Below are 72,089 nucleotides of genomic sequence, written 5' to 3'. Positions count from 1 at the left end.
ATGTTCTTTTGCGTGGCCACATTAAGCTGATTAAATTGCGTTTGGGTCAACCACAAGGGAATAATTCCAGCTGACTTTGTTAAAGAAAACTTTATTTTAAATAAAGTCCTGCACAAACGCGCCAATATAGATTGGCTTTGCCAGCTTAAGCTTAAGTTCCCGAACAAAGTCAACACGGATATGTCTGCGAACACAGATTGGTTCGTGAGTTTAAAGAAATCTTTGTTCGCATGTCTGTATTCATTTGAATGTACACATGTTTGTATTCATTTGAATGTACTCTGGCGAAACCGTAGTACAAAGTGGAATTGCAGCACGCACATTCGAGCCATGAATATTACTGCAAATTACGTACGTGTACTACAAAGTTTTTAGTTCTCAGATTTGCTACAAGCTCAACACATTCTTAACCTTATGTCCGCAATCATCTACGATTGCAAATTTATATGGTGACAATCACTCCCGGGGGCACCGACAGTGCTTCTGGTACTAGTGGATAATTAATATGATTTTGCAGAAACTCATCTGGGTATTTTAAATAAACATCATAAAATTACCCAATGTCGTTGCCTTTATTATACTCTTGTATGCATTGTTCAAGTCTACGTGCGCAGGAGCAGCACTGGAACTCCTGTACAGGCATTGTCTTGCATGATCGCCCATCTATACAGGTTATTGGAGTGAGATACAAGATGTGACTGTTTGAGACAGCAGGGTCGTGTCTGTCCACAAGCGCGTTGTTTGCGTGAATGTAGCGATGATTCGCCATGGAAATCCCGCCGCGAATACCATGTTCAACAAACAGGTGCTTGTCATTGTCAATGAATATTTCAAACTCGATCTTGATTTTCGACAGCATCTCATCCGGGTCTATTTTCGGTGTCAAATGTTGTACACGGGATGGAGATTATACAAACCCATGGCAGCATCATAGAAAGTCTCAAATACATCCACTAGCAAAAGCACACGTTTTCAAATACAGATCATGATTGTCGCCAAGGATTTTTCATAGCAACGCGGACTAGACATTATTTGCATGTGAATAGTATAGACGGACGCGTTGGGGACAATGGAAAATTCAGTTAAAAAGGTCGTGGGACCTTTTGGCGACAAGATTTATAGGGACAATGGAAATCCCAGTCAAAAAGGTATTGGGACTGTATAGGGACAATGGAACTTACCATTAATATAGGGACAATAGGAATGGAACAGGTGAGGTGACGTTTACTTTTTGAAAAATTATAGTAACAACATTCAAAAGTGACAACTACCAATGAAATTGGCTAAAGTTTTGATTGAATGAAAAGACTTACTAAACACACCCTAAATAACTCTAACATACTCCATGGTTTCAGTCGAGAAGCGACAAAAGCGCGGAGACAAAAACGCGCCACGAAAAAGTGCTTCATGAAGTCATTCTAGAAAATTATACTCTAATATATATTGGTGCTACTCAGCACACAAACAAAATAGCTCCATTGAAAGCACCCATTGAGGTATTCCAGTCGTCGTTGGATCACGAATGTATATCCACCAATGACTGCACACATGAGTAGTATAGTAGGACGCTTTAGGGATAACGGAAAATCCAGTCAAAAAGGTCGTGGGACCTTTTGGAGACAAGGTTTGTAGGGACAGTGGAAATCCTAGTCAAAAAAGTATTGGGACTGTATAGGGACAAGGGGACTTACCATTAATATAGGGATAATAGGAGTGGAACAGGTGAGGTGACGTCACAGTACTGAACATTGGTAACAATGTAACAAGGGCTGACCTCAGTTTGACCAAACAGCGGGGAAAAAACTAGAACGCTTGGCTGGACATAGTCATATATAACACATACAACATACAGACATAGATGGATGAACATCTATCACACAATCAACTATACAGCCAACTAAACAATTTAGGAAAGAGAGTAAATCTTTTCGAGGCATATGAGTGGCCCTGAAAAGTTCCTCAGGGTTTCTTCTTCTTGTTCTTCTAATTTCTTCTTTTATTCTACCATCTTCTGAGTTTCGTCTTTGCTGCTGTCTTCTTTTTCTTCTTCTCTTTCACCTCCTCCTGTGTTTACTTCTCATCTTCCTCTTTCTTCCTCTTCTCATTCTCCTCTTCCTTTTCTATCTTTTCATTCCATGCCCTCATTCTTATTCTATCCTCTTCATCCTCCTTCTCATCCTTTCTTCTTTTATCATCTCCTTTAACATGTCCTTTGACTTTCTCAAGTTGTTTATTTCCATCTTGACTCGATGGGTACTATAAGATTAAAAATCATCATATAGTTTCAGCAGCATTTCTGCAATCATGCCCAAATTATCCACAACGTCTGCAACTTCTTCATTTTCTCAAGGTGGTTACTTGCCATCTTGGTTTATTCAATGTTGAATGACGCGAATGACGGACGCTTGACTTTATATTTGTCAAGCATGGACGTGAAGCAGAACATCCCTAACACTCACTTCACATATTATCTACTATTCACACAGAAGAGAAGGGTAAAAAATAAAATATACTATCAAAAAAATCCAATTTCTACTATCCACACACGAGAAGGAGAAAAAACAAAAACAAGCCCAATATATTCTATCCACACGGGAAGAAGAAAAAATTATTATATACTATCCACAAACCCAAACCTACTATCCACACACGAGAAGGAGAAGAAGAAAAATACTATCCACACACGGAAAGAAAAAAAACTTATATACTATACACAAACCCAAAATCTACTATCCACACAAGAAGGAGAAAAAACAAAAACAAACCCAATATATTCTATCCACACGGGAAGAAGAAAAAATTATTATATACTATCCACAAACCCAAACCTACTATCCACACACGAGAAGGAGAAGAAGAAAAATACTATCCACACACGGAAAGAAAAAAAACTTATATACTATACACAAACCCAAAATCTACTATCCACACAAGAAGGAGAAAAAACAAAAACAAACCCAATATATTCTATCCACACGGGAAGAAGAAAAAATTATTATATACTATCCACAAACCCAAACCTACTATCCACACACGAGAAGGAGAAGAAGAAAAATACTATCCACACACGGAAAGAAAAAAAACTTATATACTATACACAAACCCAAAATCTACTATCCACACAAGAAGGAGAAAAAACAAAAACAAACCCAATATATTCTATCCACACGGGAAGAAGAAAAAATTATTATATACTATCCACAAACCCAAACCTACTATCCACACACGAGAAGGAGAAGAAGAAAAATACTATCCACACACGGAAAGAAAAAAAACTTATATACTATACACAAACCCAAAATCTACTATCCACACAAGAAGGAGAAAAAACAAAAACAAACCCAATATATTCTATCCACACGGAAAGAAGAAAAACTATTACATACTGTCCACAAACCCAAAATCTACTATCCACACACGGAAGAAGAAAAAACACCACAATATCTACTATCCAAACGTACTCCAACTCGTACAAACACACGCTGTACTATCCACACAGAAGGAAAGGGAGAAGAAAAAAAAACACTCTACTATCCACGCAAACGTACTCTAACACACACACACACACACACACACACACACACACACACACACACACACACACACACACACACACGCACACAATTACATCAGCAAAGGAGTCGGTGTTTATAATCACACTGCACCATATATACACTAATTGGCAATTTGACTAGTCTCTTTTCTAGAGATCTGGCTACCCCTGAGAATGGCTGTTTTCTTTTTGGAACTAAAGAAATACCTGGTTAACGATGGCATCTTCCAGGTCTGGCACAACAGATACAACGACGATTCCAGTCCTGCTCCCAATTCACAGTTGTGGTTGGGAGCGCAGAGGCCTCTTGAGTGGTTTCAGAACCCCAATCTTCAAGTTCTGAGATTCTGAAGGTTTGTTCTCTCTGTCTTCTTCTTCTATGCCACACCTGGGGATGCTGTCATTCTCGTGGCTCCTGCTGTCTCTCCTGCTCCTCCTCTTAGTTTTCTGTCTAGGGGACAGCGGCTCTTGGTACTGGTACTGGTAGCAGTGGCTATGGTTGTTGTTGACGTTGTTGTGGTTGTGGTGGTGCTGCCTGTGGAGGTGTCCTCACCTCAGGCTTGACCTCACACAGAGGTCTAAGTATGAGGTGATGCAGGATCGTTCTTTACCTTTCCTTCTCATCTTCCTTCTTCTTTTCCTCCTCTTCTTCGTCTATTCTTGCATTTTCTGTAATGGTCTCCATGGCTAGCTCGTCCAGGAGGCGCATGGCATATTCCAGAAGCTTGGTGAGTCTGCTTTTCTTCTTTCAGTTGATGAATCAACGATGGGTAGCCAGACTGACGAGTGCTCACCTTTATATTTGTCAAGCACGGACGTGAAGGAAAACATAATCTGATACCAAAACATGCAAGACCCTTATCATTACCCCCCCCCCAAAAAAAAAATGGAACGCGAGGACCAAAAAGAAACATGCACTTTTTTACTTACAAACACTAATTACAAACACAAACACATATAGACTATGTTTTGACACGGAAATGAAGTACTTATAGACACACTTAAATTAATTTTGGACATAAAACAAAGAAAGGAAGTGCTTATAGACATTGCATTCCAGCCCAAGACGTCGACCGGTGAACATCGAACATCTCTACTTCTGAGCCGTCCACTAATGATGAGCCACTAGCCATAGACGGACTAAGTTGTTTGCCCGGGACAGCAATGAGTATTGCCAAAGTACTTCACCGGAAAGCTACTCCTTGGGGATGGATGGAATCAGGTTTCCTACGGCGCCATTTAGGGGTCCTTTTCTTCAGAGCCTCAGACTGGAACTTTGTCGATGTTGCATAAGGTCCATGAAATATCAAGCGGCACGAGCTGGCACGGAGACCAGCAGAATTGCGGAAGCACAAAGAGGATGGCCGATAATACCTACATGTCATCGGTCTCCACTATTGAATAGTAGTGAAGAATACTGCTGATGTAAAAGGATGACCTTACACTTCAAATATACAAGCCACTCCTTACCAGCTGGGAATCAGCAGTCCGGTCACGGTTTGGATCCTTTAGGAGAGACCCTTTCAAGAGTGGGACCGCAGATGAATTGGGACTGAGTGATAGCAGCCCTGTAAATCAGGCGCTGCCTTAATTCTGAGGACCCGGGATCACTCGAAATTTAAAAGATCGAGCTACCTAACAAATTGCCGTAGTAAGTAATGTATTTTCCATTTGGCTGGAAACTGCTTTAGATAATATCTCTATTTTTGAATCTAATTTCATCATTTCGATACCATCGCCAAAAGTTTACATACCAGACTGAAACATTATAATGCGTGATATTAAAACTTTTTTCAGTCATTCAGACTCTATTGTTATAGATTTTATTTAGAGGAAAAATAGTACACATTGTACATTACATTCACACTATTTTATTATTTAAAGGAAATTTATTAACTCGTTGGATTTGGTTGATTGCACGGGTGGCTTACACATTATTGGCATTTATAATCGTCTATTAGTAAAACTGGACTAGATTTGAAATAAGTACGAGCTGGCTTTTTTGTGCGTACACAACATCCGACGCCTGCTTGCCGAGTTTCTTGACTCCTGCCTCTCTCGGACATTCGTACATGGACGATGATGGAGAACAATTTTCACCCGTCTAAAGCCAGATGTCACGATGTGACGTCATAGTGGCGACCAATCGCTACTGGCTTCACATACTGCTTTGGTCGACACGTGGTGCAGTTAACAACAAACGAAATTCTTTACTTAACATGAGTGCCTGCTGGGTTCATGCCCACTAATATTAGCCCTTCATTCAGGTCGTTAGGGACTAAATAGTCCTACGATCTGACGGTTAAATTAAACAGTGTTCTGTGAACACATAAATGCCTAGGGGATGAGACACTAATTGCTTCTCCCAGGAGTAATTAAATATCTTGCAGTGCAAGAATAAAAACCGTCGTACATGCCCTAGTTGGGCGAAAACGACGTTAATCCAACTTGAGTAAGTATTGAACTAGTATGTCTTTTCAAGAGTATTGGGATAGTCCTGAAAAGGGCTGTTTTTTGTGACGGGGAGTTATGGCAATCTTGTATCGTTTAAGATTGCGTCCCGTATGGCGACAGGGTTTCCCACAGGATAAGTTCTGCTTTTTCGGAAAGAGAAGAAGAACTCTTTCGTGTCTACACGACAATCCACAAATCCTCTGTATGGTTCCTGCTGTTGTTGCTGTTGTTCTCTCTGCTCTCTCTCTGCTTCTGAAGTCTTTACTTCTCCGTCCACTCTTCTTGCTCTTTCTTGATTTCCTCTCTGAAGACCTCTCCTATCAGGTCTTCGACCGCTTTCAACATTCGGACTTTCTCTATCTTTTCAGGCTTGGGTATCAATCTTTGCCTGACTCGGTGCAAATGCACGTAGGCTTCGTTTAGTTTAGCTAAATTAGAAAGCATCTTCGTAGTAGGATGAGTCAACAATGGATGGTCAGACTAGGGACTGTTTCGATTTATATGGTTAAAGCGCGGACACGATAGAAAACATCCCTACGATATTGTATTGGGTCGGAATGCTATGACAGTTTGATTTTAGGGTGAGGGAAAGAAAGAAGTCAAAGAGCATGTATCATGATAAAAATTGAAAGCAAACTACAGACACTTTTCTTCAAAACACAACATTTTCTATTCAAATAGCCAACATCCAACAATTAACAATATTTCAAACAAACAAAAAAATTTCAAATCTATTTTTGACAAGGTTGACACGTTATGAAGTGAAGCTAGACTTCCACTGATGGAAGTCATTGGGCCATTGATGTACATTACGTTCCCTAGCTAAAGACAAAAGATAACCATAATGGTCACAAAACCATCGATCTACTTTGTCATCGTTTCTGGAATAGTGAGGATCACAATAAGTCACTAAATGTTCTAATGAATATCCATGTCTGCGTTGATGAAGAAAATACACACAATATTGTCCACACTCCATGGAATCTTTGCCCTGTAATTTCACATTATTGAATCGTGTCGTCTGGGCATTTCTTCTCATAAAGTCAATGATGTCATTTTCCAAAGGTGACAATCCATACGAATTAAAATGCACCACACAACCCTCTTTAGGGAAGTAGACAGCTACCCAGTGTGTTCCTGGGAGATGACTGTCGTCCGTAATGATGACATAATCTTGATGGCCTTGAGGTTTGCGATGAGGCATTTTATCTTTAGCACACACGACAGGATTCCAAGAAGCAGTGTACGAACTGTGGTCTAAAAGGTAATAAAGTTCCCAGGTATCCATGTTTGTGTTGTTTTGTTTTTTCTGTGTATTTTTTCTTCACAGGTAATGATAAGCCATCAATTCAATCCGAACTTTTTGCTTGAAAATGTCTTTATACGACTGATGCAACACGGCTTCTTCCGGGATGAGACTCCAAGCTTCGTCCAGATACTCGTCCAGTTTTTCTTCTTGCCTCAGCATCAGACATTTATCGTGTTGAATTTGATTGGAATGATCGTTTTGACATCCATAGCAATCTTTCTTGATCAATTCCGTAATTTTTTCTGCCAGGTGTTTGGCAAAACAGGAGACTAAATGTTGTTCTCGTTCTGTCCATCTGGGTGATGTGAAACTTGTCTTTGGATTGTTGCACGTATTGAATCTTGTCGACGACGTTGGAAGGTGCCAGTTCTGCTGGGCTGCTAAATTCGATCGAAACGGGGGACTTCAGATTGTCATGATGAATGGAAAGTCTCAAGCGATCGAGTTCTTTTGCTTCACATTGTCGATTCAGTGTGCTTAATAAAGAATCCCACATCTCGGTGATAAACCCATCTGCTTTCTCCAATGGTACGTCGGACTTGAAATCATTAAACTTCACCGTGTACGTGTAAGCCGTAGTTCTAAATTTTCTAGAGGATCTCTTTTCTGTCTCTCGAATGTGATAGTATTTTTCAGGTTTTGCTGGTGGCGGTGGTGAACTTTGATTGAGTGTAGACTGTCTGGGTCAGGATTCTGGCTCACTCATGTCATTTTCAAAATCGCTGGCATGAATCTGAGCCAAGACTTCAATCACTGTGCAAGGTGATAAATGACGTTTCTGTCTCTTGCTGTCTTCTCCCTTCTCCACAAAATGAAGCGATAGTTTCATCTTGACTGCAAAAAGTCAAATGACAACATTTCAAACGCCATGGGTCCCTATATCCATGTCAAAGCAGGGTCTTCCTATATAAAGAATCAGTGTCTTCCCTTTCAGTATTCATTTCACTCTCAAACCGACCAGAACAATGGAAGAGCCCACACAGATCGAACTTCTGATTAGAGCTTTGCTAGGTGTCACACGAAAGTTTTCTTCAGACAAGCCGACGGGCTACTCCCCGTCCTTTCGAGATAAAAGTCAGGATAATTGCTATATATGTAAGAATAAAGGGCATTGGGCTGCAGAATGTCCAGACCGTCCAAACAGCAAGACAGGTGTCAGAAGAGACAAAAGTCAAGATACCTGTTATCATTGTCGAGAGAATGGACATTGGTCTTCAGAATGCCCTAAAAAACAACAGGAACAAGAGGAATAGAGAGGTTCCGAACAGGAAGAAAAGATACCCTCCCAAAAGGAAGGATCCAGACACGTCCAGAAAGAGAAAAAAGGGAAGAAAATAGGACGAGAATAAAGTGAAGAAGAAGAGGAAAAACCATTGAAAATTAAGAAATTCAAAAAACAGAAAGAGTGAACAAAGACACAGAAGAAGTCTATGAACTTTTTGAAGTGTTGTATTGTGAATTGGATTGTAAAATTTTGACCAGAGTAGACCAGACAGAAAACGTAAGACGTAAGTGTCTCTTGGTTTTAATTTTTTAGAATAAGGACCTACACTCACGCATTCACACACGTACATCATGGAGCAAGAAAGGGATTTTGAGCTTTAATTAATTTTGGCTAAATGAATACTATCTCTTTTCGAGAGAAGTGGGTGGCCCTGAAAGGGACCGTTGAGTATTTATTTTTTAATTTAAAAAAAACAACAACTCAGGAACGAGAAGTAATCCACTTTAACCGCCTTAAGCGTTTGCCACGGCCAAGGCCTACTTCAGGACTTGCTCCTGTCAATGATTTGATAGAAATCACTAGTGGTGGTATCTCAGGCATAGTAGCAGGGTTGGACTGTTTGGCTCGGGAAGGTCTTTTTCTCTTGGGTCGTAATAAAGAAGTCTGATACATTTGTTACAGACTCCTTAACACTGCCAAAATATCTAGGAGTAACCTTTATTGTTTGACTTTTACTGTCCTCCTTCTCTCTTAGACCTTGCTTCTTCTCTGTTGCTTCTTCCTGTCGTTTCATTTTTGCTTCCTCTTCTTCTCGCTGTCGCTGTCGAAGGAGAAAGCTTGTTCTGCTTCTTTCTGCTGTTGTAAAACTTTCTACAATTCTTCTTTCTGTCTCTGTTTAAAACCCTCGACGTGTGGCCAAGAAGGACAAGGTGGCGAAGGTACTGGTACCGGAACAAATACTTACGAAGAAGAAAGAAAATCGACTAAATACCAGTTAAAGTCGGTCTCTTCTGGAATTAAGACTGTTGATTTTGGTAGCCGATGCTATACCATCGCTTCTCGTCTCCACGGCCGGTGCACCCCAATGCATCACCTTCTTAGTTTCCGTTATGTTTGAAAATTATGTCGCATGGATTCACTGCGCACAGATGCTAGCGCATCTATATAGGGAATGTGACGTCACAGGCCGCTCTCTTCGGATTGGAACACATACTCAGCACTGTGACTGAATTTTGTAACGCGTATCGGAATTGGTGAGAAAACTCAATCTCTTTCAGTCCGCTCTTCCACTATAAATAACAGCGGTTCACTTCATTCTCTTCACCTGTTCTCGTTACAAGATGTGGACAAACGTAGAATCATCTATCCTCGTATCGTCAAAGATGTTTAGTACGGACTTACCCATGTACGTCAGATCATCATGGACAATTCATCCAGATCACCGATACGAGCGTTTGGAAAAGAAGAATCAACGTGGAGAGACAAGGCTGTCTGAAGAGAGTCCTCATCTACGGTCCAAAAGTCAGAAGAAGTTTGAGGAAGAGAAGAAGACCCATGTGATGTCTTCTATGTTAACGGAATGATGTTAACAAAAAAATCCAAAGGCCCTTTTCAGGGCCGGTCATATGATTCGAAAAGATATTTATTCTCTTTGCCATATATGTGTTTGATGTTCATCCATCTATGTCTGTATGTTGTATGTTCTATGTGTTATATATGTCTATGTCCCGCCAAGCGTTCTAGGTTTTTCCCAGCTGTTTGGTCAAATTGAGGTCAGCCCTTGCTACATTGTTACCAGTGTTCAGTACCGCAACGTCACCTCACCTGTTCCATTCCTATTGTTCTTATATTAATGGTAAGTGCCATTGTCCCTATACAGTCCTTAGACCTTTCTGACTGGGATTTCCATTGTCCCTATAAATCTTGTCGCCAAAAGGTCCCACGACCTTTTTGACTGGATTTTCCATTGTCCCTAAAGCGTTCTAATATACTACTCATGTGTGCAGTCATTGGTGGATATACATTAGCGATCCAACGACGACTGGACTACCTCAATGGGTGCTATCAAAGGAGCTATTTTTGTTTTTTATTTTGAGTAGCACTAACATATATTAGAGTATAATCTTCTAGAATGACTTCATGAAACATGTCAGAAGATAATGTTCTAGAATGGCTTAATGAAAACACTTTTTCGCGGCACGTTTTTGTCTCCGCGTTTTTGTCGCTTCTCGACTGAAACCATGGAGTATGTTATAGTTGTGTAGGGTATGTTTAGTAAAAGTCTTTTCATTCAATCAAAAACTTTAGCCAATTTCATTGGGAGTTGTCACTTCTGAATGCTGTTACTATAACTGTTTTAAAGTTAACGTTTGATGAGTTCAAGGTCACGTTAAAGGCCACGTTTGAGAGTATGGTCGAGCACCGATACTAACGCGAGCCATATTACAATATTCACAATGGCATGTTCTGACACAGAATTCATATTCTCCATTCACTGCGTCCCAATGCCATTGAATTTTATATATATAGGAATAATATATATATATATATATATATATATATATATATATATATATATATATATATATATATATATATATATATTTTTTTTTTTCCATGTACTCTCTCTCTCTCTCTCTCTCTCTCTCCATTAAACAATGCATTGCTATTAACTTTTCTTCATTTATCGATCTTTATATTTTAAAATTTAAATTCAAAGTTAACTTACGGGAAGCAAAAAATCACTTAATTCGCCCTAATAGAGATGTTTCATCTTGTACTGGCAGTGACAAATTATGAAATCTTAATTTAAAATAGGAAAGGTAGATAATATTTGCTTTCAAATCAACGTCAACCTGTCGACCAGGTATTTTTCTAGCCTGAGAGCAAATTCAACCCCGCCCTGCTATAGTCGTACTAATCTAACGACCACTGGCAACATCAGTTACATATCAAATGGTAAGTGGCAACTCTCTTGAGTTCCCAATCGATGTGTTTTATACTGACCCTAACGAAAGCAATTTCATAAAGAAAAGACGTAAAACACTATTCTTAGGAAAATAGTCACTTTGTATTGGTCACGTTATCAATGGTACACACATATCGCTTCTTTTACAATTTAATTCAACCAAAGAAAATCTATTGGTCCAGAAAATTGTTAAATGAAAACAATGATAGCATTTACAGCTGAAACCAGATTTATTGACGTCACGTCATGATTCTTGTCTAGCCTGGAATTTAACTGGTCAGCGGTGCATTATAATCTTTTATGCAGTAGCTTAGTAATAAATGTTAGCCATGACCGAGGGTCCATTATGTTAATTATGTTATGAAATATTTGTAATCTAGATTAGCAAACTCCACATATTAAAGCTACACATAAGTTATCAAAGCTGCCATGATGAATGGTAGAACTATGAGGAGAAAAGGTCATTATGTGGATATATACAAATTAATGTAGTTCAATATCGTTTTTCGGTCAATCTGATTAAAATCAGATCTCCACTGTTATACATGAAGATCTGAGAGCGACCGCTAATGGGTCATGTTAGGAAATGTCATTACCATAATCGCTAATTTGATCAGCCAATAAGATGAAGTCTTTCATCTTCGCATTTGGAGACTAAGCAGTGTTGATGAAGAACATGAATGTGTACCGAACGATTTGATTCACTTTCAGATTTTTGAAAGCTGCATTTCCATTGGCTAATTCAAAGGTCACCAGAACATGACCCTACGCGGTCGTCGTCAGATCTTCACGTAGGACAGCGGAGATCTGATTTTAATCAGATTGGTCTTTCCGTTTTCTTTTAATGCAACGAAAATGGACATTTTATAGCTAGAAACTTATTTTCTGTGCAATTTTGGCATATTCAGAACCTTGGTACTTCAGGAAGTTTAGAAATAGAGATATCTGGAATCTAGGGTACAGGTATATTCGGGAGCTTCGGCAGTTTCGGAATATATGGAAGTTTGGGTACAGGTATATTCGGGAGCTTCGGCAGTTTCGGAATATATGGAAGTTTGGGTACAGGTATATTCGGGAGCTTCGGTAGTTTCGGAATATCTGGAATCTTGGGTACAGGTATATTCGGGAGCTTCGGTAGTTTCGGAATATCTGGAATCTTGGGTACAGGTATATTCGGGAGCTTCGGCAGTTTCGGAATATCTGGAATCTTGGGTACAGGTATATTCGGTAGCTTCGGTAGTTTCGGAATATATGGAAGTTTGGGTACAGGTATATTCGGGAGCTTCGGTAGTTTCGGAATATCTGGAATCTTGGGTACAGGTATATTCGGGAGCTTCGGTAGTTTCGGAATATCTGGAATCTTGGGTACAGGTATATTCGGGAGCTTCGGCAGTTTCGGAATATCTGGAATCTTGGGTACAGGTATATTCGGTAGGTTCGGTAGTTTCGGAATATATGGAAGTTTGGGTACAGGTATATTCGGGAGCTTCGGTAGTTTCGGAATATCTGGAATCTTGGGTACAGGTATATTCGGGAGCTTCGGTAGTTTCGGAATATCTGGAATCTTGGGTACAGGTATATTCGGGAGCTTCGGCAGTTTCGGAATATCTGGAATCTTGGGTACAGGTATATTCGGTAGCTTCGGTAGTTTCGGAATATATGGAAGTTTGGGTACAGGTATATTCGGGAGCTTCGGTAGTTTCGGAATATCTGGAATCTTGGGTACAGGTATATTCGGTAGCTTTGATAGTTTCGGAATATTTGTAACATATGGCAGATTCGAAACCTTTGGGAAGGTTATGTCCGGCAAGTTCGGCAACTTCACATCCGGAAGTTTTGGCAGTTTTATGTCCGGAAAAATTGGAATATCAGATATTTTTGGAAGTGGCAACTTTGGAAGGTCATTTGGAAGCTTAAATGGACCCAGAAAGGCTTCTCCAGTGTTTGAAAGCGACAGAATTAATATACACGACGATAGCAACGCTTGATGTCCTTGACTGGCCATGGAATCTGAAATAGAGTGTAGAAAAGTCTTTGTAAGCCTCTTTACTCAATTGGTACTTCGATCCACTGTATGGAGCACTTGGGCTCATGGGATTTAATTTCATTTTTTTTTTAATGTCCTATTAATTTATAGGTTAGTAATCAATGAAAACTGCCCCCACCCTTCATTCTACTTTTCTTGTACCCATCTACTGCTCACCAAAATAAAATAACTGTGTCAAATGAAAATCATCTCATCGGAGACCATGATTTTTGGTCAATACACTCACTTTTCCTAGGAAAGAACAATAGGAAAAGACAGTTTCAAAACGCAGTTATAATAGCTAATTAATCATAGTGAGCTTAGATATATGCATTCTATCTTCAAAAATTATGCACCAAGAATTTAAGCAAATTCTAGTTCAAATTTAAACAGCATTGACACTTTCTATATTTTTGTCATTATATTTCTAAATCTTCACAACACTTAGTATGTCCCTGCTTCTAGAACCGTCGGTACATGGGATTCCTTTCTTTCATCCGTTCATAATTCGTATACGAGCGGTAACTTCTATTTCAGTACATCTATACCATGATAAAACTTATAGTGTCATGCCTCATGGAACAATGTGTTAAGGTTCCATTCCCAATGCCTAATTGTTAATTTTCACCAAAGATTTAGTGAGTATGCACATTGGGATTAAGAGATTGTTGTTACCTACTTACCAGGACTTATCTAAAATTGCTTAAAGTAAACGTGCTCGTGCTTTAATTCCAGTACATTTTCTCATACATAAACTCAAACACACCAGTGAATCTGCCCGATAACTAAAGCTGTATTCTGAACGAACACCAAAATGAAAACATCGTTATCATGACGGATTTTTTTTTCTTCCGGTCTATTACCAAACTTGCAATTTTGGGGTATCCAAGGATCATTGTCTCTCGTACACTGACACTGGGCTATTGTGTTTACTTTTCCGACTTGTTATCATTATTCATTACCAAATCTGAATCATGTCGAAGAGGGAAAGCAGACTGTGGATTTCTGCTTGTTAACAAAAGCTGTAATTCAATAGACTGCTCATAACAGGTGTGAAATCACACACACACACACACACACGCACACGCACGCACACACACACGCGCGCGAGCATAATGCTCAACATCAGATTTACATTAAATATGAAATTTGCTAAACTTTTTAAACTTTATTTTGCGTAACTTTCTACTCGTTGTTTTTAAAGGAGCACAACAAAAAGCAAGGAAACTGGTTCTTAAAAATATTCTCTCTAGTTAAAATTCTAACGAGAATAAAAAAATGAGGAATTTTAGTTTATAAAGGCAGAAACAATAATGACTAACTGTAGCATATCTTTAGATATAATTATATACGAGAAATTGCTAAGAGTCTTTGTTTCCTGCAAGCCTTACGTAGATGTTGTTATCAATTTTAATGTATGAAAGTCATATGGAATCCATGTGTGGAATATCTCCGTATTACCTACCATTGGAGAAGGAAGAAATTCTACAAGTCATAGATTTTTTTTAACCTTGTGCCAATAATATTATTCCTTGCGTGACTTAAGAAAAAGTACCTACTAAGGTAAGAATCATAGTAAAAATGCTATATGTTTATGCTTGTTTTTTTTTGTTTCCTTACTTTTGGGTACAGATAAGAAATAAATCTAACCTTACCTTTTTACGCCGAATGTAATCGCTCTCGAAATATTTCTGCCTAGTGTGAATATTTTCGATGATGCGAGAGTTTTCGTATGTGAAGATGATTATTTTCCCGTATTTATAGGAGAGTGAATATTATTTATCAGATACGTAATAGTATGCGGTTTTTCTTTCAAGAAGAAGAGAAAGGAAAACAAATCACAAATAAAATGCATGGCAGCTCACATACGTCACAACGTTATTGCGTTGATTGGGCGGAACATTATGCGTACGTACATCATCGTTCATCTTTGTCATAACTCAGTGCCACACTTGTGAGTACACTACACGACCTTTTTGTAATTAAAAAAAAAAAGAATATGTCTTGACCTAAATTTTGAAACGCTTCGTCATTTTTAAATGTCGTATTCAAAATGGAAGATGGTGGTTTAGCTCCAGCTTCAGTGTGCAAGTGAATATGAATAAATTCAACAACTTTAAATCCTTTTTCTAAGTTAAAAGACAGATATATTGCTATAATAATGGATGAATATATGTGGTACCAACGTAAAAGTCGAAATAATAATGGAAGTGACATTTTGCATTAAAATGAAGATTTTCCACTTTGTTATGGTTACAGTTAATGACTCTTTTAAAATAGTCATAAAATCATACCAGTAAAGAAATTTTGTTAAATGAAATATTTTGCAAAAGACGTGATTTAAGACTCATATTGTTATAATTAATTTGTAGCACATCAAACATCGGATTGGAAACATACCGAACTGAGTGGTTCTAAGTAGTACACGAAGTGTGCATATTCCCGAAACAGCCGTCGGTCTTGCGCATTTGCGGTAGAAATGGCTTTTATTGTTATGTTCTATTTTGAAATATGAACACAATGTATCATAATTATCTTTTGCGATGCTAAGTTAAACATGTTATTCCATCAAAGATATTCTTTGTGCACGTGTTATATCATTAGAAGCAATTTGTAGTACATATAATACGAAACTATGTTCCCCGTAATAAAACGATTGATCTTAATTTAATCTGTTCGCTGCATACTGATAAATTAAATAACTTTTGTTATCTAATTGAGCTAAGGCTTACAGGAAAACGACAACAAAAATAAATTAAGAGAAAAATTTTAAGTTAAAGCTCAAAACTGGAGGAAAGTTCCTAAAGTGGTAGCGAATATAGACATTTCAGCCGTTAAGGTTAATATTCATTTCTCTAGTGGGTCTAAATGACATCACAATGACGTTACCGCACCAGGAAATATTTTGAATGTATTTTCAACGGTAATTATGTTTCAAGGAAAATAGATTGAAAAATCCAGGGATTAAGAAATAAATTCTTAACTACAATTGCAATGGCAATTAGATAATAATAGATTATACAATGATAGATATCAAAGAAAATTACTGATTGATTGTTTAGTTGATGTGTTAAAAACAACACATCAGACTATGAACACGTATTTAGACCCTATGCAGTGTGTTGAACTTTTTTTTGCTCCGAGACACATCACAGTAGTTGACCCGGGATGGTGTCAGCAGGATTCAAACTCGCAGCTCACTGATAGCCTGTCCGGAACGTTATCCACCGAGCCACTACGGCTTGACCAAGAAAAAAAAGCTGAAAAGGTATCAGAACTCTTGTGTGATTTTGTCGGGTTTGCTTTCTGCCAATACAATTTATATATATATATATATATATATATATATATATATATATATATATATATATATATATATATATATATCTCTTCTGCCTCTGATTTAGTCACATTTACTAGCCTACAGGGTGAGGGTGGGGCTAGGTTTAAAGTTTAGCGATGGGGTTGCGGCATGAAGCGCACGGTTGGGCGATAAATTTCGTAACATGGGAAACGAATTATTGGGTTAGTTCTAACTTGCTTCATGAAAATAATTATCCCATGCCTTTTATCACATATTCACCATGCAAATCCAGGGATCTATGACCTTTATCACGTATGCACCTTACAAATCCATTCCCCTATATTAATGACGTATTGCACAGTTTTCAACGATAAACATTTTTTCGTTTTCTTAGTCGTGGAGAAATGTGATTGGAGGTGACGATGCATATAGCTGTTTGGACAGAACCAAACTGCCGTTCTGGTGTTTTACACCCATATAAATGTAAAAAAAACCTTCTCTTTTCCTCAAAAAAATACAGCAGATAGAATAACCATAAAATTAATATATGACTTTATTACATTTATGGATGTAACACTTAACCTTTTCCTATACCAGATATATTGCATAGCTAAAGATCACAATAAAAACGACGTGACACTCGAGTTGATTGGACCGCATTAGTATTTTGAGAATATGATGATATACTGAAGAAAAAAAAAATCATAATCGTATATAGCAGGACGCCTTTTCACCACAACCGGTTTCTGCCATAGAGTTTGATACGTCACATGAACGGTCGATGACTTTCAGCTATCGAAGCAGTAAACAATTTTCACGCCTGTAGTGGTAATGCGAACAAAATCTTACATACAGGATAATCAATCATAGATTTTAGCAATTATGAAGCAAAAATTCCCCCCCCCCTTCTTTTTCTTAGCCTCTGAATTTGGGTGAGTGAATGATTTGGACTTTTAATGTACCTCTAACAATTTTTCAGTCATATCGCTACGATGTCTGCAGTGTGGCAGTTTACAGTGATGTCTAACATTGGGGCATCATGCCGCAGACACGTAGCATGATGTCCCACCCAGTCACATTATCCTGACACCAGGCCGACCAGTCCTAACACTAACCTCTTAATGCCGAGTGCCAAGCCAGGTAGCTGTTAGTACCATTTTTATAAGTCTTTGGAATGTCTCGGCCGGGGATAGAACCCACGACCTCCCGCATCCGAGGAGGACGCTCTAACCACTAGGCCACCGGAGCGGTCTCTGAATTTGGTATTTTAAGATCAACTGTAAAGTGAAGGTGTGAAAACCTTTTCATTCGAGGCATATATAGGTTTGTAATACATTAATTTTGAAATCGTAGTAAAGAAGAAATTCACACTGCACATTTATCTAAATATTATATCCTTTTTCCCATACTGACTTCCAGCTATTGCAAAATGTATGTCTACTAAAATGAAATCTATAGAGGAAGACGTAACTTTAAGTGGAACTATTACATTAATACAAATGTAAGTTATGATAGCTTGAAAGAAATTTTTATATAAAAAACACCAGATACACAAAATCTGATATAATTTAAATTAAAGATGGAGAACATGGTGTGGGTAAGGTTCCAAACTTGTTACAGTTTCCTACACCATACAGATTTAGTTCTCTCATCAATCATATTGTAGGGATTTCATTATAAACGTTGTTGTCTGGTACCCTGACATTTCTTGCCGTTTGTAACGTAGTCATAAAGATAGAGTACCAAACAACTGAGAAATGGCCCCATAACAGATGTACTCATACACAACATAGAGGTAAATTCTACCGATCCTACCTCTAAGGTATATCTAGAACTGCCATGCATATTACTTCGGTTATTTATAAAACAAGGCTTGACCGAAAAGTTATGAATGATCGTACTATTTTTATCATTTGCAACCGCTCAGCCAATCATGCAGTCATTCCAATAGCAGAAATTGTAACGTCTATATGGTCTTAAACTATGTATCAGAAAAGAGCGAAAACCAATAAGTTTTGTAAAATTAAGCAAATAATGTATTTCCCCTGAATACAGAGTGAACAATTTAAAAAAGAATTTACATTATTGTTAATTTAATCCTAAATAGTCCTAAAAGTTCCATCTCAAGTCCAAATGTATGAAGTTCCATCTGAATTCCAGTGGTATTTAAAACAAATTCAAATACTGAATGAGTTGATATGCCTGTAGTCTCGAACCTGATGATGTGCCAATAGCCAAGAGTGTGGCGATGTGCTAAAATTCTTTTGATGAATCCCAATAATATAATCCAAAATGTTCTTGTTTGAATTCACTATGATTCCAAACTAATGTTTTAGCCCAAGAATATTATTGAGCTCTTTGTAATTCCTGTGAATAATAATTTAAATAAATAAATCCAACCAAATTAAAAACTTAACACAACAATAACACTGATTCTACTCCAGTTTTTAAAATAAGAACGAATAATCCCAATACAAAGAAGATGATATTCCTATCTACTTGTCCGGGGTCGCAGTTACCATTTTTCTGAAAACAATCTGTCAACTTAATGGAATTTGCCATTCTAGAAGTTTCTAAGGTCGGAATCAAGACTATCTTTAGCTCAAATTCAAGCAAACAAGTTTACCATTAATAACGATCTGAATATTTAATTCATAATCATAGAGAAAATGTTAGCTATTTATTCTGTTGTTTACAAAATAAATATCACTGGGCAGGTACACCATGAACTTGATTTTCGATAAGGTCAAATATAAAATACACATATACATAACATAAAATCATTAAGAAAGCCAACAAACAATATAAATTAAATGTACATAATAAAATAGTCGAGTTGGTAAGAATAGATTCAGTTTAGGATTTTTTGCAGAGAAATTTAAAAAAAAAGAATGCATTATTTAGTTATAAATTACCGGGTCAACATACATCCGAGGCATCTTTTAGTCTCGCAGAAATACCTGAGGTTGTTCGAATAGGACGTACTAGCTCTTATACACCAATCTTCTATCTGCCTTTTCCGTCAAGTGGAGAATGAAACCTCCGATGCCATTCGCCGTCATTGACGAATATATTCGCAACTACATTTATAGAACAGTACGGCGACAGCAAGTGGGTTGGTTTGGGTTTGTGGGTTTAATCTTTTATATCACATGGTATGCTATACGTGGTGGCCAGTAGATCTGGTGGAGGAATAATTTCGAACAAAAAACTCGGGAAAAACCACCAATCCACGGGAAGCTACACACACACATACGCTGGCCAAGCCCAAGACTCAAATCCACAGGGACTGAGACGAGATGTCAGTGATCTGTAAAGGTGAGCGCCTTAGACGCTTGGCCATCCAGCAAATGGCAAGCTTTTTCATCTGAACCCCTCCCAGAACAACTGTTGCATTATGAAAGAATCTACACTAAACATAACAAAAAACTGATGCAGAGTTTTAATTTGCCTAACAAAGATACTTTCAATAAAATATTAAAAGAGTAATTCATATGTAAACATTTTTATTTAACGAGAAAAGATGGAACAGCATACAGGTAATCTTGAAAAGTAACACACACACACACACATATATATTAGGAACTGTTTTGACCCAAATGCCAGTAATCTGCAATGCGTTGCACGAGAGACAGAAGCATAGAGGAGCTATTTTCTGTCTCCTACATGTTCCTATTTCTCAATCAGAACACCTTTAGGTTTTTCAACGGAAAATCCGCCTAGGTTACTCAGGAAACCTGTTCAGTCGGTCTCATCAAAATGTCGTGAACCTTCAAGATGAAATAAAGAAAAAGGTAACTTGCATGTAATAGAACGAAAACCATACGTAAACGCAAATAATGTACTGCGATATTTATAGACATCAATTAGTACACATTTAAATTTTAGGACAAATACATAAAGTTTAATTGACACAAATTAGAGGCTATTTAGCTACATGCCTGCTGTGTAGGGCGATACTATTATCCCAAATAGAAAGTTCTTTTCCAAAATTGAAATAGGATTAAAACTAAGTGTGCCATTTTCTTGACAAAATGTACATTTTTTGAAACAGTTACAATATCTTTCGATATAAAATTATTTCATTCGTGTATGCATATTTGAGTAAAGACATGCACACAAATATGCGTACATGTTTGAATAATCGTGAGTGCGAGCGCAAACGCAGCATCCTCGACTCCCATCGCACAAAAAAGTCGAATACTTTATAGTGTTTATACGTGTGTGTGTGTGTGTGTGTGAGAGAGAGAGAGAGAGAGAGAGAGAGAACCTGGACATGTGGTGGAGCTTGCAATGCGTAGATAATAGCATCTGCAATATCATCGGCTTGCAGATTCTGTAACGAGAAAACAATCGCGATATCATGTCAGATTACATGCAAATCTTTAAGCTTGTCGTAGCGTTTACCTAGACGAGCGAAAATAGTACCTAACGTGACTAGACATATCCGTTTCGTGAAAGAACCTAACTACTACATAAGTCGACTTTGACATTTCTCTGCTACCTTTGCATATCAACCAACTGATACGCATGCTAATTTATCTTGAAAATACATCCACTTGATTATGACAGGATGTGATTCTGTCAGAAAATATCGTCATCAAAGTAAGAATAGTCGGACTGAAGCAATTACACTCTAAGCCATAGAGCAATGTAAATATGGGATGCCATGTATGTGAAAATTTGGTCCATAGTTGCAACGTCGACTGACCTTACAACACGCTACACAGCATTGCTTGCGATGGCTTTGAGACGTTGCTTCTCATTATCACAAGTATCAGGGTCGACGTCTTACACTGTAGAACCAATAGCCTCCCGGAAAGTGACTGATGCCTTGCACTTTTAACTTACCGATTAGACAGCACGTTTTGGATATCGACACCATACTGAGATGATCCTTAACTTGAAACAGTTTCAAGTCAAAAAAAATGTTTAATGACTTCATGTACAAACAAGAGGCCCAAGTGGCAAGAGATTGTCTATGGGGATTACATCTGCCTTACCTCTGTAAAAAGACCTTGATGGCTGGATGCTCTTTGTGAAGTTTGATCACAACTGGTAAATCATCGTTTGGAAGGAAATCGATTAATTGAAAAACAAAAAAGTAATGGCAGCAATATTTCATAGATGGCATCAGTCGTTTTTTTTCGGTCTCGATGCCTCGATGTTATTTTTTAAGTTTTATCAAAAGGGACTAAATAGTAATTAAAAAATATCAAAAGTCTACTTGTTCATACTGCACGCCATATGACACGGGTCCCAGGCTGGCCGAGTGGCCTAAGGCACTCGCATTTGCAGATGACTGACATCTCTCCTCTGTCCATGTGCGTTGGAATCTCTGCTTGGTCAACGTGCATATGTGAAAGCTTGCCAGTAGCTTCTCGTGGAAAAATGTTTCTTTCCGGAGGTTTTCCCGGTTTATCGTCCACGAAATATACTGGTCGCCATGTATAGCCTATCATGTACTGAAAAATGGTGTTGAAGCCACAAAACACAAAAAATGCCCACATTACAAGGACTGGAAATATTTTTTAAGAATAAAACCTATATTATGAGAAGAAAAAAAAAGAAAAAGTTGCTTGATTTTAACATTACAATACAAAAAAGATGATAATAATGTCATAATGAGGCAAACAAACAAACAAACTCCACGTAGTGTGCTTCAGAAAAGATTATAAGAATGTAATAAAAGTAAAATTGCTTATTTCTGTAAATTTATGTTTTCTTTTTTTTCAGAGCTAAAATCTTTGGAAGAATTGATAATTTCGTATCTTGAAAGAACTGATAATGCCATATCTTGAAAGAATTTAAAATTCTGTATCTTGAAAGAGTTATAATGAAATCTATGGTTGCGTACAGCAGCAGGCGACTTTTACGACCTTTGTTGTTTTTTTTGTTTTTTTGGTGCGTTTGTTTTGGTGTTTTCTTTTGGCTGTGTTTTTCTTTAAGTAGGCTTTAGCATTCCAGGTCTGATACTTTGGAATCGTTTTGAGCAATAAAAACTTATCTCAGCAGAGGAACTCTAAGATTAAAAGTCTAAAATGCCTACATTTATCTTTGCTTCTGTTAAAGTTATAGTGTGTAAAATTGTGTTGGTTTGAACTATGAACTTGAATATATTGATCATAAAGTATCAACACGTTTGCTTGTTTCTCGGCTGCGAAGACAGTACAGTACATCTGTATTTTTCAGAGAATTACAGGGGAATATTGTGATGAAAGAATTGTTTGCCTCATTATTTTTATGGTAATTACATTCAAAAGCGGCAAAACAAAAAAAAAAAAAAATAGAGAAAGAAAGAAAGAAAGAAAGAAAAAAGAAAAGAAAAGAGAAAGAAAGACAGAAAGAAAGAATTAACGTATGGACAGTATGCTCATCAGGACAAAAGTTAAATACTTGTTTAGAAAGAAATATTATCATCTTCAGTATTTAGATGATAGTGTCAAGGAGAAGATCCTTGCATCCATTTAGTTTTCTTTCGAATTGTTTCTACAAATTGACGCAAAAGTTCTGCTGAATGATTTCTCCTTCGCAGTGCCATCTAACGATAATTTAATATACAACAGTCAGGTTCCATAATCACCGAACACAAAACTGAAACTCCGATGATTGAAGACCGTAAATTCCGAAACCATACATCATCTTTTACCATCTCAAAGTCTGCAAATATGCAGAGCAAACAAAAGTTGCTTGATTTTAACATTACAATAACTGTACTTTTACTCCCAGTAACGTTATTCCGATTCAATGATTTTTTAAATATTCATCTTAAGTTCAAATCATCTCACTTTCCGTATCTTCCGAAATTCCTCTGCACGCTTTTCATCTTTATACATCCGCATGATGAATTCCGTATCGACATCCCCCGGGCTCACAGCCTGATAAATAAAATAAATGAATTTTTATATAAATAGAATAAAGATGCATCTATTATTGCAATAGTGTTTGATAACTTATTATGATTTCATCTATAAATGCTAATTTGAAGGAGAAAAAACAAAACTAACAACCCATACGATAAAACTGAAACAACTAATAATTATAGTTGTCTCATGAGACCATACTGCTTTCATATTGACCTCTCAGCCACATGCCGCAGCTGTCAATCAAGTATTCAATCAATTTTTTATGGCTCTCTGGGCAAATTCAGTCACCAACTTCGAGTGCATAGTTACATAATCACATGTGGGCTGGATATGGCTGAACGGAAGCGAGTAGGACATCTATGTAGTTTTCACTATAACATACAGACATTTTGGAATACCGGCATTTATGGCTTCTACATATTTCGTCCAAACTGCATAACAAGTTCAACATTTTTTTAACGTCACGTGTTAATAGTCTTTCCAAAAAGAAAAGTGCCGATTGTTGTTTACTGAGGGAATGGTTTAGAATGAATTTTCTATCTTGGAAAAACGTTTTAATTGGTACCCATCATCCATTTCTATATCGTTCAAGAGAATATTTCCATTGAGTAGGCATTCTATTCAAATATACGCTTATTGCTTATTAGGTAATAATATTTACTGAAAAAGAATACCATGTTTCAGGTGTTTTTTTTGGAGCCATAAGAATGCCAATGGCAAATTTCAAGGCCAATTATCTAAAAATAAATTTTGTTAGGTTAAGACTAATACGAAAAGGTTTAAAGTTGACTGGTCAAGAAAACATTCTATACGTTTCGCCGACAAACGCCATTTTCCCCCTCTTATCTTGCTTTAACACCTATAGAGATGTTTAAGTGGACTTAGTATGTTCAGACCATACTGGAACAGAAACCGACCAATGATCAGCTTCAGTTTCTAAAGAGGAATTGGGACTAAAATACAATCTCCATCAACAGAACATCGGATTTGTACTATCCATATGTTATCAACCTGAGCATAAAACCTAGAAGTCGGAGAAGACAAAGACATTTTAAGTTGCTAGGCGACAATACAAGGAGGGTTGATAAAAAAATATTTACATTATAGTAAATACTGCATAAGCATAAAATAGAGTGGGTGATTGTCGCAGGATGAAGCCGGGTTGGGACTGGATTAGGGAAGACACCAAAAGCAACTGCGTTTACAAGATGTTTATTTATAAACGCAATTTAAATACAACAAATCTGACACCATTATAATCAAAAGATAAGGAAAATTATAAAGTTCCTAACATGAACTATCAACAATTAACTCAACGAAGAAAACAAAACTCCACATTAATTTAACGAATGGAATTTCAAAACAAACGTGAATTCCTATCACTAATCAACAAAATAAAAGTGACCTTCACCTCAGTATAAAAAGTCTTGAAGGTATCGTTCAAACAACGATTTACAAAAGAATGTTAATTATGTATCGTTCAAATAACAATTCAGAAAAAGAATCGTTATGTATCGTTCAAATAACGATTTAGAAAAGCAGTGTAAATTACTAACCTATCGTTCATAAAACGATATTGAAAAGCAGTGCAAATTACGAACCTATCGATCGTAAAACTATACTGAAATAGAAATGAATGAAATGATGAAACCTATCAATCGTTCACACAACGGCATTGCAATAGGAATGAACAACATTATTCCTATCAATCGTTCACATAACGATATAGCAATACGTGTACTTATCGCCTATCGATCGTTCACATAACGATATAGCAATATGTGTAATTATTCGCCTATCGATCGTTCATATAACGATATAGCAATACGTTTAATCGATCGTTCACATAACGATATAGCAATACGTGTAATTACTCGCCTATCGATCGTTCACATAACGATATAGCAATACGTGTAATTACTCGCCTATCGATCGTTCACATAACGATAATAATGAATGGAATGATGAACCTATCGATCGTTCATATAACGATAGTAATGAATGGAATGATGAACCTATCGATCGTTCATATAACGACATAGCAATAGGGATGAATGACATTATGAACCTATCGATCGTTCATATAACGATATAACAATAGGAATGAATGACATGATCCTATCGATCGTTCAGATAACGACATAGCAATAGGGATGAATGACATAAATGCAATTGCGGAAATAACATGGAACACTACAACTATCTTGGCGCCCATTTGACGACCAAGATGTTAACTCCGGTTCCACGCGCTCTAGTATATGGCCAGAGAAGCACCCACGCATGGTCCGCTTCTCTCGGTCTGCTGAAGGATCCCTCACATCACAGACCCGTTGGTCGCTAAGGTCTCACTGGATAGTTTCGTATTTTGACACCCCCTAATTTTTAAGGTAGAAGGCATGAACCTAATATCACAAGCCTAGCATTTATAAATTCACACATAAGCTAAATCTATAATGTGGTTCAGATTTACTTTGAGTTAGGCTTGGAAATAGGTTGGCTTGTTGGTGACTGCCTGTCACAGTTAGATTTGCATTGGAGATCAAATGCATAACTTGGGCTGCAAATGAGCTGTCGACTTGGCTTACGTATTTATGTGTGTCTGCTACAGAGGTAAATATCTAAAAATCTAGAAGGTTGAGGGGTGATGAAAAGTATGCTAATTTGTCATAGTACTAGATAACTTTATTCATGCATAAGGCACATACCGATTCTTTTAGCTGCCTTGTCACAGAAAAATATTCAAAATAGCTATTTCTTGTCAAAAATGAATGTAAAATTTAGGGGTTGGTGGCAGTGTTGGTTCAGTATAAAAACCACCAGTTGCATCAGGAATTAATCTGATTACTGCAGTCAAAATCTCACATTATGCTTTCTAAAAAAATCATTAGTTTGTTTTTATTTGTGTCTTCAGTGTAAAATTATTCTCATTTTTCTGTAATTGGTCATCGTCGGATGAAAATTCACCAGATAAACTGTCCAGTGAGACCTAAGACCTGGTCCCTCGCACCGAGACAACCAGTTCCCTCTTCCGATCCAACGTCACCAAACACAGCGCATACGTCACAGTAACCCCCACGGAGTTCTGTGACTCCGCATCAAACGATGTACAAGGCATGGCAGGCATGTATAAAGCAGCTCTACAGCTGGTGACTCCACATCAAACGATGTACACGGCATGACATTTAGGCAGCTAAAATGATAACTAAACCGTGTAGTACACATGACACGGTTAAGTACTTTTTTCAGTCATATGTAGCGCATACGCGCACATGAATTCATTACCCAATATATTAATTGTTTAATGCAAACATTGTATAATTAAATACAAGTTGTCTGTTCGGTTGCAACAAATAGCTAACTCGAACCAGACCATAGTAGTTATAATATAGCGTTGTATAACCTAGGTATTGACTCTCCGTAGAATTTAGAATAAATATATGTTTCCTGCTCATTAGCTACTGCATTCAATGAATATGTTTGCAGATAGAAGTCTTTTTGAAACATTAAGGTTCTAAAACATCTAAAGTATAAAAACAATTCTGTCATATAGACGAATAATAATAAAGAATTTCATTACCTCTACAGCTGGAGATTTGCTCATGTAAAGGGGTGAGCGTCCTGACAAGACTTGTGATTTTGTTTATCGAGAATTTGATCTATAAGTACACTAGCTGTGACAGATGCGCAGCTAGGTACTTACTTTCCCCGCTGCAAGCCATTTGTTCGTGCAGCATGGTCTGAGTTTCGCTCAGGATTTCGAAATAACTAAGCCGAAAAAATATACCACCCTCGGGTGACGCTGTAGGCGGCAACAAAACCCGAGTACATTTTTGACAACATACACATATTGATATTACTCCTACCCAATTCCGTGACAGTGATACAATTTTCATTATCTAAAAATCCCCATAAGTTTAAAATGGTCGTCAGAAAGATTCTTTAATTGTAACATCTTGATATGCATAATTACAAAATAATTCTAATATTGGAGGCTAACGACAGGCAAATGAAGAGTAAATAAAAGAGCTATTTCAAATATTAGCAATTACAGGTGGTGCAATAAAACTAAAAATATATAAAAATGCTCAACAACATCAGGCTGCCATCCTACAAGTTTTTCAACGGTATATGATTGGATAGTAGAATAACCAACAAAACAAGACAGGAGACGTAGTACAATCACTGTTTAAGAATTACACACGCTAACATTTTGATATTTGTGAAGGACGGATGAGAGGAGGGGTGATAATCACCAATCACGTGTCTTTACGATGCAGAGTAGGCAACAAGCCTTTATATTGATAGCTGGGAAGGAATTGCAATTCATGAGTGATTTTATTTCTTTGATAAATATTCACAACCAGTACTGCAGTAAAGTACCCGATGATAAAACAATTAAATGTCTCAAAATTCTCGAGCATGAGATGTACACCAGTAGATCAACAACAACAAAGAAGTACAAACTATAAAAGCTGCATCTGACACATTTGTCCTGTGAAATAAACATAATTGGATTTTTACCGTAACTCGTATGTGAGACTTAACCGCTCTCAGTTCATTTCGAAGACCCTCAGTTATGGCTGTCACAGCATGTTTAGTGGCACTGTAGACGTGAATATTTCCGTCATTGATTATTCTATGTCCTGACATACTGAAAATAGAAAACAAAATAAGAAAGTCTGCTTATTTGTCAGCAAGTCCATTAGAGAATTTATATGCTGGGATAGTAGTCGTTTTCCTCACATTAGGTCAGAAACTTCAAAGCCTCCCGTCTCTTGAATCCTCTTAAATTCCACTAAGTTTTCAATGGTTAAAGCTAAATCTACTATTATATTTTTGGAATATAAACAATACGAACTGTGAAAAGACTTTTGTCTAACCTCAAGTTAGGAGTCAGTTCTGAGAAATTTAGGACGATAAAACAACCTTTATCGTATTAGAAAGATTTATTTTGTAATATTCTGCCACCTTTTTAAGGATGAAACTATTATTAGTATTGTACAGTCTACAAGAATTATATCCGTTCCACAGATAATGTTGACTCTATGAATACATCTTATCCATTCCATAAGATTTAATGCATGTGATTTTGTGACATCATATAATTTCTTTTTTCTGAATTTCACATGTCGATGGACATATAATGCCTCTTGTATGTCTGAAATCACAGCACTGTTTTTCTTTGTCTTTGTGTTTTCTTGCGGTGGGATGGAGGTGGAGAGATGCTTGCCAAACGTAGCAAGCTAAGCACTAACCTGTTCAACAGAAAAATATGACCATCATCAACCTTCCTCTCTTGCATAGATTTATAAGCCTCCCGACAACAAATCATCAACCCTAGAACATTGACCTAGAACAAAGTATTACAATTACATTTTAGATTTAAAACAGTATTGCTATAATAGGCATTATACCGTATATACCCACTTATAAGTCGAAAACAGCTGTAAACAACATCCGCCTGCAGGTCAGGGTCTACGTAATGGTACAGAATTTTGTGGAGTAACTTCACTGTGCATTCTGTCGTGGTCAGGGTGACACTTAACCTAACCATTAAGTTTGACGTATGGGTTAGACTCGCCATAAATTGTTGACAGCGAGGGATGGAATCTGCTATGTTTCGGGCAGGAATTGAATTTCAATTAGGACTAGCTCGTTTAACGGTTAGAGCCAGATAAGAGTACAATGTTAATGCAAGGTCAATAGCGGTAAATTACAAAGACGAGACAAACCAGGGAACATTTTAGGAATTCGTGGGCCATTTGAAACAGGTGTCATAAGATGATATTTTCCACAATATTTATTAATAAAGGCGATTTGGAGAGGATTATTGTAACCGACGGGAGTGTTAAATTTTTGGCGGGTAAGGAAGCAATTCTGAGTGGCTAAGCTAAACGAGGGTGTGTGTGTTCCCAGACCGAATTCAGTCTTTTAAGAAATTCTCCTCGTGAAATTAGTCAGTCCAAGTTTCTGAGGCGAGCCAGGATTTAGCCCTGGGAAATATGAGATCTCTCGTTAAATCGTCTAAGGAAGCGTGTCGTAAATTGAGGGATACGGAAGGAGAGAGATTCGACTTCATAGGGAGGTGCGAGTCTCAAATAAAGTACAAGGGTCGTCTCAGATGTATACATTGTATGTTCATTGATGTAAGTCTATCCTTATTGGCTGAATTTATTCATTTTAAATTCATATATCAGTTTCCTTGAGTTCAGAAGTTAATCGCTTGCGTGCACTTTGTCTCAAATGTTATATGACTCGTGTATCATATGAATGAATTCGGATCTAGCCGTTTGTACGTAATATAAATCATGTATCATAAATATTTCGTGCATGTATGCCAAGAATTGATTTTTCTATGTCTGGAAATGTATGTCAATGAATCGCTAATTAGTAAGGTAACGTAGTTAGGACAAGGAGTAAGTCCATTAATTCGTGTGCAATTAAGTTGTGAAATATCTTCAGTTGAGAATGGAGGAAGTGTGCCGATTGGCACAGTTCAACTGGTAATTAATAGCCACAGCGGGTCAATAATAGTATCTGCGAGGTCTAATTATGTAATGGTCTCAGTAGGAATGCGAGAGCAGCTAGACAAGACATACATTCACGTTAATACGGCTGTGAGTGTGTATTAGTTTGCGAAATAATTATCACTAGTTCTGTTGAATTTCGATAGAAGATATCTGACGCAGAAAGACTGGGAATATTAGTTGATCCCAGAAGAAGGTAAAACCTGACACGTATTTAGGTTGGATACTATATATTTATTTGAAGGAAATAGCTTCATACCCGACTGCTCAGTGGAAAGAGAGCACAGTCTGCAACCAAGATGGTTGATGACCCAAGAAGGAGGAGGAGGAGAGAGAGAGAGAGAGAGCCCTACTCTTTACTAGTGTGATAGGTACCATTCAAATCGATATAATAGATTTAATTCTGTCGTAAGTATTGATTCATGAATATTAGACATTTATCAAAACTGACCCAATCAGTTGCTTTAGGGCCTATACAAATTCTCCATGTATACTAAATATAATATTTGAATTTATCGAAGATTTTGACCTCTTTCTATGAAATAATCACAGATCAGTAAAAGAATTTGTTTTTATTTCTAAGGGAGAGAGAAATACAGAAACGCCTACATATCACCAACAGTGATTTGGAAAAGATCGCTTGCACCAGGTGATGCTAACTTGAGTTCGATCAATCACTCAATTGTATGATGAAATTTGTTCTATCAGTATAACATAATTGCTAACTGAATTTCGCATACATTTTGCAACTCTGTTTCTAAGAGAAAGTGAATAATTGAAGTGCCATTTTCGATTTCATAGTGTTTATGTAACTGATTAAATTGTTATATTTTACATACGGGGGCTAATGTTGTTCTATTCTATATCTATGCTCAGATCTCTGTTATTCCATCCGTTAATTTCATATTTTATTTCATTGTTTACTCGATCCGTGTAATATCACTGTGGTCGATCATCTCCTAGATAACGATAACCAGAAAACCATAAGGAGTTGGGAAGATCACACATCACTACCTCCTGACAATTTTGTTTGTTCTGCTGATTACTCCTATAAAAAAAAAAAAACACCACACAGACCCTTTGTTGTTGTTGTTGAGTAATATTATAGTGGCATGCGCACAGTTGTGCATGTGCCACTTTTTTCTGACTGCACCACAACCTGCTAGTTGTTCCTGGGGAAGGGAATGGTGCCACCTCCCCCAGGCTTTTATGGGGAGTTTGGCCTCAATCTGTGGGTCCATAAAGGTCCCTTACAGTTGAATGGTTGGCTGTCATTAGTGGGAAGGAGAGCTCGGAAACGGTCCTGGTTGCTTCACATCGCTGGTTTCTTGTTGCATTTGTCTGGTGTTTCTTGCGTTTTTTTTTCTTCTTCAAAATGTTCTAAAAAAAGGGGGGGGGGGTGTTCTATGCTGTTTATAGAGGTTGTTAGTAGAAATCATGTATGAAGAGATATTTTCAAGGTTATTATGGTATTACTAGTCGAGGTGTTTAGGGTGTGCCTCCTACGTTATGTTATTTATAAAATTTTAGATATTGCCTCTTTAAGTTATTTATTTATTAATGTTTTAGAGACTGAATGCTATTTATACTTTATTTAGCAAGAGATCGGAATCCTAGCCGATTACACGGTTCGTTAAGGACATCTAGGACCGGAATCCTAGCTGATTACTCGGTTCGTTAAGGACATCTAGGACATCCGATTTTTGCGGTTTCCTTATTTTTGATAGGTGCTTCGTAAGTGAACTATTTATTAATATTTTTATAAAATTGAATGATATGTTATGGGTTTTTATGTGCGGGCTTCTAAATTTGTTTAGCTAGTTACTGGGTCTTTTGGTTTTGTGGGGATAGTAATTATATTTTGTTCCCAAGTCCTGCTGAGTCTATGAATTTATTTATATTTTTATATGCTTATTGTTTATTTTTATTAGAGTCCATAAGAAACTCTGGATATGTGTGTGGTGATCCAATCTCTTTTTGGTTTTTTATAAATATTTTCCTAGCGGGTTGATATTTTGGGCATATATTGAATACGTGGTGTAGATCTTCGGTGGTGTGGCAGTTAAAGCAGTTAATGGTTGCTGGTTTGGGTCCTATAAACTTTCCAAAACTGCTTGCTAGTTTAGTTTTTCCAGTTATTATCCTGTTTATGGTTTTCTGTTCTAAATAGGTACCCTTAGGTAGCTGTATGTTCCTATCTACGGTTTTTGGGGTTTCATGGTGCTTTTTACCTTTTGTGGAGGAGTTCCAAAAATCTTGCCATTTTTGGTCTATATATGTTTGTGCGAAGCTTAGTGCTTCTGTAGAGCTATAGTTAAGTTTGATAGAGTTTTGATCTCCTAGTTTGGTTTGTGCAACTTTGTCTGCTGTTTCGTTGCCAGAGATTCCAATGTGCGACGGTATCCACATGAGCTCGACTAATTGATGTGCTGTGGTGATATCGTCGATTAATTGGCATGCTCTGTCGAGGAATTTGTTCCCTAGAGTGTGTATTGCGATTTTGGATCTATTTGATAACGCTTAGGGAATCGCTTATAATGACTGCTTTAGGTATTTGGTTGTCTTTGATCCATTGTAGTGATTCAAGTATAGCCCAGAATTCAGTGGTGTAAATGGAGCAATAGTCAGGTAATCTGGATCCCGTTTGTATATTGAAGTCAGGGATGACTATTGCTGCTGCTGTTCTTGGTGGGTTGTTTATTTTTGATCCATCGGTATATATTTTAACATAGTCCGGGTATTTTTGGTTGATTTCGTTTACCGGTACAGGTTTTAGTAAGTTTTCTTGTCCTTCTTTATTGCCTAATTTGGTAGCTTCAATGTTAATCCTTGGTGGTTTTTGTAACCATGATGATTTGTTATGGTCTGTATTGTTTGTTACCTGTTTTTTTAGTAGAGGTATCTTTTCTCTTAGTTCAAGGATTACTTTGCCACTTGGTGTGGGGGGTATGATTTTGGGTTTGAAGACAACTTTTCACCTGTTTATAGTTTTTTTGGTGGGATGGTTGTCTGGGTGGGTATCTAATCGAATGGAGTATCGCAGGAGCAGTTCTTGCCTACGTAATTTTAAGGGTAGTTCTCCTGTTAGTGTTTGTAGTTCTTCTAATGATGTTGAGGGGAGTGTTCCTGTGCATAATAGTAAGGCTTTTCTCTGGATAGTGTCAAGGTTTTGCAGTACAAGTTGCTTAGCCGAGTTATCTGCTTGGCAGCCGTAATCCAGTTTTGATCTAATTAGGGTTTTATATATTGTGAGGAGGGTTTCCTGGTTGGATCCCCAGTCAGTCCCTGTGATGTTCCTAAGTAAATTGAGATCTTTGTTACAATTCTGGGTGAGTTGTTTAATGTGCTGTTTCCATGTGAGGTGGTTGTCAAAGAACATTCCTAGGAATTTTACTATTGTTACGTATTTGATTAATTGATTTTGTATATAGAAGTTTGGATAGACTAGGTTGTTATTTCGTTTGGGGGTGACTATTATTGCCACAGTTTTTTCATGAGATATTTTGAAACCCCATTTGTCTGCCAATCTCCCTATGTTGTCTAGGCTCTACTGGATTTCTTTAACTACTGTTTTATTGGCAGGATTTCCATTCCTCCATATGCCACTATCATCTGCAAATTGTGACAAGTTTATTTTTGTGGAGGCTGCATTGAGGTTAAGGTCGTTTACCATTAGGTTAAATAGTAGTGGACTTATTACACTGCCTTGCGGTGTTCCATTTTCAAGTGAAAATTCTTCCGAATGGGTGTTGCCTATTCTTGTGGTAATTTTCCGGCCTGTGAGGAAATCGCCAATCCAGTTGAACAAGCGTCCAGTTATTCCAAACTGGTTTAATTTGACCATTAGTCCACTGGTCCGTACTAGGTCGAACGCTTTTTCTAGGTCTAGAAAAACCGCTATGAGGTTGCGATCAGTTTTCCTATGTGCGTTAAAAGCGAGTTTGATGTCTGTTTCCAATCTGAGAAGTTGGTCAGTGGTGGACCGTTTGTTCCGAAAGCCACATTGATTTATGGAGAGTAGGTTATTGGTTTCTAAGGTGGTGTTTTAACCTATCTGCGATTATTGTCTCCATTATTTTGCAAATATTGTTTGTAAGGGAGATGGGTCGGTACGAATTTATGTTGTTGGGATCTTTACCTAGCTTGGGGATTGATATTACTATGGCCTGTTTCCATTTGGTGGGTAGTTGGCCTTTATCTCATATCTTATTAAAGAGTTTGATTATGGCTATTGATGTATTGATAGGTATTTTTTTTTATAGATAATGTAACCTAACTAATCCTTACCAGGGGATGTTTCGTTTTTGGATCGTAGGGCTATCTCCCATTCATGTACTGTGATGTCGCTATTTAGGTGAGATTCTTTTGTTCCTTGGTCTTGAAACATTTGAGGTTGGGTTTCCTCCATTAGTTTTTTGTGTTCTTGAAAGTTTCTGGTGTGGTTATTGTTGCTACTCATGTTCGAAAAATGCTTCGTTAGAGGTCTGCCTTATCTTTATTTGTCATGGCAGTTTTAATTTTTGGGGCTGAGGTAGTTGCTTTCCCTTTCATGGCTTTTATCTTGTCCCATATTTGTTTTGAGTTTGATTTGAGACTCAGCTTAGAGCAAAAGGTTTGCCATAGATTAATTTTAGCAGTTTTTATAGTTTGTTTTAGTGCTTTTTCTTTATCTTTATATTGCTGGAAGTAGATATAATTTTTTGGTGCGTTTATATTTATTTAAGGCCCTTTTTTGTCTTTATGTGCTATAGTGCACTGTTTAGTCCACCATGGTACAGGGTTTTTATTTTGGATATTAGTTGTCTTTGGGATGCATCGGTTAGCTGCCTCTATAGTTGTGTCTGTTATGTTATCATAATACATGTCAATATTTGGGCTTTCTAAGTTATCTGGATTTACTCTAGCTAGTAATAATTGTAATTGGTCCCGGTCTGCCTGTTGGTACCTCCATTTAGGTGGGGTTTCGTTTGGAAGGTGTTGAGTTTTTGTTTGAATATTGATTGTGATGGGGAAATGGTCACTTCCTAACGTATCTTCTTGATCCACCCACCAATTTGTGATTTGAGCCAATTTTGGGGTAGTGATGGTTAGGTTTATGGCTTAGAGAATGCCATCCTCAGGGTTTAATCTAGTGTTCGACCCGTCATTTAAGATGACTAGATTGTTCTCAGTTATCCATTTTTCAACCATTTTCCCTCTTTCATCTTTCTTTTTACCTCCCCATAATTCACTGTGTGCGTTGAAGTCGCCACATATAATTAGATTATTGTTGTTGTTGTTATTAGTGATTGCCCTTATTGAGATTAGGTTGGTAGGGCAGAAGTTACCCACTGGGTCGTATGCATTTATTATTTGAATGTTTGTGGTTCCTATATTTATCATTACTGACATTATTTCGATGCTATTATTGATGTTTAGGTTAGGGGGTACTTCTATTATTTCATAGTAGATTAGTGTATCTATAAAAAAAAATTGCTAGTCCACCCCCTTTCTGCCCCTTGGGTCTGTTTTTAAAGATTCCCTGAGTACAGCCTTGTAGTTTGGGCAGGCATTTGTGTTCTTGTATTATGAGGGTTTCCTGTAGGCAGATTACGTCTGGTTTTACGGCCGTATTATTCAGTTTGTTCTGCAGTTCTGATAGGTTTTTAAAGATTCCTCTGCAGTTCCATTGCCAGATGGTGATCTGACGCTGCATTATGGGACGGCAAAATTGTATCTATGTATTATTTTGCAATTGGACTCGACTTATAAGCAACTCTATACAATACTTCTACTGTTACACTCTCCTTTCCCCCATTTTCTTATTTATTGGAAACAGGTTCAACATTCTTTATAGTTCAGATAAAAATTTACAGCAACATACGCTGTTTGCTTCCGTAATTATTAATAAATACCTTCACTAATGTATGGACATCGCATCACCATTCGAAACCATATAAACAATATTGAATCTTTTATGAGCGTGCTGTTCGTGATATATTTATTATTTATTATAAGTTACGACTCTGGGTCTTAAAATTTGTAACAGAAATAAGAGAAACCAACAATTTAAGTAAAATCAACAAGCAATTTATTTCTCTACAATACAAAGTGAAAATTCAAGACAGAGTTTTTGTGAATTAAATCCCCAATAATTCTAAATGTCATACCACAAAAACAGAGAATCTTCCGAAAGAATTCCAATAGTCTTGAATGTCCTGATAACACAATGATCCAATTCAGAATGTCTTGGAATGAGTTCATAATAATTCAAAGTAGTAGTGGGTATCAATCCAAAAGCGAGTGACCACTTTTGTAATTAAAACAAATATTTGAAATAAATAATCTCAAATTATCTCTGAATATAGCTGTAAATGGTGATCAATGGATTCCCATAGACTGATTTAAAACATGCATGAATTATTTGTTTATCCAACCTGAATAAAATCAGATCCCCACTGTCCTACGTGAAGATGTAACAGCGACAGCTTAGGGTTCATATTCTGATGACAATTGAAGTAGCCAATGGAAATGCAGCTTCAGGAACCTAAAAGTGAATCAAATCGTTCGGCACACATTGATGCGACACTGCGACTATATAATGCTTCATCTTATTGGCTGATAAGAGTAGGTCAGTGGGGATCTGATTTAATCAGATTGTTGTCTATCAGATCCCTGATTATACATATTTATAGTAATTACATATGTCAGCAGGACATAACCCCGAAGCGGTCGCTGTCAGATCTTCACGTAGGACAGTGGAGATCTGATTTTAATCAGATTGTCGTTTATTAGATCCCTGTTTATACACATTTTCACTTGACCTAAATATGAATCATTCCAACAGAGAATTCCAATCTAATTGTGAACAAGAATGTTCCGTACTCAAACACTATGTGCACATTCTATTTACATCTTAAATTCATGGATGAAAGTTAGCCATGTAAATATTACATGATGTAAGGTACAACTTACAGTCATGGACAAGAGTTAAGCACACATATAAATATATAACATATGAAATGAATAGTTTATAGTTTTCAAGACCTTTTGTGAGCAAACCATTTGTATGATTCAATAATTTCCAAATAGTTCACAACAGTTCAACATAACCAATTCTGATACATATATTATAAAACACAAATCTATTGTCGGTTAATAAAATGTATGTTCATTTGTTCATATTTAATACTGAATCTTACACAATATCATTAGAATTTATGTACAAATTGAAATCAAAGTTTACCTTGAACGGATGTATGCTGAGTCCTAAACGGAAGACTGGTATATTACTAAACCAATCACCTCGTAAAATATAATTGATTTAAATTTTTAAAAAAAATTCTTTAGAAAATTGATGTAAACTTGAAATGGATTCTTTTCATGCATATCTGCGAATGACGTCACCTGACTGCATTAACGTAAACGAAACTGTTAAATGAGGTTTCCAAAGTTTTCATGGCAGTGAAAATATAAACTTCATTTAGGAGTCGATATAATATACGAATTTTTCTGAGAGAAACGAATTGTTCTCATAGTATGTAAGCAGTCTTTTATGCTGACGTACTCCGCAGTTCTTGTATTTTGATTTACTAAGGTGTACTTAGATTCCTTTAAGCCGGCACTTGAACTAACATCAAGCCTCTCTGCTATCTTAGAACATGTGCGCAACACAGGGCAGTTGATGCAAAGGTCGAAAAGCGTTCCAAAAGATGCTTCTATTGTTACATGTACACCAATTGTGAAATCATAATACGACGCACTTTGATGTCAGGATGCATCTCATTCGTTACATAATAAAAACAATATTTGGTGAAACAAGGTCCTATGTTATATCTGACGTAATAAATTGAAATCTCGTAAAACACAGGTCGCGGACTATCATCGCTTTCATCCGTATTATCTGTGACAAAACTCTGTATCGTTTGAACTCTCGCAAATTTAGATGTTTACTAAAACCAGGTAGGTAAAAGGTTCATGTAGATGCGATTTTTTTTTCGTGCCTCAGTTTGGGCTAAATTTCTTTAAGTGAAAACCAAGAAATGTTAAAACTAAGCTTTAGAAAGAAGTCCTTCAACAGTAGATGATTTGAATTTTAGAATGTTTAAGGTTTAATGATGGTTTGGTGTGAATGTGGACTTTTTCTGATTCCTTTTCCCAAAAGTGTATTGAAAATTGATAAAACAATTGGGGTATTTGCAAAATCAAATGCACGGAATCAGCTCATCACTATTCCTCCTATACCGAACGGACGATTTAATTTAATTCCAACTTGGCAAGTTTAATGAGTGATTGAACCAAATAAGAACTACGGTTATTTATCTGGCTGATTTTCCTGTTAAAAATTACCTGGAAAAATTAACGACAAAGGGGTATTTTTAAACACGCGTTAGAGAGAAGTGTCTTATCGCCTTTTCTGCCTCGTCACTTTGAGGATTTTATTTAAACATTGTAGGGTTAATGAGAGGTTAATACAGATGCACTGTGAGGTTTAATTCATTGTCGTATGGCTAATTATTAGGTATCGGTAAATACCCGGGTTTTAAAACTTATAAGCTGAATGATAGGTGCACGTACACGATAAGGTTTTAATGTTTTCTCTTTCATTTTGTAAATTCCCTGAATAATCGTTGAACAAAAGTTATTTAATGAATACAGAGTTAGTAAAAATAAACTTTCATGACTTATCTTTCCACATGGCTTGGAATATTAAACTGAGACTTTGTGGGTTTATATTCTCTTCCCACACAGCTTGGAATATTAATCTGAGACTTTGTGGGTTTATATACTCTTCCCACATAGCTTGGAATATTAATCTGAGACTTTGTGGGTTTATATTCTCTTCCCACACAGCTTAAAGTATGAAACTGAGACTTTGTGGGCTTATAAGTGGGTTTTATCTCTTTCTAATTATATTTTGGTTTATATTCTCTTCCCACACAGCTTGGAATATTAATCTGAGACTTTGTGGGTTTATATTCTCTTCCCACACAGCTTGGAATATTAATCTGAGACTTTGTGGGTTTATATTCTCTTCCCACATAGCTTGGAATATTAATCTGAGACTTTGTAGGTTTATATTCTCTTCCCACACAGCTTAAAGTATGAAACTGAGACTCTGTGGGCTTATAAGTGGGTTTTATCTCTTTCTAATTATATTTTGGAAATTTCTGGAAAATTGTCAGAAAATGTCAGTTATCGACTGGTTCCAGTGTTTAGAATCCTCTCCTTTCATCTATTACTGGCGAAATGTTAAGCTATATATATATATATATATATATATATATATATATATATATATATATATATATATATATATATATATACATACATACATACATACATACATACATACATATATATATATATATATATATATATATATATATATATATATATATATATATATATATATATATATATATATATATATATATAGTTTGTTCATCATTATGGAAATGTTTTGTTGCTTTATAATTTGTTGCTTTATAATTTGTTCCTTCAAAATTATGCTAGAGCGAAGATGAAGTGGGATATCTTTTTATTCACATTTTTATTTTTAATTACTAGAAACATAATATTAAATCTTTATTTAATTATCCTAACTGCAAAATATTTTTAGTTATTTCATAAAACCATAAATCAGAAACGATGTAAAATTATTAAACCTCTATATATTCGTTGGAGAAAACAAAAGACATATTCCGGGAATCTAACCGAACAAATTTTAAATGCATATGATAACGAATTTTATACTTTAAGGCTAGATTTTCTGAAAGGTAATGAGCAATGTGACCTTGGCAGATTTTTCCATCAGAATGGACTTGAGCACCCTAAGAAGTCCTGGACCCCATTATCCAGATGATAACTGAATGCAGTCATAATCTTATTATTATGAAGCGAAAATGTGTTTCGTTTAGCCGTATTTTCCAACTAATTGCTATTCATATTTTGTTTACAAGCTTTTATATAAGTTGCAAATGAAAGTGAATCAGCTTGATTCTGGGGGAAAATTAAGAAAGATAAGGAAAATCGGGAACGAATTACACTTAAATGTCTAAATTATTTTCTTAGTTCCGAGGTTGATCAATGTATTAGTATGAAAAAAAAATGCTTCAGAATCTTTCTAACTCTGTACTGGAAAGCTGGCGTTATATGTTATTATTAACATTCAATGTTTTCGTGATATTGCAGAATCTTTTCTTAAATAACTTTCGATAGATTTATAAGATTTTGAGGGATTTCATGAAACATCTAAGTGAACTAAGAATTATATTGCATATCAGTTCTTAGGCGTAGCCTTAGTTCATCAACCTGTACTGATACCGATGGACGGTTTTGGACGTCATTTCAACTTTTTTCGGGGGGAGGAGGCAAAATTTGACGGGCTTGTTAATTTTCGTATATAGACTACAGCATATTTATAGCACATGCAAATTCGGCCCCCCCCCCCCCCGCCATGACGTCCCTGTTTTGGAGTCTGATATAAACTATATGTGTTCCATAAATCTCTCCACTGATGCGGACAAATGTTTCCGCAAAACATCGGTGTACGATATTTCTTGAGTTACGGTTTACTGAAGGGTCCTTTCGGCGATATCTACTGAATATGTCCGAATTAAATCATGTTTGCCAGCTGGTAAATGCACATGGAATAAAACAATCCTACCTTCAGTAGACATTTCTAAGCTCGTAATACGTGTTATGTTTCAATTGAGAGTTTTTGTTTTTGAAGAATAATCATCGCTGCTTTCTTATGCATTGACTCTTGCCGCACGTAAGTTTCACCGATTTAAACACTTAAAGGAACCTTAAAATCCGAGTAAATGCAAGCGGATGCAATGTATGTACTCGCTTATAAGTCGAGTCAAACTGCAAAGAACAAAGATCCTAATATGCCGTAGCATAAAGCGCCTGCGGTTCAGGGTCTATGTTGTCTATTCTACTGATTACTCCTAACAAACTACACACCCCCAGATCTGCTGGTGCATAATGCGCCAGTAGATCTGGGAATGTACAGTTTGCAGTTGGGTTCGTCTTATAAACGTGTACATACGGTAGTAGAAATCGTCTTCTTGAATAGCTAACAGGTCACTTAACGAGTTTCCTCATTGGTTACTTTATACTGCCTGCCATGAACAGGGATTTGTGTGTGTGTGTGATTTCGATTTTTAACGTAGTTTTAACAATTTTTCAGTCATATCGCTACGATGTCTGCAGTGTGGCAGTTTAAAGTGATGTCTAGCACTGGGGCATCATGCCGCAGACATGTAGCATGATGTCTCACCCAGTCACATTATCCTGACACCAGGCCGACCAATCCTAACACTAACCTCTTACTGCTGAGCGCCAAGCGAGGCAGCTGTTAGTACCATTTTTGTAAGTCTTTGGTATGACTCGGCCGGGGATCGAACCCACGACCTCCCGCATCCGAGGCGGACGCTCTAACCACTGGGTCACCGGAGCGGTCGACAGGGATTTGATTTTCCGCAAGAGCGTTTTTACTCAAATATGCTTAGAGGCCATGTGCGAAGGAAGTGGATTGACGTGTCATGGCTTGCGAAGATACAACATCGTCCAAATTTTCGTCATTTTATTGACATACTTACATCCAGCATATTTCTCCACAGCTTGGTATCTCCTGACAACAGAGGTGCTGGATGAGCCAGTCCTGCATTATTCACACACACGTCTACCCCGCCGAATTCAGCACGAATCTTCTCAAACATTGCCAGAATTTCGTCCTCTTTTGACACGTTACATCGTATAGCCGTAATAGATCCGGGCGTGCCTCTTAATTCATTTTTCAGTGTCTGGAAGGGAAATCGCGAAACGTTAATGTTATCGTTGGCATATTTTGTCTTTTGAATGTAATGAAGAAACCATTGTAACAAGAACATATAATCTAGGTGAAGAATCACAGGGATAGACATTATTCGTGAAGTTTATTCATTTATGTGGCGCTTGGTTTGCCTTAAAACCTCAACTGTCACCAAATTAGATAGGGGAAAATAATGTACGAACATACCTCAATCTTTTCTGTTCGTCGTGCACAACCGATGACTTTCATCCCGAGCTGTGCTAGTTTTCTGACGAGCGCCTCTCCTATACCCGCAGATGCCCCTGTAACAAGTGCCACTCGACCTACCCACCGCTGCATGTCTTCTGATCTACGGTATTGGAAGTGCACTGTTGTAAATTATGTCCATGAGATTTCATGATAGCAATACAAAAAAGCATAATTCGCTGTCTCGTTGCTACGGTAGCATTCGGAATGGGGATCCAAATCAGCGATGTAGACATCGTTATTCACTGGGGATGCCCAAAGAGCATTCTGAGCTATTAGCAAGAGAATGGGAGATGTGCCAGAGATGTGAGAAAAGGTTATGCTTGTCTCCTAAATTACAGGACAAGCATGATGAAGACGACAACAGACGAAAACATGATAGAAGTTGCCAAATATCGGCAAGTCTGTTTAAGAAGAAAAATTCTTGAGGCATTGTGGATCCCCGAAATGGATAAACTTCCCGCTGGCCTAAAAGAATGTTCCGCGGGAAGTTGTAATATATGCTTTTGCGGCAAATGTAATTGTTGTGTAAATTGTTGTAAAACTTGTCAATGCAGTGGGAAGAAAAAAATATTGTTTTTGATTAAAATATAACATTATCCATATGTTATAAATTATGGTGTAAAATTATAACAGACGTATGTATGTATGTATGTATGTATGTATGTATGTATGCATGTATTCATAAATACCATTGTAAATGTTATTAATAAAGTTCATCATACTAATCATGTTATTAGTAATGTTAAGTATTAACATGTATGTATGTATGTATGTATGTATGTATGTATGTATGTATGTATGTATGTATTCATGGAGCAGAAACGTAAATCAAACAGACCAATATGCGCGAGAAGTGAAATAAAGGTTCAGAGAGGCGCAAGATACGCCAACATACTTACCTTATTGGGACTCGCAGATGATTCACCGACAACCGTCAGGCAGCTTCCTGAACCATCTGCGCAGTTACATAATAAGACTCATTCATAGGCCAAAGCTGGAACATCATCAGAAGCGTTCTCAGTGCCAAGAAAATGAATATCCCCTTATCAGTGTGGATAGTAGATAATTCCGGGCACAAGTACACGGAATACATCAAACTAGTCTCTAGCCTGCGCAAGAAACTTAATTATGTAGCACACGTGCGCAATTTGCAGTTGCATCTGCAATTTGGGATACGAGTGTCACGGGTACATCGGGTGCAGTGGTTTCGCCAGCGTGCCTGAATGGCCACCTATATTCAATGAATACCGATACTTGTTTGACCAGCCCCTTGGCTGACTTTGCCGCGCTCATTAACTTTTCAATGGCTGCTTTGCCCTTCCATTATCTGCCAGGACTGTATCATATCATGAATCATTTTACATTCTTTTTTATTATTATATATGCTTTGCCTCCAATCAGTGGAATTTACCCATCGAGTGCAATCATGGCATTCATGTCTTCTTCGATGATCCATCTGGCGATTCTGTCTACGGGTGTAGGATTGATCGCATTGAAGTCATAGATGAGGTCCACGTCAGCGCGTTTACATGAGTGTATATCACTTGACGTTTTATAAGTGAGATCATGTCGGTAACATGTAACTTCGACCTAATAAACTTTTCACCAAGATATTAACTTCACAGTTCTCCAGGTAGCTGCATTAACGCGAGTTGGACTTGCATTAAGAGTTTTCATGCGGCATCGCACACAATATAAAGGCATGAGTATAAGTGATACAACAATTGACATTCAACATGGCATCACAAAAAAGAAAAAGCAATGTTTTTTTTCATCATTGAATTGTCTGCGCTGGTGAAGCCTCGAGCACCCAAGTATGGTTCCCATGGAGTCGGCTCCGTATTTCCGAACTCAGTTCGTGCACTGATTATTGGCTCGCCGGATCCGGGAAAACTCGACTGTTGCTGAATCTGATCATGCGATGATCGACCTTGTTAATATGTACTCGGGGATTTCATAGAAACCATTGCGTCGTTACATATGTCTTCCACTGAGTTCTTTTCTAAGGTTGATGAAGCCGCAACAATTGACGACCTTGACCCGGAACACAATAGTCTTGTCGTGTACGACGATGTAATGCTTGAGAGGCAAGACAACTCCACAAGAATATTTTCCCAGGGCTAGCACAAGAACACGTACGCGATCTATGTGACTCAACAATACGCACACGTGGCCAAAGTGATCCAGGACAACTGCAACATGTTAATCCATGTCACCACTAATGTATGAGTCAATCTTGAGTTCACCACAGGAATTAATCAATGAACAAGGTCTTCAGTGGATTTTTAAAATTCCCGTACGTGCAGCTCTGATTACACCAATGAAATGGTACGAGCTCGTCTTGAAGGTATCAGCAAAGTCAAATGATGAAGCCACGGACGAGACAAACCCATGCGTGTATTCAGAGAGATTACCGGGTATCCCCAAGTCTCTCGCAGGCCGTGGGCATTCTATATTTGAAATATTTGATACATTACAAGCTGAAGACAATGACCAACGCAAGGCAATGTTTGAAAATGTTATGAAACAATTACAGGAGGGACAACGCACTAAACGAGGAACGGATGTAAGTCGTCCACGTGAACACGAACCTAGTACAATTCATGGGTGATCACATTTTCCGCAACATTCGCCCGAACCTAACCCCAAAAAGGAACCTATAACCCAACACGAACCTAATCTCAAACAACCTACCCATCGTTTATAAACAAGAGGGCCACTTAAATTTCTCCATCTGCTGGAACTTCATGAATTGTTCGAAGAGAAATGAAACAACATATACTTGCCTTTCCTTATCCTGCTGAATTTTCTACTGTTTTTCCCCAAATTACAAATCATGCATTAAAGTAAAACCCAACGAGAGCACGAGAAAAACATAATGAACTTGGCCTGCGAGGGTATTTGAAACCTCTGCAACACTAAACAAGTATAAAATCATTCAATCTGACAAATATTCAAGAGCATCGCGAATTTGCATCGAAAGCATGAAACAGCCATGGCAGAAATATAAACAGAATCGTATCTTTCTTTCGAGAATATGAATCAAATGTATGAATACGATAATGAATAGTATACAATGGACGACGATCTTACGAGAGACGATGAGGATGAGGCCTTGGCAGGCAGTGTAACAAACTATAGTTCCATCTGATCGTCTGGAAACACTCGTGGTGTCAGTTCGTGCCGATAAAAACGCACCATAAGTCATAAATGATGTCTGCATCGATTTGTCAGCGGGCTGTTCACCGACATGATCGACCTGGAAACGTTTCGTCCATTAATACACGAACTAATTGTTGATATATAAGACGAACTTGGTTCGTACAACACCATTGATGAACTCTGAGGAAACAATTCTCGCTAAGACGCTTTGAGTCTTAAGTGAAATCTATGACGTGATGCTGTGTGTCGTTGCAAGTACAATGTCGATGATCACGATCTCCACTAATAAACCCAGAATTATACGTGTTTTTCTTTAAACACCAATTACTGCCTGGCAAACCCACACACTCGAGATCGCACTAGCGTCGCTGCGCGTTACTACTGTTGGCCTTATATTCGATGGCGGTGTTTGGTTGCCTTGACGCGAAAAATTCGCTCGTATTTTCGGCAGAGGGTGGTCGAGAAGGTACCTGGAAAATTGTCGGACTTTCCACTAGGGCGTGCGACATTAACTCAATCAGTGAAGAGATCCGACGAAGAATTTCGTTGGTGACCACAACAAAATGACTCTAATATATATATATATATATATATATATATATATATATATATATATATATATATATATATATATATATATATATATATATACTGTTTCGTGTTTAGGCTCTCATTTACAGTAACAAGAAAAACGGAAGACAGCAAGCTTTGTAAAATTTAACAAATAATTTATTTCCCTAGAAAAACAAGGTAAATATGAAAAAAAAGAACTTCCGGTTTTAAGAATAAAATCCAAAAATAATCCAAGAATAATCCAAGAATTAAAAATTAGAAGTCCTAGTAATAAAATGTTCTAATGAATTTGAGTTCAAGTCCCAGCGAAAATTCATAATGGAAGGTGATGACGTATACTATAGCCAGCATAATACTAATGTATCTACAGTTCCTTGTTGAACCACAGAAAATAATATTCCGGTGTTTGAATTTCGAATAAAATTTCAATAACTGTCTTTGTCAAAGAATTCTGTATGAACACTTAAATATTCCAAAGGAAAAGAATTAATAATTCCATAAAAGAAAATTTCAACTCAAAATGGTCACAACAGACTTAATACCCTGACGTCTAAGTGTTTAAAAGCCTGACTGAAATTATCTCTCAAAACATCACTATTAAATCTGATTACTGCGCAATACCGGTAAAATCAGAATTTCGAAATAGAGGCTATTTGCATGTCTAAAGTCAAGTACACCGAGTACAACCTCGCTTTCACCCTATAAATCCCACATTAAGAATGAATACAAAATTAAAAAAAGTTGTTTACTTCAACTCTTACTAATTCTGTATCAAGGTCAGGAACTAGGTCAGCATTAAGATACAAAGTTCTAATATTAGGTGTTTGCGAAAAAACAGTCAGGTCAAACTAATTTCTGGAAAATGTCAAATTCCAGTAAATACAATTGCAATATAATAGCATGTAATGGAATAAAAAAATATTAAAAATAACAAACAAACAATTAAATCAAATAAAATATAAATTAAATCAAATATACATAACTATATATATATATATATATATATATATATATATATATATATATATATATATATATATATAGTTGAATACTTATCGTCATGACTTCAGATTGTTTGCTATGCTGCATGAAAATGCGTAACATAAAATCCAGCGCGTAAACATAGAGCCGGAATCGCCAGAACGTGTTCCAAGTGTTGAGCAAAGACGTTGCCATTCGTGGCAGGCCATCTTTGTTAGCCAAGGTTCCGATATGTTAACCGTATCAACACCTTGGCGGATCGAGCAGATATTTTAGTGCTTTGTCCTACCGACATCTATTGGATTTCTTGAGTTGCCTCTATCAGTATGTAACGCCAACTAACCAATAGCGCGTAACAGTGGTGCATTGTATATCGGCCGGAAATGGTTGATACTATGTAAGTTTGACATCGAAATATCAGCACGATCCGCCTAGGTATTGATAGGGTTAACATACAGGAACCTTGGTTAGCGAAGATGATGGCATGCAAACCCACTCGCGGACCTCTTATTTCCATTAGGTACTGGTTTAAAATAAAACTCACCTACATGGAGTACCGTGAAGTAAATGTCCTGGTGAAAAGTATGCCACTGCGGACATGGAACACTGATGGATATACGACTGTATTTCACTAAAAGACTGAAGCCAAGTGAAGAACCCTTCAATTGCGTTTGATGCTGCATGTTACCTACATGCTCGCAAGTATAAAGCATAAAGTGATATCAGTGCGTGTCGACAAACCGATGTAGATCTCATCCATGACTTCAATACTACTCAGAAAAAGAAATCGCCAGATATATTGTCTAAGGACGCATGAAGGCCAAGATTACACATCAAGCCTCATAAGTGGTGGCAAAGCAAACTGATATAAAAATAACATGGATGAGAAACAGCCCATAATATAATTCAGTCCATGCGGTTATTGGAAAGGCAAAACAGCCGTTGAAAATTTAGCTATCGCGGCAAACGTTACCTTGAATGTCGCTAGAACGGTGATGACCAAACAAGCTTTGTGGCAGATTTATCTACCTTGGACAAAGAAGATTTCCCGTGTATGGTTTGCGGTTTCGACCTCCAACAAAGTTCATCAGGCTGACATAGTGTTTCTCCCATATGGATGGGTACGTAGATTCACATATAAATATGTACGAACTGTCGTAGATGTCGTCAGCAGATGCAACAAGTTTCGCAGAAGCGTTAAACGTATCTACAAACGTGGACCGCTAACATGGCAGCGCCTTCTGCTGGTGGATACGGGCAAAGAATTTCTCGAAACTGTTGCTGCATTGTAGACGAAACACCGTGTGCAGTTTCGTCTTGGACATGTTAGGCCATTGGGGGCCATCCATTTAGTACGAACGCAAAAATCTGGCAAAGCTTGACCCCTCTTCCTCCCTGTACACATGCGTACTTTTTTTACATACCCCCACCTGCGTACGTACGCTTGACGCACCCCCACCCCCCGAATTCTATAGAACGGCCAACATTTAATCCATGCAGAAACGATCAAGGATTAATAATATTAACGTGTTTAATAAAACAGATAGTCCACCGACGTTGAATGTCTGGCTGCATCAAACAAATAAGCTGCGTAACTTTAAAAAGTTTGTCTAGTGTCCGCTAAATTTCAAACGCCGACTGAACCCCCAGTCGAACAGGTTACGTATTAGACAAATTATTATCAAGGTTTCACCCACCCCCCGTTAACATTGCGTACGTACATTATCAGTAGACCCCCCACCCACCCACCCAGCGTATGCATTTGGGTTAACCCCCCTCCCCTTCCATGCGTACGTACTAATTGGACGGCCCCTTGTGGAACGATTCTAGGGTAGACGTGCGAAACGATATTTTGGCAGTGACTACGCCCAGGTATTGTTGAATCATGATCGGTCTCTAGAGTGGGTGACAAGGCTTCGCTCTGCTATGACAGTCTTGAATAATGAAATTATATGTACGATTGGGTTGGGACCCACTTAAGCAATTTGTCAGAAAACGAGTCGCCCACAGCACTCGCGATAGATTAAGTAAAAAACAATCTGGTTTTGTATTTGAATGCCCCGGGGTTGTTAAAAGGCGGACAATGTCGTGCTTCTGAACCAGTATGGTCCATCAATATGTTTACGATCTCAGACAAAGACATTCCGGGGCAGACAACGCGCTACCATTTAGCATCAGCTTGGATAAAGTCAATGCCGTGAGTGGCGAAGCCTCTAAATAGTGCATTTGGGTTAAAGGGAATTTTAGGTCGTTCCAGTGAATATTTAACTGCCGTCAACATTTTTGGGGGTTCTGCGCGTGCCTGTATGCGTAAGTAGTGATTCCATCATGGAAAATCCATGGCTTGGTATCCAACGAGGAAATGCGATATCTGTTCAACCGAATAATATTTGCCGCGTGTAAAAATTCACGTCCTTGCTCAAGATATTCCACACACATGTTGTGCTTGAGATCTTTCCCGAACATAAACGGAGGAATTCCTTTAGCTTTCCTAATTTTCTTACTAGAGCTAACCACGATCAAGTGCATTTTAGGGCGCAGTCCTACGAATTATTCAAAGGGCTTGCCCGAGCAATAGTCATTGAATTTCCCGATAACATTCTTGTTGACATTTCTGAACAACGGATAGTTTTTCTGGTAATGCTGTGCCCATGTCCACGTAGACATCGTTGTGGGTAATGTGTTTCACATTGAGTCCATTTCTGTGTACAACATCTTAATGTTGTCGACGTACCGCAACCGAGTCGTATTAGTATATGAGCTGCTTTGACAGATCCAGTACAGATTCGCCAACGTAAATTGGTTTCAACAACTTTTGTTTGGATTTCTTGCTTTCTATGGCAACGAGTCCGCCATCTCATATACTAGTACTACATGACTCGAATTCCAGGTCGGCAATTAATCTGTTAAGTTTTCGTTTATCACTGTCCTGGACAAGGTCGATGCGAATGAGTTTTCGCAGTTCCTCCATGGTTTTCCCAAACATTACAATGTGCATCAGCTTGAAGAAGTCCTTTTCAAAGTCCTCTGAGGCAGCCGTTCGTAGATCCGTATTCATCTGAATGTATGGGGCCGTCCACGCACGCTGGTGAAATCTCAACACCCGATGTTCTCACGACGCAAGCAGTCTCACAGATACAACTGCAGGGTTCGAACAAAGACGACATAGTTCAGCTTTGGGCACAAATTCAGAACTAGCTTGATGCATTCGACAAACTTGCTACCAGAATCAGCCAAGAGCGCACAGTGGTACTAGTCAACCACTAACGGGGAGCCGACAACGCTGCTGGGGTCAGTGGATAATCATTTTGGGCGTGGCGAAATTCGTCGTGGTATTTTAAGTCAACTTCGAAGAAGTATCCGCAGTCGTTGTTTTTGTCGTATTTGTGAATGTGATTGTAGCCGTTTATGCGGGATCCATGAACTGAAACTCACATATGGGTATCGGTTGCATTATTGCCCTGTCATACAAGTCGTTTATGTCAAGCTACATGATGTAACTGTTTTGATTTTTTTTTCGGGCATTATCCGTTCACCTATAGGTTGTAAGATGAGCGTAAAGGTGACTTACCATGAAATCCGGTAGCGGTATCACGTTCAATAAACAAAAATGTTGCTCAATGTCAGTCAGCAATTCCAACTCGATCTTGACTTTTTAAAACATTGCATCCTAATCCATTCTTGGCGATGAGAAATAATGCGCGGGATAGAGATTGTACATACACATGGCGGTATCGCAAAAACCCTTCAAAAAACATTGGCTATCACATGTGTGATCATGTGTGTAGACAGATCGTGGTAGTCACCGAAATTTCGACAGGCAGACGTGGACCAGACTTTTGTACTCGTCCGCATCGTTCCATTTGTTGCGTTAAATCGTTTAATTTCACACATCATTTTATTTAATACCAAGTCATTTGAAATCTAAATTCATCATTCGGTTTTGCTCGTTAAATCATTTCATGTGACACCACAACCTTTGGAATCTGGATTTATCATTTTATTTGCTGGGTTGAGTCATTTAATTCCATACTACATCCTTTGTTTAATGTAATTTTGGCGGCGATAGCTGCCCATACGACTGCTCTTGGCAACATCAGAATCATTGTTTTCACGTGACGTCGCAAAACGTGTGTACTTCCACATCCGCCATTTTGAGTCCCTAGCCCCGCAAACCGGTACCTAATAACATTGTTCTTCCCGCATAATTACGAAGAAACATCTCATTTTGTGCGTAAGAATATAATAATACATCACATTCTGTTGTTCCTGTCAACCCCACGAGACCAAATGCGTGACTTTTCTACTTGTTTTCTTCAAGTAAAACATTTAAATTTCAACCATCTTTGTTATTCTTTCATTAACGATTAAGATCGATCAATAAACAAAAGCACACACAAATGGATACACAAACCAGTAGAAACATGTAATGATTTTCAATTTTCGTGGGCTGCAATCAATCATTTGGTAATCATTCAATTTAAAAAGAAACACTTTAAAAATGTCAATATTGTCTGTTTGTAAAAAAATAAATAACTGCATTTATATTGATAGCAGTATGCACGATTACGGTTCAGCTTCTCTCTTCTGTCTTTCGATATGAGGAAGGGAAATTCCAGCTTTATTTTTATTTTCATGCTATAGGGCACTTAATTTCAAGTATAATCTATGTATCGTTACGATGAAGTAAATGTGATTATCGACAGTTGAATCAGATTATCTTGAATATACATGATGACCAATGTTGACAAAGGTTTGTTAGGGACTCAAGATGGCGGCGCAAGGTACGCGCGCGTTGCATTGTGGGTATTTGCATACACAATCGTGACGCCTGTGAAAACAACCCATATATTTGTGGTAATTTTAATGTAACAACTAACAAAAGGCCAATCTGGTTTTCTAATACGAACATGTAACTTCTTTATATTCTTATCATGGAGAAGTAATAATTCACCCACCCACCTTGAAAATGGTATATAGATTACCAAGAGTACTGAGAGCAGGGACAAATTTGTATTCGTAGCTTATTCTTCTTCCAAGATGGAACATACTGTAAGCTGACTTTTTGGATTCTGGCATCTGCATTATACACACGGAAAAAAGGTCTATTTAACAAGTTAAGTTACCGAATTATTTAAGACGAATAATCTCCCTTTAGTTATACATCTTGCCTGATTCTTTTTCTTTCTGAATTCTAGTCCAATTGCCATAAGCACAGGGGCTCGCATCGTTGCTTTCAATTTACGTACCAGCCATATATGTACTATAAAAGCTACACAGTACATGTATGAACGACAGGTAAATTGAAAGCAACAAGACGAGCCCCTGTGGCCGTCAGGAAACGGAATCACTTACCAGACCTGGATAACAACACCACACGTACCTTTGAAGATGTCTAGCTTAATGCACTGCTGTATCAAGAGAAAAAAAGAGAATGAAATAGTTGGAACAAATAAGAACACTTCACAAAACAAGGCCACAATCTAGAATATAGTAACACTGGCTAAGGTGAATGTTGATAAACTCGTGCATGGCAAGCCGCGTATGTGCCTTAAAGTGGAAACGCTTCGTGATGTCGATGCTGGCTTATGTGAACTCGAGAGAGAGAGCAACGAGAAAAGTCACACGATCTGTTTAAGTCAGTTTTTGTTGCTGTTGTAGGGTTTAACGCCATTTTGCAGCACACGATAGGCTATACATGGCGGCCAGTATTAATGGTGGAGGAAGAACCCGGGAAAACCCCGGAAAGAACCACCGACCCACGAGAAGCTACTGGCAAGCTTTCTCACATATCCACATTAGCCGAATCCGAGACTCGAACCCACGCAGACAGAGGTAAGATGGCAGTGATCCGTAACGGAGAGCGCTTTAGGCCACTCGGGGCCCCCGTTTAAGTGAGTTAAAGTGTATATCAACGTGGTCATGTAGGCGCATGTACTCAGATTAAATTAAATATTGACTGCTGCTCTAAAGTTAAATACTGGATTAGTTTCACCAAAATGTATTTAATCCTGATTGTGTGCATCGCTTCACCCTAACTGTCTTTAAAACACTACTAAACAAAAATTATTGATCAGTATAATGGCGGCAAGGTACTAAACTGGGTCATGAGAAGAGCATATCGGGCCCATCATAACGAATAGCAGGGTAGTACACATTTTTTCAACACGCGTGTCAACATTGTGACGCCACAGCGTGCGATATTCACTGCAATTTGTACTGGATCACATATTTAGGTTGACATCGTCCAAAACTGTTCACATATTTTAACACCGAGTTTTACCGTATTTGTTTCACAAGGCGTGTTAATAATAATAATCTCCCAAAGGAATATAGATGTATGAGGATCCAAATAAAATGAATATATATCCATTTAAAGGTATGTGTAATCAAATTCAAAAAATGACACCCATTACAGAAATAGTCGGTACTGAAAGCCTACGTGACCTGTATGACGTATACTTTAAATGAGGTCTCCACTACATGCTCTCAATTTCTCCAATTCGCGAAATAAAAACTTCCATTTCGCTTAATCGAAGTACCTCGCAAGCCAACAGTGCCCCTAAGGCGAAAACATTTCGCGTTCTCGAAGCTCAAATACGCGTATTCGCCGATTGGACAACTGGACAAGTCATTTTAGTCTGAAAATGCGAAAATATAACCACGGTCATAAGACGTTTATTTGCTTTTTACTTTTAGCTCAGAGTGTACTAACATGCAATGAAAAATACTTGAAATATTATGTGAGAGACTGCGTGATTAAAATAAAGTTTCCAATTGGCCAGAGAGAGAGAGAGAGAGAGAGAGAACATTTGATTATCGAAAACCTTCAATCCTGTCGCCTCAAATACGTGATTCAAACTACTTTTGTGATTTGTTCCACTGAGAATGCGTATTCCGGTCTCGAAAAGGCGCATTCCTGTTATCTCTGTCACGTCGCCTGGCCGCGATTACGTAAGTCAAGATCAAAGGACTTGGTTAGAAGTCATGTGCATATGTTAGACCCCGCGGTTATAGTGGCCCTGTTCGGAATTGTTACGAGAGCCCAGCTTGTTGGGTGTCAAAAATCACCTGTTGACGTTGAAAGCTTTGTTCAAGAACAAAGGACCCTTATTGGCGTCGTAAATCTCACCACTATGGACCGCAGGTACCCGGCGGTGATCAAAATTCTTTCCCTATATTATTATGTGGGTATGGAAAAATTGTGATCACCGCCGGGTACCTGCGGCTTTCCATACCTGCGGCTTTCCATACACCACGCTGACAGACGGCCGAAGCATTGTCTGCTAAGTTGAATAGAACAGGGTAGAATCGATATCCAATCGGAATTGAGAGAGGGTGTGGTCACCAGTTCAACTCGAAGTTAACAGAGTACGGTAGACTAGAAACCCCCAGTTATTGTGAAAAATCGTACTGAGAAGTTGTAGCAATAACTCCGGGAAAGCCACTCGTGAATTGGCTCAAAAATCACAAATTTACTGACGTTTACAGGAAACTAAATATGCCGAGAAAGGAGTACACATACAATTATAAAACAAACAAGGGAAGTAGATTAGATAAATTCCTATGCACAAACTTCGACGAGAAAAAATACAAAGAAGCAGGTATAACAGATTTCAAAATTTCAGACCACAAACTCATATATCTAAAATTAGAGCTAACATCAAAAAGCAGATGGGGAAAGGGAAGGTGGAAACTAAACAACAAAATATTAGAAGATCCTGACTTTATTAAGGAAATTAAAAACGAAATCAACAATTTTATTAATAAAGGGAATCTAGACATTATAAGAGAATGGGACCAATTAAAAAAAATGTTTAAAAACATAGCCATAAAACTCTCACAAGCAAGGAGTAATAGATTGAAATTAGAAAGGGAGGCAATAAATTTTCAACTAAAGGGAAAAAATACAACAGAGCGGGAAAAACAGTTAAAAGACAGACTAAATAAAATTATAGAAGAGAAAAGGGGAGGCAGAGTAGTAAGAGCAGGGAAGTACACGGATTTATATAAAAAAGCGATAGGACTATACAAACGCGAAGAACTAAGGGGGGGGGGGGAGAAAAATCTAGAGAGCCTAAAGGTAAAAGGGAATAAAAAATAGTAGACAAAAACGAAATTTTAAAAAACATAAAACTTTTCTACAGCCAATTATATACATCGCAAAACATTGAAGATGGTACGATTGCGGAATATCTTCAAGATATCAGCTGTGAGATGATTTCAACAGAACATAAAAACTTATGTGATGATTTCATCTCGCAAGAGGAAGTAAAGAAAAGCATTCAAACATTCACCATAGGGAAATCTCCAGGTGGAGATAGACTCACCCCAGACTTCTATATGAAATTCTGCGGTGAGTTGTCGCCACTATTAGAATGGTTATATAACAATATTCTGCTTAGAAATGATACTATGACCGAAAGTATGAGGGAGGGAATTATAATATTAATATATAAGGGGAAGGGAGACAGGGAAGATTAAAAAAACTGGAGGCCCATCTCCCTCCTAAATATGGACTACAAAATCTTAAGTAAAGTCTTAGCAGAAAGGATGAAAAGGATAATGGGAACCATTATAAATGTCAACCAAGCCTGTGGTGCAAAAGGTAGAGACATACAGAATAATATTCTGAACATTAAAACAATTATAGACTACATAAACTAAACAGGACAAAAAGGTGCTATGGTACTTTTTGATCAAGAAAAAGGCTTCGACAGATTAGAACACAACTTTATACAAAAAGTGCTAGATAAGTTTGGTTTTGGAAACAACTTCCAGAAATGGACTAAAATCCTGTATAATAAAATAACCTCAAGGGTACAGGTAAACGGAGCCATGACAGATAAATTTGATATTGAAAGATCAGTGAGGCAAGCCTGCCCACTATCTATGCTATTATATGTAATAGCAATTGAAACCCTAAGCATAAGTATAAAACTGAATAAAAACAGTGAGGGTATTAAAGTTCCAAATATAAAAGAAGAGGTAAAAATGTTACAACACGCAGATGATTGCACCAGTTTCATAAAGGACCCGAGCTCCTTTAAACACCTGATAAAAGAATTTGGAAAGTTTGGGAAAGCATCAGGATCTCAAATTAACCATGAGAAAACCGAAATCCTTGAGATAGGTAACTGGCGAGGAAATCACTCTGGATTACCCCACAATTAATCCGAGACAAAGTAAAAGCCCAATTAAAATCGGTCTGTCTTGGAAGTGGGCCTGTGTTGATTTTGGTTGCCGCTGATATACCATCGCTTCTCGTCTACACGGCCGGTGCACCCCAATTCAGTGTCTTCTTAGTTTCTGTCATGTTTGAAAACTCTGTCGCATTCACCGTGCACAGACTCTAGCGCATCTATATAGAGAATGGAACGTCACAGGCACCTCTCTTTGGATTAGAAGACAGGCTCCGTACTGTGACTGAATTTTGTAACGCGTATTGGGATAGGTGAAAAAACTCATTCCGTTTCGATCCGCTCTTCCACTACAGATAGACCCATTCACTTCATTCCCTTCACCGTTCTCGTCACACGATGTGGACTAATGTTGAATTATCCTCTCGTACCCTCGATGCTGATACAAACGGACTTATCCCTGTCTGTAAAATCATCATGGATAATCATTTGGATCACCGATACGAGCGTTTGGAAAAGAAGAATATATGTGGAGAGAGAAACAAGGCTGTTTAAGGAGAGTCCTCATCTACGGTCCAGAATCAGAAGAAGTCTGAGGAAGAGAAGAAGACATATGAGATGCCCTCTATGTTAACGGAATGGTGTTAACAAAAAAAAACAAAGGGCCTTTTTCAGGGCCACTCATATGCTTCGAAAATATTTGCTTTCTTGCCTAATTTTGTTGTCAATTTTATAGTTAACGTATGATAGATTGATGTTATCAATCTGTGACTATGTTGTATGTGTTATATATATGTTTATGTCCCGCCAGGCCCGCCCCCCGCCAAGCGTTCTATGTTTTTCCCCGTTGTTTGGTCCGATTGAGATCAGACCATTACAATATTGTTGCTAATCTCCAGTACCGTGATGTCACCCATCACCAATTCCTTTTGACCCTAGACAGTGCCAATCCATTGTCTCTGTACATTCCCTATGTTAAATTCCCTTTGACCCTAAACGTTCCCAGGGCGTTTAAAAAAGTGGTGACCCTAAACGTTCCCAAGACCTTTTTTACTGGAATTTCCATAGACTCTACGGTATTCCCTATTACTACTACCGGTCCGTGTTTACACAAATAAGACATGTAATGGCTTAACTATGGTAAGTAGTCATACTTTAGATGTCAGATTTACAAAGTACCCTTTTTGGTCGCTTGGCTCCACAATTTTCTGCCGATGTACAATGCACCACGCAAATTCGTTAGCTGGCATTACATACTAAGGGAGGCAATCAATTAAATCCAATAGATGTCGCTAGGACAAAGCACCAGTATATATGTTCGATCAGCCAAGGTGTAGACATGGTTATCATATCGGAACTTTTGGCTAGTGAAGATGAAACGTGGTTTGAGTTGGAGACATCTGCCGTGAATTTTCTATATCATCGATGAAGCGTACCCACTGGTATGGTGAAAGTTCCACCGATTCTAAAAGGTGACCCTCAAGTCTTCCATAAAAATATAGCACACGAGGGGGGCATTTTGTACTCATTGCCGTTCCATTTATTTGGAGGTAATTTTCTTTATTAAATTCAAAGTTATTGAGTTTTAGGGCAAACTCCAGGAGTTTGACTAGGAAGTGAGTAAACTTAGAACGTTAAAGAGACAATAATTTATATTAGTATTGCACACACCTGGTCATAAAATACATAATCAATTAGCCTGTCATTTATAATTGTCATTCATAGAATGTCTCACCGGCTGTCATCGCTAGTAGTCAAAATTTAAAAACACTATAACATAACCATGTAAAATTATAGAAAACGGTACTGAATTTTAGTGATTTTACCATCTTAAATGTTCTCTTCTCCGAAGGCGCATTATTCTAAAGGAAAATCGTATACCTGCACAGAGCACCAATATTTAATATCGCCCATGGACCTTTCAGTATTTTAGTTATAAACATGTAGTAGTTCATAGTTCAGCGACCGTTGGGATTTTTTGTTTTTCAACAAACATGTCTGGTTCTGCATGTAAATGTGACATACAACATTACTGTATGTTTGGATCTTGAAACTTGAGGTTAATTTTGTTTTTAAAAAAGTAGTTCAGATATGTTCTGGTATAAAGACACGTGTTTTTAAATTGCAAAAAAATACTGTGTGGCTTAAATTGGATTCAACCGTTTTAAACTGGCTGAGAGTTCAGCAACCGCGAGTTATATCTCGTAATCTGAAATCAATGTATTATTTAATGTCATCTCTGTTCAGAAGGTTATACATGATTACTTTGTACTGAAGTTTGCTAATTTATTAGTACCGATCTTTCCTTTTTCCACATTACCAATTTTTATGGATATTTTCTCACGATAACTTTCAAAATGAGATATAACTAAAATATTTGCTGTGCTTCGTATTCACTTAAAACAACTCGTGTACTTTAAGACTAGTGAGCGGTTGTTTATTTATTTCTTACTGTATCTGACCATTGTATGTATTTATAAATGTTATGTATGTTTGACTTAATTATATCTGATTTAATATATAATTATTTCAATTTAATTGTTTGTCAGTTTTAAAAAATATATATTTTTTTTCATTACATGATATTGCAATGTAAATTTATTCACTAGAGAGATGATACTTTTTTTCAGGAAATAGTTTGACCTTGCCTGTTAGTTTATAAACACCAGGTGTTGATCTAAATCCTGACCTTGGTTCAAAATTTGTAGCAACCATCGTAAACAAGCTCTATTTTATTTTAAAATGATTGGTTGTTTTCGAGGTCATGATGGGACTTTGTCTTTCAGATGTAAACATTTTTATGGAGAAGCCAGAGCTGCCTGTGATACCATGTAGATATAACTTTCTCATGAGACCTTCATGTCATACAACGTGAAAAGTTTTTTCAGCATGGAGGGTGGCTAAGGCGAGTGACTTATTTGTATCTCCTGCCTCAATGATCGCTTCTCTTCATCTGATATTCATCTCTTTACTGATATCTGCCATGGATTTCCACTCACTGTGTGCGTGTTTCCATCCTCTATAGGCAGCTGGCTTTTATCGTTTTTGTAACGATATGACCAGGGGTGGCAAATGTGGCTTGGTCAAGGATCTTTCAAAGTGAGATACATCAAGTAGTATTTTGAGTGATCCATTTCTTCCTTGACATTGCCGTATTTGGTCTAGAAGTTTGAAGATTGTGTCTCTGAGTAGATCCAAGTCGTACTTATTTCATCTGCGTGTGTTAGGCAAATTTCCTTGACATTTTCTTTCCTCTCTTGGTGTTCTTTTTTTTTAAAGTTAAGTTACCTCTAACTGAACCTGTTCCCATTGTATAACGTAGCTTAAGTTGGGGCAGATACAAGTCAAGGAACTATGTCTAAGATAATCCGAAAACTGGGACACGTATCCGGGGGTGGGGGCATGATGCCTGTCTTATCCGGAACAATGCGATTAGCGGGAGATTTTGTATGTATGTCTTAGAGTGTGATATAATTAAGTTCAACATGTATGAGCATTATAAACCAAAATAATCGATGTTCTCACAGAGTGATTGCGTCTATGAAATAACTGAAAAATGAATATGACCATGTGAATTGTTAAACATTTAACTGGAACTTAAACACTTCATGGATATACCTCCCTCTCCGCCTTCTCTGCTTCACCAAATATCAATGTTATGATACTAGCGCTGACACAGTACCTTAAAGTACCGGACTGGTATCGGTATGCATTATACAGTAGTAAATCTTTACGCTTTTATTCACCAACATTATACAAGTACTAAAAAGTACTTATGTAATTTAGGTTGAATTTTTTGACTAGTTATAATGACACATTGCAATGAAAGTGAATTTGCGTTTATTGAAAGATTTTCTCATTATTCAACGCTACGTAGGTTTTGTAAACTACTTTGCTCTTTTTTTTCTTCTGTATCTGAAGTACTTTTATTTTAATTCTTTTTGTTACTCGTCTTTTGATATCATTTTTAACAGAAGTCATTCAGATTTTCCGGATGATTTTATACCGTTTTACATTTTTCGTGTTGAAGATTTATTTTAAAACACAAATTATTAGAAAATATGCTGTGCGAAGGGATTTTACATCCTATCGATTCAGCTCAATGTTACTTTCTACATTTAACTTCAGAATAAGAATGAGGAATAATCAAAAACTGTAACCTCTATCACAATATCAAGGGTGCGCTTGGGCGATACACGAGAGCAAGGTTCCTGGCCAGATTTCAATGTTCTTATAGTTCTTTTCGCCCTAACGCCAGAACTCTTGTTCGACAACCGCCAAGAACTTCATTCTCGGGTTGAGAACAAAAACAGCCTCTGATGTAATTGTAGACATGAAAAGAGATGACAAAACATGCCCAACATTGATCAGCCATGTTCTTTATTCTGAGATCACATGGAGTTTTCAGGGTGATCATTCAGAAATAAACTAGAACCAACGAGAACGTCTTCCTGTTGTTTGGGCGAAATCCCAGAAATGATCGTTCAAGGGCTGCCCAAATTTTATTGTCTAAAACCTCTTCTATAAGCAATATAAAACCCGTTGTATTGAAACAATCCTGACTACCTGTCAACTTATATTCTTATAATGTGCATTTGCACATATCAGTGATGTTTGAGATAATTTATAATCTCCTTTTATTGTTAACATTCCCTTCATGTTGGAAAGGTGTACCTCTGTTTCCAATGCAAATAATAGTAACTGTAGGAATTGAACACCGGTCTCTCATGTGACAGGCAAAGATACTTACCATGATAATTGGATAATTATGACTATGTGTGTGAGTGTGTGTGTGTGTGTGTGTGTGTGTGTGTGTGTAATATTATATATTAGTATACGGTTCAATCCATAATCATATCCTTTGTAATTAAAATATTATCAAAGTTGTGTAATATGTATATTGCAAGATGATACTCCGTGTCTTTGAATCAGTATCATTGGATTTTGAATAGTTAGATATATGAATATATGATACCCTTTCTTAACAGGACGAACTTTTTAACTAGAGGGGGGTAGTGAAACAATCCTGACTACCTGTCAGCTTATATTCTTATAAAATGTATTTGGACATATCATTAATATTTGAGATAATGTATAATCTTTTATTGTTAACATTCCCCTCATGTTGGAAAGTTGTACCTCTGTTTCCAATGCAAATAATAGTAACTGTAGTAACAGTTTTTGATATATGACTTGCACAAAAGAAAAGTAATTTGATACAATATGTAAATCATATAAAAATGATTCGTTTAAGTATTTATCATCTGGGTAAAGATTTTTGAAGCCTAATGTATACATGATAAGATTGTAAACTGTTATCACTTACCTTCTATTTTGAGAGAGAAATAGTCAATTGTATCCATTTCTCTCCAGGATTAAGGTAATACTCATGTAAGTGCATACTATTTCGTCACCAGTGTGATGAAACGGTTCATCATCAATGTTGAATCTTTGTATAATTTATTGTGAAATAATTGCTATTTTTGTCGTTTGAAATCAGGTGCCATTTTTACTACTGTGTGTATTGGGCGCTATGCTTTTCACTAGGAGGCGCTCAGGTTAATCTTTCCGAATTCTTCCATATTTAGTTATATTCGTGAAAACTTTGTCATGAATTTCCCGAGTGTGTTCCCAGAATCTATAATAGTGGTGAGATCCGCCGTTTTGGCAGTTGTGGTTCTACTGGACTCCAGTAAAGGTCTCAAGACCAAGCAAACATAATAAATGTCTCTAGTCATCTAAAATGACAATTTCAAGGATAAATATCAAAGTAGGCTAGTTACTACCGACACATTAAATTTATTACTCATAATGACTACTATAATGTTTTTCTGAAATTGTTTTAACGTTTATTAGCAGCAGGGAGGGCGCACAACCTCTAATTGGTTCACTCTCCGTTTCGCAAAATAAGCCCTCCTGGAAAAATCGCAAAAACGTCGCGATTGTCTCAGTACCCGGTATGAGACAACCCTGTCAACGAACTTAATAAACTCAAATTGACTTACCCAGATTATCGCTGATCGCGAAAAATCGCAAGGAAAATACGCGATCGCGTCGGTGTCAAGTTAGAGACAGCGCCCTCTCTGCTGCTATTAATTAAATCATTATTATATCAATAATGGCAAACATCGGATAACCATATGCTGCTAGATTAGCTCGAGAGCGACTAGAAGCAATTAAAAAGTATACTCCGCTGAGATATGCTGTCAAAGAAAAACTACAAGCAAGACAAGAATCTCAAGCTGAATTCACAGAAGGCGCATAACAGTTATTTAGACCCGTTACAACAGCTACCAAAGGGGTTACAGAGGTCATTGAAGAAAAACTTCTTCCAGTATCAAAACAGACTGCTGAGCAAATTGCAAAGATAGCTACAGCTCAACCTCAACTTGAAGAAACACCTGAAGGTGTTGTTGGTGAAGAACCAAAAAAGGGGGAAAAAGGGACTGGTTTTATGGAGAAATTCACTGAAAGCGGTATACAAGCAATAAAAAGAATTCAACCAATGAAACCTGATGCTATAATCAAGTTTGGTGTGTTTGGTGCTTCAAGTTATCCTTCAAGAACAGATTTTTTAAAACCCGAATATGTTAAAGATGTAAGTCGTGATGCATGGATTAACTGGGTTTTTAAAATAAATCGAAATATTGATCAGATACACAAACGAGAATTATTTTATACCACATATTTATCAGAAGTAAACGAATATGATAGAATGATGCAAGAACAGAAACAAAAGGAAGGGGACAAAAGCGAGAACAGAAACAAAAACGAGGACGGAGACAGCTATCACCTGACCCGGCTGTAACCGGAAGTGGTTTTACTGGAAGTGGTCTTGTTACTTGTCCTAACAATATCCTCGGAGACGTGCAACGGTTGGAAGTTCTTATAGGAGAGGTACGAGCTGGAAATAATTCTCCGGAAATAATTAATGAAGCAGCTGATATTTGCCAACAATTAATTCAAGGTGGAATCATGGATATTAATACTTACCGAAGACTTGTTGATGAAATCGTGGACGAATACTATAGTGATTAATTGTTAGACTAATAACTATCGAATAAGATGTGCACGATTCTCATCGCAAAAAAAAAACGAATGGTTAGAGTAATAAACTCACGATATCCCGTTTACACAACATATTACGGGGTTGGTTTCGGAAATGTTGTTCAGGGATTGTTTACAAGGATAGCTCCAAAGGTAGGCCCAATTGCAAAAAGTTATCGATGGATATTATTCATGAAAAAGCTCTTTGTACAATTGTTGACGCTGCTGGTAAGGCCCTCTCGTCAGTTAAAGACAGATTAATACGATTAATAAGCAGACTAAAAGTGGTTCAACCAGTAAAATTGTCAAGCACTGAAGTTATGCCTGCAAGCGTTAGTAAAATAATAAATCAAGCCGCAAATGAAAAACTAGCAGCGCTGATAAATCAAGGGGCTGGTGAAGAAATAGAAAAAAATATAACTTCGAGTTTGATAGCAGGATGTGATCTTCATATTAAACCATGGTAATTATAATAAAAATGTTTAAGCGTGTATCTGATGCAGCATTTGACATGGACGAACCGTTCAAAAAGGATGAGTCTTTACGCGATTTTCAGCACTGTTCTTACGCTGAGCGCACACAAGACAAAAGAGCAAAAATTGACTTAAAAGTTCACGATACAAGTAGATATTTTTGCCCGCTGAGGCATATATTGAAATTACTGGGCAAATTACAAAAGATGATGATACTAATTATGAACTCGATGATAAAATTGGTTTTGTTAATAACGGCGTTATGGCGTTATTTTCTAAAGCTACATATTCTATTGATGGAACGGAAATTGAATCATGTCTTGAAGATGTTGACATTGCCACGACAATTCTTGGTCTTGTAAGATATTCCGATGACTACACAATATCGTGTGGTCTCGCGTTAATGTTTGCGAAGGACACAGCTGATCACCCCGATCATAAAAATGTGACCATGGGTAATGTAAGAAACGCAGCTGGAAACGCAGAAACACCTGTGGTTGCATCCATGAATGCTTATTACAACTTAGGTTTTGTAACACGTAAAATTATGCTAAAAGATAATGTGAGAAAGTTTTCATGTACAATTCCATTATCTCACATTTTTGGATTTTGCAGAGATGTCAGAAAGGTTATATTCGGTGCCAGGCATGAAGTATCGCTTGTTAGAAAAAGTACCGATAATGATGCACTATGGCGAGATCCAGCATTAGACCCAGGCAAAGTAACACTAACAAAAATAAAATTATGGATGCCAGTTCTAACCCCATCGATTGATGTAGAACGGCGATTACTCGCTTTTATGGAACAAGGTGGTTAATCAGCAATATCATGGTTGTCAATGAGTACAGATAGCGTCGTGGCTAATACTCCTGAGTTGTGTGGCAATTAAAAACACAGCGAGGAATTTTCAGCTCCTCGACATATATTTATCGCATTTCAGCGATCCAACAGAAGAGGCAGTCAAGGACGAAATTCAATGGCATTTGACACATTCGGAGCTACGAATGTCTCGTTGAGGCCAAACGGACATCAAGAACCATCCGAAGACATAATAATAAATTTTGCAGATAATGATATTTCACGTTCATATTATCGATTGATGTCTTACTTGAGGCGTGATTAAAATATTGACACCGGTCTGCAGATATCTCCGTTTGATTTTACAACGCTGTATCCGATGTATTACTTTTCGCTGGAACATCTTGATTTATTTAGGCAAACTATCGTTGATATAACCTTTCGAGCTAATTTAACTGATATTCCTGCAGCGATAGCTGGTCCGCCTGCTTTTCCTGCTGTGGTAGAGCAATCGCGGTTATACTCAGCGATAGGACAATGTTACTTGAGGGTGTTGATGGACGAATGAGAGTCATCGATGCACCGGTAGAAAACATGAAGACAATTAGACCAATCGCATTGATTATAAAAATGTCATATAGTCACGTTAATGTCACCCTGACTCCGGGTCAGGTGAAAAAATTACAATAAAAAACCGCAAGCACAACCGGTAAAAAAATAACATTGAAGCGAAATCAAATTGCTAGTGCTGGTTCAAACAAGTTATCGTTGACTAAAACACAACTAAAACATTTCAATAAAGCGCAGCAAGCAAAAACCGGAGTTCAACTTCATTTCGCTCCAAGTGCCATCAAAGACATGGTTAAGACCGGTGGTATATTTCCACTTCCCGCAGCAATACCGGCGCTGATAGCTGCTGCTGCCCCAGCTGTCGCAAAAGCAGCCGCGTTAGGAGCTGTTGGAACTGCTGTTTGAATCGCATTAAAGAAAGCAGCTGGGAAGGGGTATAAAAAAAGGGAGCTGGTCTAAGACTTCCAGGAACTCCGCCCTCATTGTACCACAAAAGGTTCTGAAAACCAGCGGTTTTACACCGATGTCAAATTTTGATTTACTCGATGCTGCTAAACAACTTAAAATAAAAAATTTCAGAGGTGTTTTTATGCGAGATCAGTTACCGAGTGAACCAAATAATCCAGAAACTGGAATTATTAATCTCGATAACAGCGATGGTCCAGGAACTCACTGGGTTACTTACGCGATACATCCACGTGGAATTGTTTATTTCGATTCGTATGGGTTAGCACCGCCAGTTGAATTTCTAAAATACGTGCAAAGCACTCCCATTCGAGTCTGGTATTCAACGCTACCAACACAAACATTAACTGATCCTCCGATATGCGACCGTGAAGTAAATAATGTACTTGACGCGTTATCAAAATCAACCAAACCACCTCACAAAGTCGTGCACGAGTATACCGCGAATAAATTTAACATTTTAAACAATCCCTAAGGAATAATGGTTGATATGTACGGAAGATCTCTCAGTGAAAGTAAAGGCAAAAACGCGACGATGTAGATTTATCAAAATATGCGACCAACGATGAGATTGATAATCTTTTAACGTTGTCCGGGATAGACCCAGATGAGGTTGTTATTTTTCAGGACCGGCATGGCAAGCTAAAAACCAGCAATATCAAATGGAATGACATAGTTGACAAGGTTCTTGAAGCTACCTCGGATAACATTCCCGTGTTTTCCTGACGATGGAAAAATCAGAGATTCAAATATATCAATTGCAACTTTCAGAGCCGAGATGCAAAAAGTTGTAGCGGATCGTTTAAAAAATACCGGTGACACAATGACAGGTGAACTCAACATGAACGGAAATAAAATAGTGGTGTTAGCGGATAAAACATCCGACGAAGATGCCGCAACAAAAAAATATGTAGACGTTAACTACAGCACCGTTGACGGTAAATTATCCACGTTGGGGGCCGAGTATGACGTTCACGTCAGTATGTTTAAAAATCTCCGTAGAAACTTTAGAAAAATTAATGAAACCGCAGAAGAATTCTTTGGTACCCCATTGACCGTTGACTCAAAACTCTCTGATATCAAAAAAAAACATTGGATATGATTAAGAAAACACAAGAAGATGTCGTAAGTGGGATTCTCGAGATCGTTAACAAAATTAATCTGATTAAAATCCCACCCGGAGTTACTCCCAGGCATATTACGAACATCGTATAGACGGTATCATCTGGATTCGCAATATGGCCAACGCAGAACAATACTATCAAACATACCGCAACAGTTACTGGTGTGTATATGCTGTCTGTATTCAGTGCTGCAAAATACGAGATATTTAAAACTTATCCATGGCGACATTCCACCGACAAGTTTTCCGGGGTTGTAACTATCATATTAAATAACGGAACCGAAGAGACATTTATACTGGAAGCAGCTGATAAGAAATTAACCGCAACAACTTACTGGTGGTGTCTAAAATTTGTAGCTGAAACACCTCAATTGGTTACTGTGTAAAATAATAATGGCGTTAACAAAAACGGAGTCAACAACAACATTGGATGCGTAACAATATAGATATTATAAAGTGCGTGAATGGCAGTCAGAGTTAAAAAATATAATCAACACGTTCACGATTAAAGTAAAAAAATACAAGCGGCGTGTAGTTACTTTGGATGCGTTAGTTTATTCAGTATCCGCGTTAGTTGCGTCCACCGGAGTAATATTATCGGCGCTAACCCCGGTAACAACTGCAATAGCAGTAACAATATGCGTTTCATCGTCGGCTGCCATTGCTGGTGTTTTTAATATTATCGCGAAAAAGATATCAACGTGCACGAGCACAAAACTACACGATTATGTCACGCGGCTAACCACGGCCACGGACGCGTATTCTAAATTATCGTCGCTGATATCATCAAGCCTCAACGACGAAACAATATCAGATTCCGAATTCGCGTTAATGGTTAAGACATACGATGAAGTCAATTTGAAATAAAATGAAATAAATAACAATGGCAGAACTACTTCAGCAAATAGCCTCAGACACATCCGCGGTAAAAAGCACGATGATAACAATAAGCTCAACCAAGCCTGAATTCAGTATTAATTTTCCAACTGCAATTCCGGTAAGCGAGATCGCGTTAGGACAGTTGCGAGTATATCACAGCTGGCCCAATATCAGATCAAAATCATTTAGTGGATTAACAGCAAAAAATTTGTTTGTGTTTGCAAATAAAAATAAACAAGATGGTACTTCCGACTGGAACGTTGTTGGAATACCAACCGGATGCTATCAAATCGATGAAATCAATGAGGAATTACAACGTCGAATAAAAAAATATCACTGGGAAAGAATCCAAAATAGCAATAACCGCTCATGAACCAACGATGTCTTCCGCGATCGAGATAAACTCTCCCGACTACGCTGTAGATATTTATCAATCATCGACCATAACAGTATTATGTTGGCCTGAAATTCCACCTGAAGTACCTCCATCACCATCTGAACCAAAAAAGTCTGATTATACCACGGATAAAAGATCGAATCATGGCGTTATTACAAATTATGAAAATAATCCCTTATGGAATGTTATAAAAACTACTAGACAAGATGATAGTAAGTTTATTTATATACGGGTTGGTGATCAAAGATATGATGGTGGTGATTGGGGGTGGTATTATGGTAAAAGACCATATATCGACCAAGATATAAAAATTACTTTTGAAGATATTAGTCGCGAGTATGAAATGCAACAAAAAAAATTATGCCAGATTTTTACCGAGTTTCTCTTTAATGTGTTGCCGCTAAATGATATTATCACACAAGTAGAAATATTGAATTAAATTGTATCTGACTTGGAAACTATTCATCGAGCTATTATACAAACAGTAGCAGCAAGTCCGAACAAGCAACATTTTTTTAACAAATACTCGATACCAGAAGCTGATCTACCAAAAGACTATATTGAATTAGGGCCATTTTCTGCCCCCCTCTCCAAATGTCCTTATATTATGTATAATGTACATATGAGGTGGTTAACAATTATTTCTGACATCAGTTTTGTGTTCATGTGTCCGTTGCCATGGTTACAGGGTGTCAAAACACTATCAGAAAATACATGAAAAGCAGTCATCTTTTCCATTTACTTCTCAACGATACTGCTTTTCCATGAGCTATTCACTCAGTTTCAAATTTGCATATGCATTTTTATTATTGTAGAGGTTATAAAGCTGTATATATATAAAGTTTAGTTTCTAAAACTATTCCAAAATGGTCCATTGTAGACAAAAATAGAATATCGAACTTATACATCAACTGAAAACTTTCTAACATATGTTGATAAAAAGATACTTAATCATACAATACAAAAACTGTTCCTCAATAAAATATTGTTTATTATCATTGAATGATGTTTAATATTATCGAATTATTTAAATGATTGTTTTATATTATTGAATATGACGGTAAAGGAGGCGTTAACAGGGGCCTGTATGTTCACTTCATCGCCGAATACATGGGTTTCTTACCTTCAATGGAAATGACAAGTGTTCTTAATGTATTTATGTACTTTTATCCTTATATTTTCATGCTATATGACACATACACTACTGTGTTTCTATTTTTAGAAGAAAAAAATCAACAAATTATCTCCCACACCCCTTGAGGTAGTCTATAGTCAAACTGTAATCAAGTTATAAACTATATATTCATCCGTAAAGATATATGGACATTAATAAGACAAAATTAAACTATTGGTTCAGCACTTTTAATGAACTTCTGAAAACTGTAAAATATGTTTTAGAAGTAATGGTATTGGAGAGTACAAAAAAGAAACAGACTATTAGTTTTGTACTCTCTAGAGTAGATCTTTTGCGTCTATTTTTAAACCAGCGCGGGAATACTGCATTACACTGACTGCATGCTGCTGTCTGTGAAATAAGAGGATGCACACGTTTATAAAGAACATATACCTATAACGAACAAATGGAAACACAATCATTTTATTATTCGTTTTGCAAATGCTATTTACCAGCACTTAAGAGTCGGCAAAGATGGTGATTTACATCGTGCAAGATTCGAGGATTCATAGAATGAATGCAGCTTTAAAGAATTTTTAGGGACAGGTTTGCACATAAACTTCGATGAAAAACGAGTCAAAGTAAGTATTTTTCTTCCTTTTCATCGTTTAAAATAACTATATACGATTATAATCTCTCTCTCTCCTCCTCCTCCTCCTCCTATGCACACGTATTCCTATATTTAATTCTTTCTAGACTCAAAACTGGGGCCCTCGGTGGGGGCAATGAAGAAATTCAAAAACGTATAGAAAAATGTTAACGAATAAAATAACGTTATATGAATATGTGTTAATATATACCATTAAAGGAAAGTTAGTCACATTATCTCATTTACTTTTATAAGTTTACAATGGTTTCAAAGGCAATTTTTGTGCCGAAATATTGTAAGTACTATAATACATGTAGGCCGACGTGTTCTCCGTATTCCTACGCAAAAATATTGCGAATATCTCGCCGCAGTGCTATATTGAATAAGGGCCATTTTCTGCCCCCGTTTTTATGGGGAAAAGAATTCTTGTAAATATCACAACTCTGTGCCTTATTGTATTATTCGATGTATAAATCATCCTATTCTGCATTAAATATGCACATAAATTTCTTTTTCATACCAAAATACGACCTTTGAACATGGTCTGGTATGGGAAATTTAAGAAAAAATGCTATATTTGAGCAACTTGAAACTAGAAATAAGATATAAGCGCAGGCTTCATCAGACAGGGTATTTACACTGATTGATTATTTTTTTATTAAAAGTTTTAGGTTCTCATGATAACTCATGTGTTCACGTTTGCGCTAATCACAAAAAATTAAAAAATTCTTGAATTTTGCTGCTTATGTATCAATGTCGTTGTTTTCTCTGTTGCACCGTACCTGCCGAAGTATCGCTACGCGTGGGCAATTAGACCCGCATTTCTAGAGTGCGCTATATTATTTCCTTCATTATTATATTAGAAAAATTCCGGGAATAATAACGATTCAGATATTTTAAAAATAATGTTATCCATTCTTTCTCTGTTTCTTCATTCTATCTAAATTGCATTGGGAACACGATTTTTCGAAGAGGCGCTGAAGGGGCATTTAGAACTATATATAAACAAAGACTAAGTGGATTAAACATTAAATGAAATTGTATTTTTACGTTGCCAATTTTTGGCGAAGGGATGCTTTAAATAATAGGGTAAGTACATATATATTATTTATTTTATACACTAATAACAAGGGTTTTTCTTTAATTCCATCACGATACCGTTTGCTATGTTTAATTCACGACACTATTACAGCGCAATTCCGTACATGTCATCTAAATGAATCTGCCAATTTTCTGCTGGAAATAACGTTCACAACCTGCATACTTTTTCATTCAATATTGTTAACTGTGTCTTTCTTCATGTAGTAACAATAGCAATTCTTTAAAATTCTATCATTAAATGTGCAAACAGCAACCAATAATCTGCAGTTATATAAAGCAGCTTGGAAAAAATGTCACCAGCATGATATACACATGTAACCGAAAGTATCAATAGCTCAAATGGTTGAGCATTTATTCCGAAAACCTATCGCACCAAGTTCAAATCTCCAACGCAGCGATTTTTTTATTATTTTTTAAAACTTTTCTTTTTAAGAATTATTATTCATAATATCAATAGCTGTAAATTTATTTTGAAATAAAAGTAGAAAACAGCTCAGCAAAACCAACAAAAAATAATGCACAATTGAAAAATCAATTTAATTTTTATTTCAAGCAAGATAACATTTTTATCAATATGTTATTCATCTAAAATCGAACATTACAAGGTGGCCAATCATGTCTGCATCAGAAAATAATGGTAGTGGAACCCATGTTGTGAAGTGGTTATTCTTCCATATTTAGATAGTATAACTTTCATACAAGTATATTTATATTCAATTTTTTTTACACTGAATTTTTATCACATTTTCCGATACACTTGCCCATAACAGGAATAATCGTTTAAAGAATGACATAAATTGTTTTAACTTGCTTACTACACTAATGATGTGAATTTCTCGGGTATAACGCAACCGAGTTAAGAAAATCCACCGACAAAATCATTGATGAGTTTTTTCCTAAAATACTCGCTGCATGGAGAAAGATAACATCACCCCAGGATAATATTCTCCGGCACAACAATAAACTACAAGGGCAAGGCCGACATGTATCTCCGGAAATCGTAAATATAACCCCAGTGGTCGCGGTCAATCTTGTGTGTGATGTAATTGATAACAGCTACAGCAGGGACACAACAATATCAAATCAAGCGCAGCAAGGATTTATTCTTTATTCATTCACCCCGAAATAACCACCCGGATTTATTATTGTACAAGAACCGATCAATCCGGTCTATCTACAATGTCATAATCGTCTGTTATCAAGAATAAATTTCAAACTAACAGACCAATCGAGCCACTTGCTGGATTTGATAAATAAGACTGCAAATATTAATTTACGATTTTCAGGGATTTCCAATCGTAAAAAAAATAATTCTCCATTTCCGCAGATAAAATCA

General features: G+C 37.3%; 2 protein-coding genes across 9 annotated transcripts; both read right to left on the bottom strand.

Moving 5' to 3' along the window:
* Positions 1 to 11,589: 11,589 nt before the first annotated feature.
* On the bottom strand, positions 11,590 to 15,331 carry LOC149802895 (uncharacterized). Its single transcript, XM_089952382.1, has 2 exons — positions 15,191 to 15,331; positions 11,590 to 13,519 (listed from the first exon to the last, which is right to left on the bottom strand). Exon 2 carries the CDS (start codon positions 13,277 to 13,279, stop codon positions 12,380 to 12,382), a length of 900 nt encoding a protein of 299 aa, XP_089808508.1. The 5' UTR covers positions 13,280 to 13,519; positions 15,191 to 15,331; the 3' UTR covers positions 11,590 to 12,379.
* Positions 15,332 to 20,213: 4,882 nt separating this feature from the next.
* On the bottom strand, positions 20,214 to 54,120 carry LOC149802894 (dehydrogenase/reductase SDR family member 11-like). Of its 8 annotated transcripts, XM_089952373.1 has the most exons (9): positions 53,825 to 54,118; positions 52,353 to 52,408; positions 42,240 to 42,381; positions 41,821 to 42,024; positions 28,961 to 29,055; positions 28,227 to 28,356; positions 23,628 to 23,717; positions 21,110 to 21,175; positions 20,219 to 20,609 (listed from the first exon to the last, which is right to left on the bottom strand). In XM_089952373.1, exons 3-9 carry the CDS (start codon positions 42,369 to 42,371, stop codon positions 20,568 to 20,570), a joined length of 759 nt encoding a protein of 252 aa, XP_089808499.1. In that variant the 5' UTR covers positions 42,372 to 42,381; positions 52,353 to 52,408; positions 53,825 to 54,118; the 3' UTR covers positions 20,219 to 20,567. The 8 variants fall into 8 exon arrangements, with proteins under 8 accessions (XP_089808507.1, XP_089808505.1, XP_089808502.1 ...); XM_089952381.1 differs by lacking the exon at positions 52,353 to 52,408 and having other exon boundaries at positions 20,214 to 20,609; positions 42,240 to 42,376; positions 53,825 to 54,120; XM_089952379.1 differs by lacking the exon at positions 52,353 to 52,408 and having other exon boundaries at positions 20,215 to 20,609; positions 42,240 to 42,400; positions 53,825 to 54,119.
* Between the last annotated feature and the right edge of the window lie 17,969 nt (positions 54,121 to 72,089).

This window comes from Sinohyriopsis cumingii, chromosome 3 (genome assembly GCF_028554795.1).
Source record: "Sinohyriopsis cumingii isolate HCF-2022 chromosome 3, ASM2855479v2, whole genome shotgun sequence".
NCBI lineage: Eukaryota > Metazoa > Mollusca > Bivalvia > Unionida > Unionidae > Sinohyriopsis > Sinohyriopsis cumingii.
The sequence above is the reverse complement of the archived record's forward strand: the minus strand, read 5'-3'. Positions and strand labels throughout refer to the sequence as shown.

Excerpts from the sequence above, each read along its gene's own strand:
- LOC149802895 (XM_089952382.1), bottom strand. The coding sequence starts at position 13,279 with ATGTTACAAATATTCCGAAACTATCAAAGCTACCGAATATACCTGTAC.
- LOC149802894 (XM_089952381.1), bottom strand. The coding sequence starts at position 42,371 with ATGCAGCGGTGGGTAGGTCGAGTGGCACTTGTTACAGGGGCATCTGCG. Across the intron at positions 29,056-41,820 it reads TGTGGAGAAATATGCTGGAT|GTCAATGTTCTAGGGTTGAT; the intron begins GTAAGTATGTCA and ends ACTTTGTTCTAG. Across the intron at positions 21,176-23,627 it reads AATTTCGGAAGATACGGAAA|AATCTGCAAGCCGATGATAT; the intron begins GTGAGATGATTT and ends TTCTCGTTACAG.